At 51.2% G+C, this 61,529-nt stretch overlaps 4 protein-coding genes across 4 annotated transcripts in view; 3 read left to right on the top strand and 1 right to left on the bottom strand.

The window, feature by feature from the left end:
• Positions 1–1,001: 1,001 nt before the first annotated feature.
• Positions 1,002–3,400, top strand: LOC145340126 (ras-interacting protein 1-like). Its single transcript, XM_080184551.1, has 3 exons — positions 1,002–1,168; positions 2,556–2,697; positions 3,126–3,400. The coding sequence occupies exons 1-3, from the start codon at positions 1,037–1,039 to the stop codon at positions 3,311–3,313; spliced, it is 462 nt and encodes a 153-aa protein (XP_080040677.1). The 5' UTR covers positions 1,002–1,036; the 3' UTR covers positions 3,314–3,400.
• A 7,231-nt stretch (positions 3,401–10,631) lies between these two features.
• On the top strand, positions 10,632–21,145 carry LOC145340122 (germ cell-specific gene 1-like protein). The gene is made up of 5 exons (XM_080184548.1): positions 10,632–10,958; positions 13,535–13,579; positions 15,793–15,945; positions 18,071–18,182; positions 20,759–21,145. Exons 1-5 carry the CDS (start codon positions 10,658–10,660, stop codon positions 21,048–21,050), a joined length of 903 nt encoding a protein of 300 aa, XP_080040674.1. The 5' UTR covers positions 10,632–10,657; the 3' UTR covers positions 21,051–21,145.
• Positions 21,146–21,246: 101 nt separating this feature from the next.
• atg12 (ATG12 autophagy related 12 homolog (S. cerevisiae)) lies at positions 21,247–27,749 on the bottom strand. The gene is made up of 4 exons (XM_080184549.1): positions 27,552–27,749; positions 25,905–26,041; positions 22,618–22,680; positions 21,247–22,005 (listed from the first exon to the last, which is right to left on the bottom strand). The coding sequence occupies exons 1-4, from the start codon at positions 27,709–27,711 to the stop codon at positions 21,946–21,948; spliced, it is 420 nt and encodes a 139-aa protein (XP_080040675.1). The 5' UTR covers positions 27,712–27,749; the 3' UTR covers positions 21,247–21,945.
• Positions 27,750–55,963: 28,214 nt separating this feature from the next.
• Positions 55,964–61,529, top strand: part of epn1a (epsin 1a) — a 12,920-nt gene continuing 7,354 nt past the window's right edge. Inside the window, exons 1-2 of the mRNA XM_080184550.1 lie at positions 55,964–56,019; positions 56,932–57,818. Of these exons, the coding sequence (XP_080040676.1) occupies positions 57,341–57,818 (478 nt within the window). The 5' untranslated portion in view covers positions 55,964–56,019; positions 56,932–57,340. The remainder of the gene's footprint in view (positions 56,020–56,931; positions 57,819–61,529) is intronic.

Genomic DNA, 61,529 nt, shown 5'->3' with positions numbered 1-61,529 from the left:
ACCACCACCGCAAGCTCCCCCTCCGAGCCCCACACACACCATCCTGACTTGGAAATATATCGGCCGTTCCTTCACTGTCACTGGGTCAAAATCCTGGAACTCCCTCCCTAACAGCACTGTGGGTGTACCTACACCACACGGGACTGCAGCAGGTTCAAGATGGCGGCTCCCTCCCCCCCACCTTTGTAAGGGGTAGTTAGGGATGGGTAATACTGACAGGGCCTGGCCAGTGCTGCCCACATACTAGGAATGAATAATGAGGGCAGAGGGGAGGAAAATACTGTGAATCTATCAGAGAAATGGGGAGCTCCCAACTCTGAGCTCACAGGACTCTCAATTTGGTATGGGCCCCTTCTTCCACAGTCCAGACACTGAGGGAATGAAGCATGGCTATTTGACTGAGTGGGGCATCACAGGGTGACCAGCAGGAGCTCGAGAATCTCATAGTGAAACATATTGTAATCTCCACTTCCATCATTTATGTTCTTATGTCCTTTCTCTCTCTCTCGCTGTCTCTCCCTTGCTGTCTCTTGCTCCGTTTCTGTCTCTCACTCCCTCTCTGTCTCTCACTCTCTCTGTCTCTCACTCTCTCTCTGTCTCTTTCTCACTCTCTCTGTCTCACTCTCTTTCTCTCTGTCTCTCTCTCTCTCACTCTCTCTCTGTCTCTCACTCTCTCTCTGTCTCTCTCTCACTCTCTCACTCTCTCTCTGTCTCTCACTCTCTCTCTGTCTCTCTCTCACTCTCTGTCTCTCTCTCACTCTCTGTCTCTCTCTCACTCTCTGTCTCTCTCTCACTCTCTGTCTCTGTCTCTCTCTCACTCTCTCTGTCTCTCTCTCTCACTCTCACTCCCTCTGTCTCACTCTCACTCCCTCTGTCTCTCTCTCACTCCCTCTGTCTCTCTCTCACTCCCTCTGTCTCTCTCTCACTCCCTCTGTCTCTCTCTCACTCCCTCTGTCTCTGTCTCTCTCTCACTCTCTCACTCTCTCTCTCTGTAGGTGAGACTGGATGTTTTTATCAATGGGCGCGGGGTGTTCAGATGCGGACGAATTTGGACCTGATTCTGGACTGGCTGCAGGGTGTGGGTCTGGGTGACATTGCGGCAGAATATTTCCGCAAACTGTCTGCCAGCGCTAACCTGCTGTGTATACCCAAGACCAGCCTGCTGAAGGTGAGTGCCCGCCCTATCCCCTCACTCCCCTTCGCTGCCTCCTCACTGCCTCTCGCTGTCCCTCACTCCCCCTCACTGCCTCTCGCTGTCCCTCACTCCCCAGTGCTATCCCTCACTCCCCAGTGCTATCCCCTCGCTGTCCCTCACTCCCACTCACTGCCTCTCACTGTCCCTCACTCCCCAGTGCTATCCCCTCGCTGTCCCTCACTCCCCAGTGCTATCCCCCTCGCCCTCACTGCCTCTCGCTGTCCCTCACTCCCCAGTGCTATCCCCTCGCTGTCCCTCACTCCCCAGTGCTATCCCCTCGCTGTCCCTCACTCCCCCTCACTGCCTCTTGCTGTCCCTCACTCCCCAGTGCTATCCCCTCGCTGTCCCTCACTGCCTCTCGCTGTCCCTCACTCCCCCTCGCAGTCCCTCACTCCCCAGTGCTATCCCCTCGCTGTCCCTCACTCCCCAGTGCTATCCCCTCGCTGTCCCTCACTCCCCTCACTGCCCCTTGCTGTCCCTCACTCCCCCTCACTGCATCTTGCTTCCCCTCACTGCCCCTCGCTCCTCCTCGCCACCCCTTGCTCCCCCCTCACTGCCTCTCACTCCGCCCTCGCTCACTCTCACTCCTCCCTCACTCCCCCCTCACCTCCACTTGCTCCCCCTCACTGCCCCTAGCTTTCTCTCACTCCCCCCTCACTCCCACTCGCTGCCCCTCGCTCCCCGTCACTGCCGCCTCCCTGCTCCTCACTCTCCCTCCTACCCACTCGCACCCCACTCACTGCCCCTCACCCCCTCGCTGACTCTCGCTCCCCCTCAATGGACCTCGTGGCCCTTCACTGCTTATTGCTCCCCCTCGCTCCTCAATCACTGTCCCTCGCTGCCACTCACTCCCCCCACTCCCACTGTCCCTCACTCCCCCTTGCCCCTCCCTCATTGCTCCTCATTCCCTTCTCGCTGCCCCCCTCTCTGCCCCCGCTCACTACCACCCCCTCGCTGCCCCCCTCACTGCCAGCCCTTTGCCACCACCCCCTCGCTCCCTCCCTTGCTCCCTCCCTCCGCTCAGTCTCCCTCACTCAGTTTCTCTCTGTTGTTCCTGGGGGTGGGGGGTTAAGGGGATGTGTGGCAGAGTAAGGATCCCTCTGTCCTGCCTCACCATCGTTTATGTGTCTCTCTTCCTCTCTCCCCCTCCTCCCCCCTCTCTCCCTCCCCCCCTTTCCCCCCTGCTCTTCATACCCCCTCTTCCTCTCTCCCCCTCTCTCCCTTTTCCCACTTTCTCTCTCCCCCCTTCCCTCCCTCCTTTCCCCCTTCCCCCTCTCTCCATTCCTCCCTCTGCCTCCTCTCCCTCTCCCCCTTCCTCCTCTTCCTCTCTCTCCCTCTCCCCCCCCCCTCCCCTTTGCAGATGTCCTGGGACTCCCTCCATGAGGAGCACTCAGCCCTCAGTCCCTCGCAGCTCACCCACCTCCTGAGGAACTACCAGCTGGGTCCCGGACGTCCTCGGCCCGGCTCCTGGACCGCGCCGCAGGGCGACAAACTGCAGAAAGGTAGGGACTGCGAGTGGGGAAGGGGGAAATGATGAGGGGGAGGGAGAGGGAGGGAAGGGGTGGAGGGAGGGAGAGAGAGAGGGGGAGGGTGAAAGTGGGTGGAGGGAGAGGGGGTGGAGGAAGGGAGAGAGCGGAGGGAGGGTTGTTCTGGGTCTGACACAAACTGACATGCCTCTATCTCTTCACCATCCCCCCCCCCCCCACCCTCCCTGCCCCTCCCTATCCCGCCACACTCTATGTCTATTCATTATGAGGTTGGGTAGGGTGCAGCCATCCCTCCATCATCAGTCCCACTCCAGATGAGAAGGACCATTGCTCCATCCTGACTATTTGACTGCATGGGGCATCACGATAAGTTTCTTCAATGCCACTGCCCCCAGCCCCTCACTAACGGCCTACCTTTGCCTTCTCACCCTCCCCTCCCCCAGGTGAGATCTTTGCCAGCTTTACGGACCACCCCCCGCTGATCCTGCCCTCGGAGAACTTCCGCCTTTGCCTGGCACGCCCGGTGCCCTCGGAGGATTTCTACGCCCGCCTGAGGCACCTGCGGTCCTTCCTGTGGGAGCGGGAGAAGCAGAGAGTGCCAGCCAACCAGCGGACGGCAATTCGACTGTGAGGGACATCACCAGGGCGAAGAGGGTCAAGTTAAGGTCGGCGTCGGAGGGCCTGTATTTTTAATAAAACCATCCCATTGGATCCCCTGACTTTCATTCATCTGAGGGAGACACGGAGAGGGTGGGGAGTGAGGGAGACGGGGAGAGGGTGGGGAGTGAGGGAGACGGAGAGAGGGTGGGGGATTGAGGGAGACGGTGAGGGATTGAGGGAGACGGGGAGAGGGCGGGGGATTGAGGGAGACGGGGAGAGGGTGGGGGAGTGAGGGAGACGGGGAGGGGGTGGGGGATGGAGGGAGACGGGGAGAGGGTGGGGGATGGAGGGAGACGGGGAGAGGGCGGGGGATTGAGGGAGACGGGGAGAGGGCAGGGGATTGAGGGAGACGGGGAGGGGGTGGGGGGATTGAGGGAGACGGGGAGAGGGCGGGGGATCGAGGGAGACGGGGAGAGGGTGGGGGATCGAGGGAGACGGGGAGAGGGTGGGGGATTGAGGGAGACGGGGAGAGGGCGGGGGATTGAGGGAGACGGGGAGGGGGTGGGGGATTGAGGGAGACGGGGAGGGGGTGGGGGATTGAGGGAGAGGGCAGCAGTAAACTCTGACCCTTTTGAGGAGAAACAAGCTGCTTGAACCGAGGGTTGCACAGTGTTTGATAACGAGTAAACCTCCTGATACTCTCTCTGGAAGATCCACTGGAAAGTGCACCATGTCCCACTACTTCCTGGTCTCCCTCTGCTCCAGAAATGAGACAGGGATACAGAGCAAGTGCTGTTTTTCTCAGTTAGGGCAGAATGATCAGCACCGGTTAGGAGGAGTGAAGGGCAGTCCAGTGCTGTGTGTTTCTTTGATCCCAGTCCCGGTGAACAGGTCTGCCCTCACCACATGATGCAGAGAGGAAAATGGATCACAGAAACTGAGAGACAGAAACAGACAGAGAGAGACACAGTGAGAGAGACACAGTGGAAGTGAGAGAGACACAGTGGAAGAGAGAGAGACACAGTGGAAGAGAGAGAGGGAGAGACAGAGAGAGAGAGAGACACACAGTGAAAGAGACAGAAAGAGAGAGAGAAAATGAGAGAGACAGAGAGAGAGAGACAGAGAGAGACAGAGAGAGAGAGACAAAGAGTGAGAGAACCAGAGAGAGATATATTTAGACAGCGTGTGACAGAGGGAGGGAGAGAGACAGAGAGAAAGAGAGAGAGGGGGAGGAAAGTGTTGTGACGCACTTTCACACACTTCATTTCTGAATGCAGGAAGCATTTATTTACCAGAAAACCATAATCCGATGGCTGTTCGTTGCTCCCTGCACGTCTCATGTTGGGGAAGACTTCACCCTCATTCCTTTCCACTTTTTTGTTCTTCCACTACCTTTGCCTTGGGGTTTTTTTCTTGCTGTCTATTTCACTCAGGCTCAGACTCAGTGCAGGTTCCTGGTCCAAGGTGTGGATGTTTTCACAAACATGTGAACTTTTTAAAAGAAATTTGAACCATCTCCAAGTGACGGAGGGTGTGATCAGCTCAGGGGTTGTTTCCAGAGAACGCTCTCCCTTCCCCTGGCTTCTTCTCAATTGGAACATCAGTCCCTTGATGCAGTTAACTTTTTCAGTGATATTTGCAGCTATTCTTTCTATCGCCAGCTTTTGAAAGCATTTGATATTCTCAAAGTGTAAGCTTTTTATGTCCTCTGAACAGCAGCAATTTGTTTTATACTCAAGTTCCTCATCTTTAACCTTAAAGCCGCAGCTCTTGCATCACAAGGTTATTTACTCTTTTTATTTTCTCTGTATATTTTTCTTCCTAAAATGTTGATCCTGCCAATTCAGATTTCTTCTGCATCTGTCGCTCAGCCTCCCCAATGCACTGAGCGCCCCCCGGATCACCTCCACCATGTAAGTGGAGGTACACTTTTGCATTTCACTCATCCTTCTTGTGGAACCTGACCAGTGGCCTTACTGTGTTCTCCCTCTTGCCCACGCATTGTGTAGAAGATGTTCTGCTCTATGCTACTCAAAAAATGGCAATATCTTTTAACTACTCAAATGTGTCTATTTACCCGAAGGGACACTTCAGTTAAAAAACGGATGGTCACTGGTGTCAAGATACAAAGTCTGAGGTCACGTACCAATGACTCAAGAACAGCTTCTTCCCTGCTGCTGTCAGACTGTTGAATGGACTTGCCTCACATTAAGTTGATCTTTCTCTACACCCTCGCTATGACTGTAACGTGACATTCTGCACTCTCTCCTTTCCTTCTCTATGAACAGTATGCTTTGTCTGTATAAAGCGCAAGAAACAATACTTTCACTGTATGTTAATACATGTGACAATAATAAATCAAATCAATCGTTTTATCCTCATCACCAGGTGTATTTTCACAGAATTCATTTGTGACCGATTTATTAACCAGAACACAGCAGCTTCATGGTGACACCTAGCTCCCTTCACATCACCTGCCTAAGAGCACTCCACCCCCTGGGGTGATTATCCACCCAACTGGTCATGCAGGTCAAGGACAAACACCACAGAAAGACAGAGAGGCAGAGGGGGAGAGAGGGGGAGAGAGAGAGAGAGAGAGAGAGAGAGAGAGAGAGACATTCAGAGAGAAAAGCAGATACAGACAGAGAGGCAGACAGAGAGAGAAGCAGAGAGAGAGAAAGGCAAACAGACAGAGAGAGAGAGAGATAGAGAGAGGGAGGGAGACATATAGAGAAAGAGAGAGACAGTCAAAGAAAGAGACACAGACAGACAGAGGGAGACACAGGGAGAAGGACAGATGGGGAGAGACACAGAGGGAGAGACACAGAGAGAGAAGAAAGACAGAGACAGAGAGACACAGAATGACAAAGAGACAGAGAGGGAGAGAGACAGAGAGGGAGAGAGACAGAGAGGGAGAGAGACAGAGAGGGAGAGAGACAGAGAGGGAGAGAGACAGAGAGGGAGAGCGAGACGGAGACAGAGGGGAGAGAGAGACAGAGTGAAACAGAGAGAGATAGAAAGAGAGAGACAGAAAGAGAGAAGCAGAGAGGGAGAGACAGAAACAGAGACAGAGAGTTTTGTGTCCTCTGCTCTCCTGCGATGTGAAGCTAATGCAACACATTGTGCCTTTGTCTGTTTGTGTGAGTGAGGAGGTACATTGTCTCAAGGTGTATGGACACATAGTGGAGACCCGGAGAGAGAGCGGGGACCCGGAGAGAGAGCGGGACCTGGAGTGAGAGAGGACGTGGAGTGAGCGGGACCTGGAGTGAGAGAGGACGTGGAGAGAGCGGGGACCTGGAGTGAGAGAGGACGTGGACAGAGCGGGACCTAGTGCATCCTCTCTTGGGTTCAGTCGCCAAATTGTAAACTCCCCTTTAAGAGGCAGTATGGGAACACAAAGGGGTAGGCTTTTGACACTTTCTCTCGCAGAAGATGAACAACTGCGTTGCGATGGACAGGCAAGGCTCCTTGGGCACTGCCCTGAGTTAATTGCCCTGAAGAATCAAACACAGGAAGCAAGGCTGGGACAGTATGTCAACAGATTTAATCATAGCCTCCATTTCACTGTACCAATCTGTCAACAAGGTACAATTAACAACTCTGCAGACACACCCAGTCCCCCCCCGCAACTTCCTTCAACTGCAATTAAACAAACTTTCCCAACACTCTTGCTATGACTGTAACATCACATTCTGCACCCTCTCGTTCTCTATGAATGGTATGCTTCGTTTGTACAGCAAGCAAGAAACAATACTTTTCACTGTATCCCAATACATGTGACAATAATAAATCAAATCAAATCCCAGTGAGTTTATCCGCCAGGGCAGAGAGCTACTGATCGTCAATCCGTAATCCAGGCTGACACTCTCCCCCCCGGTGCCAGTACTGAGGGAGTGCTGCACTGTCGGGGGTAGATGTATATACTCTAGGATTTGAGCTCCATAATCCAGGCCGACATTCCTCCCGGTGCCGGTACTGAGGGAGGTAGGTATGTATATTTTCCTATATCAATGCTGTCTGGGTATAAAACTAACAAGTATTGCCTACATTGAGACAGGATGGACAGCGAGGAAAAATTTGGACATCAGGAATGTATTTTTTCTGGGCAAGACAATGCATCAATATCTTGATCTCCCTTCTCTCCCTCCCCACTGGCGGGCGCCGCACCCCCGCACCCCCCCCCCCCCCCCCCAACACACCACCACCGCCGCCGCCGCCTCAAACTGCCCGCACCTCATTCACCAGGTCCTGCATACTCTCCTTCCGGTGCAGTTTGTGCCTCCGGCTGACACACCAGGTCACCCAGCTGGTGGCCAGGGTGAGAACGGCCAGAGCGAACAGCCCAAACCCCAGCAGGGACAGGCTGGAGCCTGCAGACTCCTGCCACAGTCCCACCCCCATGGCCGAGACTCCCACCAGCAGCGTAAAGACGCCCAGTGCCAGGAGACAGCAGTGGCAGGAGCGGTCCAGGTCGCCCGTAGCAAGGGAGGCTCTGTGCAAGGGGTCCACAGAGGGGAAGCGGAGAGTTCCACTGCTGGCATCGAAGGCGACCCCCTCGGTGGGAGGACCTGGAGGAGATGGGCTGTCCATGCTGGAGTCTCGGGAGCTTGTGTTATGCCCAGGGACACTGTAGAGAGACACACACAGTCAGCAAATCAATCCCAAACTAACCCCACTGCCCCCGCTCTCTCCCCATAGCCCTGTATCAATCTCAAACTAACCCCACTGCCCCACTCTCTCCCCATAGCCCTGTATCAATCCCAAACTAATCCCACTGCCCCGCTCTCTCCCCATAGCCCTGTATCAATCCCCAAACTAATCCCACTGCCCCCGCTCTCTCCCCATAGCCCTGTATCAATCCCAAACTAATCCCACTGCCCCACTCTCTCCCCATAGCCCTGTATCAATCCCAAACTAATCCCATTGCCCCGCTCTCTCCCCATAGCCCTGTATCAATCCCCAAACTAATCCCACTGCCCCGCTCTCTCCCCATAGCCCTGTATCAATCCCCAAACTAACCCCACTGCCCCGCTCTCTCCCCATAGCCCTGTACCAATCCCACACTAATCCCACTGCCCCGCTCTCTCCCCATAGCCCTGTATCAATCCCCAAACTAATCCCACTGCCCCGCTCTCTCCCCATAGCCCAGTATCAATCCCAAACTAGCCCCACTGCCCCACTCTCTCCCCATAGCCCTGTATCAATCCCCAAACTAATCCCACTGCCCCACTCTCTCCCCATAGCCCTGTATCAATCCCAAACTAATCCCACTGCCCCACTCTCTCCCCATAGCCCAGTATCAATCCCAAACTAACCCCACTGCCCCACTCTCTCCCCATAGCCCTGTATCAATCCCAAACTAATCCCACTGCCCCACTCTCTCCCCATAGCCCTGTATCAATCCCAAACTAATCCCACTGCCCCACTCTCTCCCCATAGCCCTGTATCAAACCCCAAACTAATCCCACTGCCCCGCTCTCTCCCCATAGCCCTGTATCAATCCCCAAGCCAAATTTTTCCATCTGTTTACTTACCTGAGAAAAGCGGCAAAGAAACCAGGAACCCTAAACCAAGTCAAATTCTCGTTGCCTCTCTCTCTCTCTTTGCCTCAGGAAGTCTTCTACATCAGGTGAAGAGATATTGGGAAGACTTTGAGGCAGCAAGTGCACACCAGCAAGAATTTCTCCAATGCCGGGGGTGGGGGGTGGTGGTGAAGCACCACTGCAAAACCTTTCTCAAAGCCTGCCTGAGACACTTTGAGCTGTCCTCGCTGTTATCAACTGTTACTGAGTTGATTCTATCCTCCTGCTCGCTCTTCTGTTTAAAGAAGGCAAGCGGCAAGCGATGGCAAGGGAATAAATTAAAAGACTGATAATGATCTCTAGACATCACCACCACTGGTATTGGGAGAATTCCTCTTAAAGGGGAGGTTGCTGCATTGTCCACAGACTGCAATTGTCCAGTGTTAGAGACTCACATTCAGCCTCACTGTCTGTGGGAATGCTACACACAGAACATTCACGCCACACAATGTGCCAGGCAATATCTGTCTCCAACAAGAGAGGATCTAACCATCTCCCCCTTGACATTCAATGGTATTACCATCACTGAAACCCCCACTGTCAACATCCTGGGGGTTACCATTGACCAGACACTGAACCAGACCCAGCCGTATAAATACTGTGGCTCCCAGAGCAGGTCAGAGGCTGGGAATTCTGCCGAGAGTAACTCACCTCCTGACTCCCCCCAAAGCCTGTCCACCATCTACAAGGACACAAGTCAGGAGTGTGATGGAATACTCTCCACTTACCTGGATGAGTGCGGCTCCCAACAACACTCGAGAAGCTCGACACCATCCAGGACAAAACAGCCCCCGCTCGAGCGACACACTAACCCCCACCTTCAACATTCACTCCCTCCACCACCGACACACAGAGGCAGCCGTGTGTACCATCTACAAGATGCACTGCAGTGACTCACCAAGGCTCCTTCAACAGCACCTTCCAAACCCACCACCTCTACCACCTAGAAGGACAAGGGCAGCAGACACATGGGAAAACATGTTTGATCCGCTCTTGTCATTGCCTGGCATTTGTGTGGCGCTAATGTTCGCTGCTTCAGGGGTAACGGGGGTAAGATGAGGTGAGGTAGGCAGGAGGGGGTTCCTGTTGAATAGGCGCACCAGCACAGAGAGATGGGTAAATGTCCTATTCTTCACTGTGGAGGTCACACGCAATACAATTTGACCTAATCTCTTGATCTTCTTAAATCTTCCACATTCTCAGAATTGAGGTTTCTGAACAGATAGATACAGCAAGAGTGAGTGAGAGACACAGAGAGAGGGACAGAGAGACAGAGACAGAGATAAATAGAGACAGAGAGAAAGAGAGACAGAGACACAGAGAGAGAGACAGAGAGATAGAGACAGAGAGAGAAGAGATAAATAGAGACAGTGACAGAGAGAGAGGGACAGGTAGATAGAGACAGAGGGACAGGTAGATAGAGACAGAGATAGATAAAGACAGAGAGAGAGAAAGAGAGACAGAGACAGAGAGAGAGAGAGAGGGACAGAGAGAGAGAGACACAGAGATAGAGAGAGAAAGAGAGAGTGGCAGAGAGGGAGAAACAGAGAGTGAGAGACTGAGAGAGAGGGTGAGAGAGAAACATAGAGACACAGAGAAACATAGAAAGAGAGAGAGAGAGACTGGGCAGGGAGGAGAGGGAGCGATATTGCGATCTGAGTTTGAGGTGGTTGAGAGAGGAGAGAGTGCGGCAGTCGTGGTGCTGTCTCAGGGTATGTAAGGGTGTGTGCCGGAGTGTGTGTTGGGGTGCGTTGGGGTGTGTCGGGGTGCGTGGCAGGGAGTTGGGGGCTGTGATGAAGCTGAGTTACTCATCTCGCCGCTCGCTCTCCGTGGCACTGAATTCGGTGGGGCTGCTGGCATCGATCTGTGCCTTTGGTACCAGCTACTGGTGTGTGGGCACCCACAAGGTAGTCAAACCTGCCTGCCTATCGGCTGTCCGGCTCCAGAACTGCATCTCGGGCAATGGCAGCCTCCCCCAGAACACCAGCCTCCACCAGCCGGTCCAGTATGTTTGGGAGACCGGAGAGGATCGCTTCACATCTCGCTATTTCCACACCGGCTTCTGGTATTCCTGCGAGGAACACGGCAATGGGGGTGAGTGGGGGAGTGGGGTGAGAGGGAGTAGGGGAAGAAGGGTGGGGGAAGAGGAGTGGGAGGGGATTGGGGGTGGGGTGAGGGTGAGTGTGGGGGAAAGATGAATGGGGGGAGGGCGAGTGGGGGAGAAGAGTGAGTCGGGAGGTGAGGGGGAGTGGGGGTGAGGGTGATTGGGGCTAAGTGGGGGGGAGGGGGAGTGGGCAGCGAGGGAGAGTGCCAAAAGGGGGGTTGAGGGGAGGGGGAGTTGGAGAGATAGGTTGTGGCAGAAGCGAGGGCAAGTGAGTGGCTGTGGGGGATTGGGGGGCCATAGGGGAGTGGGGGGGCCCAAAGATGAGTGGGGGGGTCCGAAGGGGAGTGGGGGGGCCGAGGGGGAGTGGGGTTGGGGGAGTTAGGGGAGGGCGAGTGGGGGCGTGAGGAGAGAGTGGGAGGGTGAGGAGGTGGCAAGATGGAGTGGGAGGCCAAGGGGGAGTGGGGCCCGAAGGCGAGTGGGGGGCCGAGGGTGGAGGGGCACGGGGGGCAAGGAGTGGTGGAGGGGGGTGGAGGGATGAGGGTCAGTGTGGGGAGAGGGGTGGGGGCCAAGGCGGAGTTGGGGGGCAAGGGGGAATGGGGGAGCAGTAGTGAAGGGGCAAGGGGGTGTGGGGGGAGGGGGAGAGGGAGGGGGGAGGGAGGAGGCGAGGAAGTGTGGTGTGGTACTGAACACAGGAGCCTCAACCATACAGGTTCATAGCCATGCAGAGAGCGAGAGAGAGATCGAGACCGCCCCAACTCAGAGATTTCATTCTCCATTCTAGGCCCATCCCTAATTCCCCTTGATGGGTCAGCCACCATCTTGAACCTGCTGCAATCCCATGTGGTGTAGGTACAACCACAGTGCTGTTAGGGAGGGAATTCCAGGATTGTTATTGGACATCAGTCAGTCCCATGTGGGGTAGGTACATCCACAGTGCTGTTAGGGAGGGAGTTCCAGGATTGTTATTGGACATCAGTCAGTCTGTGTAGTGTAGGTACGAATGAGTGAGTGAATTAGAATCAAATTTTACATTTGGCCTATTGAGTCTAAACAGTTTCTCCTGATGAGCAAGGTGGTTTATTGATATCCCTCTGCCCTGGATATAACAGCAGGGGAGGTTAAGATGGAGCTCTATAAAACACTGATTAGGTCACAGTTCTGGTTGCCACACTATCGGAAGGATGTGATTGCTCTGGAGGGGGTGCAGAGGAGATTCATCAGGATGGTGCCCGGCCTGGAGTGTTTCAGGGGTGAAGAGAGGCTGGTTAGAGTGGGGCTGTCTTCCTCGGAGCAGAGAAGGCTGAGGGGGGACCTGATCGAGGTGTACAAAATGACAAGAGACAAATACAGAGTGGATAGGAAGGAGCTAAGGGACAGGAGATTTAGAGGGTATTTGAGGAGAAACCATCTCACCCAGAGGGTGGTGGGAATGTGGAACTCGCTGCCTGAAAGGGTGGTAGAGGCAGGAACTCTCACAACGATTAAGAAGTGTTAAGATGAGCACCTGAAACACCATCACATCCAATACGGAGCAAGTGTTGGAAAATGGATTTATTATAGACCGTACTAGTTTCTCATCTAATAATCATCCAATGCCCTCGCAAATGCCTTGATTGAAGCTGCCAGTTCCATGCAGAACATTCCAGAACCCTCTCATTCTCAATCCACTAGCTTCTTTCCATAAGAATCAAAACACACTTGAATCTTTTAAATCACCTTAAACACAGCAATCAGATCAGGCCTTAATCTCCGGGAGACAAAGGGACGTAGAAGATTAGAGGGGGAATGAAGATGCCAGATCAAGTGAAAGGGAGAGAGAGAGAGAGAAACGACAGGGCAAGGGGGGAGACAGAGACAGAGAGATAGTGACAGAGAATTAGGGAAAGGCAAAGAATAAGGAGAGCAAGTGTACCTACACCACATGGGACTGACTGAGAGGGACCAAGGCAGAGAGAGAGTGAGAGACACAGCGAGCGAGCAAGAGGTGGGAGGGCAGGGGGGAGGGGTGAGAAAGAGAGAGAGGGAGAGAAAAGCAGAGAGGGGACGAGACAGAGAGAGAAGGCGAGAGAGAAAGGGTGCTGAAGGGAGAGAGAGGGGGGGCAGATGAGAGAGGGGAAGAGAGGAGGCAAGACAAAGGGGGGGGGGCAGGGTGAGACAGATGGAGGGGCAAGGGCCAAAGGGAGAGAGAGGGAAGGCAAGATGGGGGGGTAGTGGGTGGGTGAGACAGAGGGAGAGAAGGGGATGAGACGGGGGGAGGGGTGGGTGAGACAGAGGGAGAGTGGGGAGCGAAACAGGGGGAGAGTGTGTGAGGGGGGGTGAAACAGAGGGAGAGTGGGGTAAGACAGAGGGAGAGAGAGGGAGGCTGAGAGGGGAACAAGACAGAGGGAGAGGCGAAACAGAGTGAGAGACAGAGACACATGGTGTGAGAGAGAGACAGAGGGAGATGGGAAGTCTGCAGGAGAGACCAGGAAAACAGTAGACAGTGTGAATGAAAACAGTGAGTGTTGTAACTCAGCTGTCTGCAGGTTATCAGAGCTCAGATTGTGTGTTTTTCTGTCTCTTGCAGTGAAATGCCGCAGTTTCATTCAGCTAACACCGGAGTCGGAACTTGGTGAGTCTAGCCTGTCTTATACCATTCTTCACAATATTGACAAACATTTTCATTGCTCTATCCCCTGTCACCCAATCAGGACGTCCCAAAGCCCCTCGCTGCTGATGTAAGGCATTTCAGAAGCGTGCTCGCTGTTGGAAACATAATTAGTGCACAGCAAGATCTCACAAACAACAATGTGACAACGACCCAGATCATCGGATTCCTTTAGTATTATGGCTGGAGGAAAAAATATTGCACCCCCAGGGAGTGTCGGTCTGGATTATGGAGCTCAAATCCTAGACTATATACATCTACCCCCGACAGTGCAGCACTCCCTCAGTACTGGCACCGGGGGGAGTGTCAGCCTGGATTATGGAGCTCAAATCCTAGAGTATATACATCTACCCCCGACAGTGCAGCACTCCCTCAGTACTGGCACTGGGGGGAGTGTCGGCCTGGATTATGGAGCTCAAATCCTAGAGTATATACATCTACCGCCGACAGTGCAGCACTCCCTCAGTACTGGCCTCGGTGGTGGGGTGAGAGGGAGAGAGAACTATTGATGGACACACGTTGGATCCTGGTTCTCTGACTGAGTTCTAGGGCTGGAAAAGGTGGAAGTGAAGTCAGACACGGGGGTTGAGGGTGGATCCTGACATAAGTCAGTCTCCTTACCCACCCCAGTGCTTTTCAGCAAGCAGTGAGAGTGAAGAGACGGACTTTGGGGCAAATGTCTACCTGCTTGATCAAGCTCGAGAAAGCTTATCACAGACTGAGCTGCAGAAGCCTGATAGGCCTCTTGGAGCTCAATCCAGGCACTGCACCCCATCTAACCCACACTCCCCCCAATCCACAACCCTCCCCCAGCTCCATGTCTCTGAACCCCATCAGAGACACAGGGTTAGAGGGGGATGGGGCGGGGGGCGGGGCGGGGCGGGGCACTGGCTGGCTGGTTGGTATGGCATGATTCTAGTTAATTCATTCACAGGATGTGGACGTCACTGGCCAGACCCAGCATTCATTCCCATCCCAAATAGCCCCTTGAGGTGGTCGTGGGTGACCTACCATCTTGGACCTACTGCCAGTTCCATGTGGTGTAGGTACATACACCCACAGCGCTGTTAGGGAGGGAGTTCCAGGACTGTTATTGGACATCAGTCAGTCCCCGTATGGTGTAGGTACACCCACAGTGCTGTTAGGGAGGGAGTTCCAGGATTGTTATTGGACATCAGTCAGTCCGTGTGGTGTAGGTACACCCACAGTGCTGTTAGGGAGGGAGTTCCAGGATTGTTATTGGACATTAGTCAATCCATGTGGTGTAAGTACAGCCACAGTGCTGTTAGGGTGACGTGGTGACACAGTGGTTAGCACTGCTGCCTCACAACGACAGGGACCTGGGTTCGCTTCCAGCCTCAAGTTTGCACATTCTCCCCGTGTCTCTATGCATTTCCTCCGGGTGCTCCTGTTGCCTCCCACACTCCAAAGATGTGCACGTTAGGTGTATTGGTTATGCTAAATTTGCCTCTTAGTGTCCAAAGATGCTTAGGGCTCAGTGGATTGGCCAGGCTAAATGCAGAGTTCCCAGGCAGGGTGGCAGAGAAAGATAGGCCTGGTTAAGATGCACTTTCAGCATCGTACACATGGGCTGAATGGCCTCTTTCTGTACTGTAGGGATTCTAAGATTTCTCTTGTAGATGGTACACATGGCTGCCCCCGCGGGAGTGAATGTTGAAGGTGGGGGTTAGTGTGTCGATCGAGCAGGGGCTGCTTTGTCCTGGATGGTGTCGAGCTTCTCGAGTGCTGTTGGGAGCCGCACTCATCCAGGTAAGTGGGGAGTATTCCATCACACTCCTGACTTGTGTCCTTGTAGATGGTGGACAGGCTTTGGGGGGAGTCAGGAGGTGAGTTACTCTCCACAGGATTTCCAGTCTCTGACCTGCTGTGGGAGCCACAGTATTTATACGGCTGGGTCTGGTTCAGTGTCTGGTCAATGGTAACCCCGAAATGTTGATAGTGGGAGAATTCAGTGATGGTAATACCATTGAATCTCAAAGGGAGATGATTAGATTCTCTCTTTGGGAAGGGCAATGGCACTTTATGTCATAAGAACAGAAGAAACAGGAGCAGGAGTGGGCCATCTAGCCCTTCGCGCCTGCCAACAGCTACAATGTCAACAAAGACCCTGACCTTCCTTCCAGCTCCTTGCTGTGTAACTGATCTTTATTTTGCAGGGGTGCTGTGGTTTGCCATTGTCTCAGAGAGCCTCTTCATCGCTTTCCTGAGCTTTGGCTTCCTCCTCATGTGCCTGGAGCTCCTGTACTCAAGGACTGTGGCAGACACTCTGAAAATCAGCTCCTTTGCTGCAATCTTTACTGTCTTATCTGGTGAGTGCCCTTCCTCAGAGGAAGGGGAGAGATGGATGAGATTGACTCAGGGCTGCGGTCCTCGGTTCATGCAGAGAGACAAGTTCCGGGGGTGGTGGTGGTGGTGGGGTGTGTGCGTGCACACGCGCGTGTGAGGGGAGGGGAGCGGTGGGTTCTCCTTTGAGCGGAACAGGTTAAGCAGACAGCACCTTTTCAATAAAACCTGTTGTATGTTACTTTGAATCCACATGTGCATGCCATGTCTTTTCTGACTGTAAAAACCCTCAACACAAGAAACAGAAGCAGGAGGAGGCCATCCAGCCCTTCGAGCCTGCTCCACCATTCAATCCCATCATTGCTGATCTATGCTGGCCTCAGCTCCTTTTCTGTGTCACTTCCCCACAGCCCGCTATTCCCCAAACTATCAAATATTTACCCATCTCCACTTTAAATACTTCCAATGATCCAGCCTCCAGCACTTTTTGGGGCAGAGAATTCCAGAGCTTCCCCACCCTCTGGGAGAAGAGATTTCTACACACCTCAGTTAGGAATATCTGGTCCTTTATCTTGTAGCTTTGTTCCCTTGTTCCAGACTCTCCCACTGGTGAAAACATCTCACCATCTACCCTGTCAACCCCCCTCAGGGTCTTATATGTTTGAAAAAGGTCACTCCTCACTCTTCTAAACCCCGAGGAATTCAGAGCCAGATTATTCAGTCTCTCCTGATGGGACAACCCTCTCATTCCAGGGATTAGCCTGGTGAATCTCTTTTGGACTGCCTCCAATACCACTCTATCCTTCTTTAGGTAAGGGGACTAAAACTGTACGCAGTATTCCAGGAGAGGCCTCACCAACACCCTGTACAATTACAACAAATCCTCCCTATTTTTAAACTCCAGTCCCTTTGCAATAAAGGATAAAATACCATTTTACCTTCTCAGCTTGTTGGAGCTGCACGCGAGCATTTTGTGGTTCATACACTGGAACACCCAGATCCCTCTGTACTTCACTCACCTGCAGTCTCTCTCCATTTAGATAATAATCTGCCTTTTGATTCCTCCGACCAAAGTGCGTGACCTCACACTTCCCCACGTTAAACTCCAGCTGCCAGGTTTCCACCCAGTCTCCCAATCTATCGATATCCCCCTGCAGAATCACCATATCCTCATCACAACCCGTCCTTCCACCTATCTTGATATTAAGGCGTTCAAAGAAGAGGTATGCGATGAAAGTGGATAAGGAGAAACTGTTCCCAGCGATAGGAAGGTCGGGGACCACAAGGGACACAATTAAAGGCAATCAGCAAGGCGCTACCTGAAAGGGCAACGGAAGCAGATTCAACAGGAACTTTTAAAAGGGAGAATTCGAGAAATATTCGATGGGGAAAGATTTACAGAGAGATGCAGGAGCAATACTGATCAGATTGCTCATTCATAGATCCACCACAGAGACAAGGGGTTGAATAGCCTTAATGATTGTGCAATTCACAGGGGTATACGGCGAGGGACATTAAATACTGGCCTTTGAAAGGCAAGGATGGGTTTATCAAATGTAAATGTGCATGGTGTACAACGCTCACTTGAGGGCTGTTAAGAATCAGCCCCCCTCTCCCATCGCCAGGAGTTGGGGAGGTACACTTGGGCCAGTCCAAGCAGGGACACAGATTTCCCAGAGGGAAAGTCAAGATGTATTATTTGTAGCTGGAGAGGCACATTACCAAGGAATACCAACAACAATTTCACCAGGGGAGGAGAGGGATGCTGACTGGTCATCTGGTTGACTGGGCAGCAATTGCTGAATAATACTGAGTACATGGATAGCTATATACCAGCTGCTGCCTTCACCAAATCAGGTGAACCGAGAATGTGGCTCATTTATACGCACTCAGAGTGGCATACATTCTTGCAAAGCGACAAGTCTTCTACAAAAGGAATCTGCTCAAGCCTTGTGCCTTTTTTTTGCCAGGGAATTTGGGGAACCCATCGCTCCCCTTTATTTTGGCCACGATGCCCACCCCAATATTGAGTTGACTGACCTGACCTACCAGTCGACTAGCTCCCTTCTCGGGTACATATCATTTGAAATTTGACATTTTGCCTTATACCTGTGGGAACTCACACTCATGTTTCACTTCCGGCTTTGCTAGGACTCCTCGGCATGGTGGGACACATGATGTACGCAACGGTGTTCCATGTTACTGTCAGCCTTGGTCCAAAGGATTGGAAGCCACAATCATGGGACTATGGATGGTCGTTCCAGTGAGTATAACTCTCATTAACGGGCTGAGATACAGAGTGAAGCTCCCTCTACACTGTTCCCATCAAACACTCCCAGGACAGGTACAGCACGGGGTTAGATACAGAGTGAAGCTCCCTCTACACTGTTCCCATCAAACACTCCCAGGACAGGTACAGCACAGGGTTAGGTACAGAGTAATGAACACCCTCAACAACCACCAGGCTGGAGTGTTCTCTTCCTGTTGGGGAACACTTCAGCAGTCACGGGCATTTGGCCTCTAATCTTTGGGTAAGTGTTCTCCAAGGTGGCCTTCACGACAAACGACAACACAGAGTCGCTGATCAGAGACTGATAGCCAAGTTCCACACACGAGGATGGCCTAAACCAGGATCTTGGGTTCGTGTTACAGTATCTGTAACCCCGACAACTTGCCTGGATTTGCAAAATCTCACTAACTTTCCTGTCTGGAAACAATACACATCTTTTTAAACTGTGTTTAATGGTCTCTCCACTCACATTTCTGTATGTTTAAGACTTGATTAGCTGTAAAGACTCACATTCCAATCAATATTCAAGTAAATTGAGTTTGTGTCTTTATATGCTATATTTGTGATCAGAACTCCCACCCATCTGACAAAGTAACAGCCAGTTCTGAAGGCTAGTGGCATTTACTATAAATAAACCTGTTGGACTTTAACTTGGTATTGAGAGACTTCTTACTGTGTTTACCCCATCAAACACTCCCAGAACAGATACAGCACAGGGTTAGATGAAGAATAAAGCTACTCTATTGCCATCAAACACTTCCAGGAGAGGTACAGCACATGATTAGATACAGAGTGAAGCTCCCTCTAGACTGCCCCATCAAACACTGACGTGGAGATGCCACGTTGGACTGGGGTAAACACAGTAAGAAGTCTGACAACACCAGGTTTAAGTCCACCCGATTTATTTGATAGTAAACTCACAAGCTTTAGGGGTTTGCCATTCGTCAGGTGAATGAAGAGTTCTGGCCTCAAGTGAGTTTATGATCAAATAAATTGGTTGGACTTAAACCCGGTGTTGTCAGACTTCTTACCATCAAACACTCCCAGGACAGGTACAGCACGGGGTTAGATACAGAGTAAAGCTCCCTCTACACTATCCCCATCAAACACTCCCAGGACAGGTACAGCACAGGGTTAGATACAGAGTAAAGCTCCCTCTACACTGTCCCCCATCAAACACTCCCAGGACAGGTACAGCACGGGGTTAGATACAGAGTAAAGCTCCCTCTACACTGTCCCCCCATCAAACACTCCCAGGACAGGTACAGCACAGGGTTAGATACAGAGTAAAGCTCCCTCTACACTGTCCCCCATCAAACACTCCCAGGACAGGTACAGCACGGGGTTAGATACAGAGTAAAGCTCCCTCTACACTGTCCCCCATCAAACACTCCCAGGACAGGTACAGCACAGGGTTAGATACAGAGTAAAGCTCCCTCTACACTGTCCCCCATCAAACACTCCCAGGACAGGTACAGCACAGGGTTAGATACAGAGTAAAGCTCCCTCTAAACTGTCCCCATCAAACACTCCCAGGACAGGTACAGCACGGGGTTAGATACAGAGTAAAGCTCCCTCTACACTGAAGCTCTGTGATTGTTGTGAGATCCTGTTCACAAAGGAGGATTACAAGGTTTGCCAAATTGGATACATCAGCTTAGCGTCTGAAGTTCAAAACGGATTAAGTGTTAATAATGAGAAGCAAAGAGCATTTTAGGCCACATCAATTCTGTGGTAACTCCCACTGATTCACTTCAACCTGACCCCATTCTCCCACCCCAACACTATTGTATGCATGTGCCACACCTCTGTCGGGAGTTTAAAGAATGAGGGGAGATTGAACAGGAGGATGAGGATTGTAGGGACTGGAGGGGGTTACAGAGATAGGGAGGGGGGGATTTGAACAGGAGGATGAGGATTGTAGGGGCTGGAGAAGGTTACAGAGTTAGGGAGGGAAGAAGCGAGGGAGGGATTTGAACAGGAGGATGAAGGTTGTATGGACTGGAGGAATTACAGAGATAGGGAGGGAGGGGTTTGAACAGGAGGATGAAGATTGTAGGGACTGGAGGAGGTTACAGAGATAGGGAGGGAAGGAGCGAGGGAGGGATTTGAACAGGAGGATGATGATTGTAGGGACTGGAGGAATTACAGAGATAGGGAGGGAGGGGTTTGAACAGGAGGATGAAGGTTGTATGGACTGGAGGAATTACAGAGATAGGGAGGGAGGGGTTTGAACAGGAGGATGAAGATTGTAGGGACTGGAGGAGGTTACAGAGATAGGGAGGGAAGGAGCGAGGGAGGGATTTGAACAGGAGGATGATGATTGTAGGGACTGGAGGAATTACAGAGATAGGGAGGGAGGGGTTTGAACAGGAGGATGAAGATTGTAGGGACTGGAGGAATTACAGAGATAGGGAGGGAGGGATTTGAACAGGAGGATGAGGATTGTAGGGGCTGGAGGAGGTTACAGAGATAGGGAGGGAAGGAGCGAGGGAGGGATTTGAACAGGAGGATGATGATTGTAACTGCGATTGCTCTGTCTCTCCCAGCTTGGCCTGGTTCGCCTTCAGTTGCTGCATGGTATCAGCAGTGACCAGCCTGAACTTGTACAGCAAAATCATTGCCCAACTCAAGTATGCCAGGCGCATCGAGGAGAGTGCCATCCCAGGACCCAGTCTGGTCATTGACCCTGAGGACGCCCCTTTCCTCTGGCAGCGCTCCATCTTCTCCCTCGAGGGGAGCTCAGGTGGGCTGAAGGGTGGCCGGGACGAGGCTGCACCAGCTCCAGGGAAGAGCGCCAGTTTCAACATCTCCCTGGAGGAGGAGGAGGAAGCGTGTTAATCTGGGAGCGCGGGAAGTGACCCGGATCTCCTGCACTGCGAGGGGGCATGGCAGGAGCGAATGGCAATGTCTTTGAGTTCTGCTCCACCTGTGTCACACTGTGCCAAGGGCAACCCCCCCATCCCCTCACCCAAACCAACATCGTAATTGAGACAGAGAGCCTGCTGCCTCAGAGCTGAATGATTCCACAAGCCTCTGGCTTTGCTCTATATACAAGCAATTGTTTTATTACAGATTTAACATAATTCTCCCGACATTAAAGAACTGACACACACAGATAAGAGATTCAATCATTCTGAGTTCATTGTGGTTCACTGTGGAGTGGGGGTGGACAGGGAGAGAGTGAAAAAGAGACACACGTGAGAGTGAGAAAGAGACCAGGGATGGGAAGCAGAGGAAAGGGGTATGGGAAGAGAAAGAGAGAGACAGAGACCCAGGGGGAGATACATACTGATACACAGAGACACACAGCAGGATTTACAGCCAGTACAGTTGACACTGTTTAAAGGGGATACATGTGAATGTTCAATCTGGTGCAGGCATTTCTGAGTCCTCAGACACCCCGAGACTCCGCTGGCATTCACGAACCCAGTCAATGAAGCAGGCATCACAGTAAGGGACATCCGACAAGTGGAGTGAAGGGCACAGACCATCCCCGACAGCCTGGGTGTGCAAGAAACCACACACACACACACACACAATCGACGTACAACAGCAGGGAGGTGGAAACAGTGATTCCATCTCAGAGAGAGAGAAAAAGCCAACTCCAGCCCACTCTCTCCCACAGAGGGGTCCCAGCCTGGTGCTCCTTGATGTGGCAGAACAGGGTGGTGAGGCAGGGGGTTGTGGGGAACGGTGATGTAGCGCAGCTCCCTGGAAAATGTCTGGCCCATTTTCAGCCCCAGGCTTGCGACTTGCAGTAATGTAACACCAGCTTCCCATCACTTCCGAAGCACTGCAGACAAGGAGAGGAGGGATTCACTCACAGTGGGGCAAGAGAAAGAGAGCTTCCTGGCTTCATACAGTCCGACCCACATGCAAGTGCCACCCACTCCTAAAGCATCCCCTCCAGTGTATCACATACAATCACCTCCGACAGTGCAGCACTCCCTCAGTACTGGCACCGGGGGGAGTGTCGGTCTGGATTATGGAACTCAAATCCTAGAGTATATACATCTACCCCCGACAGTGCAGCACTCCCTCAGTACTGGCACCGGGGGGAGTGTCAGCCTGGATTATGGAACTCAAATCCTAGAGTATATACATCTACCCCCGACAGTGCAGCACTCCCTCAGTACTGGCACCGGGGGGAGTGTCAGCCTGGATTATGGAACTCAAATCCTAGAGTATATACATCTACCCCCGACAGTGCAGCACTCCCTCAGTACTGGCACCGGGGGGAGTGTCAGCCTGGATTATGGAGCTCAAATCCTAGAGTATATACATCTACCCCCGACAGTGCAGCACTCCCTCAGACAACATCCCCCCACTCCCCCAACCAATCTCCGTGACACCCTCTGCCCCGACAGATCAGATACCAGGCTCGCTGTGAAAACTGAGTTCATACCTCGTATAACGTACCCACGTCCTGGTCCGGGGAAGGCGCGAAGGACTGATTCACGTAGATAAACTGGAAAAGAGAGGGCAGAGTGTTACAAGCCGAGCTGCTGTTACTGGTGCTCAGACAGATCCTGGAGCGAAACCCCAGCTCCAAGGACTCAAACTTTTATTTTTAAGCTTTGTGACACGGATGAATAGATTTGCTGAGTGGCCAACTGAATTTTAGCAAAAGGATATCATGTTTATTAAAGCTGAGAAGATTAATAGAACGAGCGAACCCATTACCCCAGTCACATCCTCACTCATATAGACAGATTTACACAGATAATGCAAGTTACAAAATCTACCTCAGAGTCCTACAGCCCACGAGGTCTGTACCCACAATATTTACCACTAAAGTCACTAGATGGAGCCAGAGGACACTGGTGGAGCGTTGAATTTGTTGAAGCAGAGAAGAATAAGGGGCCACCTGATCGAGGCGTACAAGATTATGAGGGAGACGAACAGTGTGGATAAAAAGCAGCTGTTCCCGAGTGGAAGGGTCAGTCACAAGGGGACATCAGTTCAAATTGAGGGGCAGGATGTTTGAGGCGGTGGTGGTGGTGGTGGGGAAGAGAGAGAGAGAGAGAGAGAGAGAGAGTCTGGAAAGCGCTGCCTGGGATGGGGGTAGAGGCGGGATGCCTCACATTCTTAAAATAGTACCTGGCACTTCATAGCATTCAGGGCTACGGGACAAGTGTTGGGAATTGGGATTAGGCTGGGGGGTAGGTGTTTGTACTGTATCAGTGCAGACTCTATAGGCCAAAGCACCTCTCCAGCACAATATGATTCTATGAATCCCATTTCCCTGCATCTGTCCCACATCCTTGAATGTTATAACACTTCAAGAGCTTATTCAATTTTTTTTTAAAGGTAGTGATGTTTCCAGCTTCCACTACCTTCCCAGGCAGCACATTCCAGATTCCCATCACCCTCTCAGTGAAAAGGTTTTTCTCAAATCCCCTCGGAATCTCCTGTCCCTCACCCTAAAACTCTGCCCCCTCGTGACCGACCCCTCAACCCAGGGGAACAGCTGCTCCCTGCTCACCCAGTCCATACCCCTCATAATCTTACACACCTCAATCATCTCCCCCCTCAGCCCTCTCTGTCCCAGAGAAAACAATCCCAGCCTCTCTCCCCCCCTCTCTGTCCCAGAGAAAACAATCCCAGCTTCTCTCCCCACTCTCTGTCCCAGAGAAAACAATCCCAGCCTCTCTCCCCCCCTCTCTGTCCCAGAGAAAACAATCCCAGCCTCTCTCCCCCCCTCTCTGTCCCAGAGAAAACAATCCCAGCCTCTCTCCCCCCCTCTCTGTCCCAGAGAAAACAATCCCAGCCTCTCTCTCCCCCCCTCTCTGTCCCAGAGAAAACAATCCCAGCCTCTCTCCCCCCCTCTCTGTCCCAGAGAAAACAATCCCAGCCTCTCTCCCCACTCTCTGTCCCAGAGAAAACAATCCCAGCCTCTCTCCTTACAGCTCAGATGCTCCATCCCAGGCTCCATCCTGGTGAATCTCCTCTGTACCCCCTCTAGTACAATCACCTCCTTCCTATAGTGAGAGAACTGCATGCAGTATTCCAGCTGTGGTCTCACCAACGCTCTGTACAGCTCCATTACCTCCTTGCTCTTATACTCTATACCATGACAGATAAAAGTAAGTGTCCCGTTTGCCTTCTTAACTATCCTATTCACCTGCTGTGTCACCTTCAGGAATACATATCCCAAGATCCCGCTATTCTTCTGAGCTTCCCAGTGTCCTGCCATTCATTAAATACTCCCTCATCTTGCAACTATCCCCAAACTCCTTCATACTCTATTGTTTTAGATAACTACATAGTCTCTATAAACCAACAGGTTAACTGTGGTCAGACACCCTACACTCTAACCACAAGTGGTAGACGCTACCCAAACAACTGCTGTGGGTTAGTCAGCAAATCCACACCCCCCACAAGATTCTCATTACACTTCCCAAAACACCACCACAACCTTCTATTATCTGGGAATTTAATGTTGGCAAGTGTGAGGTGGTCCACTTTGGTAGGAATAAAGGAAGGAAGGACTATTACTTACGTGGCGAAAAACTGCAGCAGGCGACGGTGCAGAGGGACCTCAGGGTCCTTGTGCATGAGTCGCAAAAACCCAGCTTGCAGGTGCAGCAGGTGGTCAGGAAGGCGAATGGGATGCTGGCCTTCATAGCGAGGGGGATTGAATATAAAAGTAGGGAGGTCTTGCTGCAGCTGTATAGGGCATTGGTGAGGCCGCAGCTGGAGTACTGCGTGCAGTTTTGGGCGCCGCACCTGCGCAAAGATATTTTGGCCTTGGAGGGAGTGCAGAGGAGGTTTACTAGGCTGATACCAGAGTTGAGGGGGTTGAGCTATGAGGAGAGGCTGAATAAACTAGGCTTGTACTCGTTAGAGTTTAGAAGAATGAGGGGAGATCTCATTGAGACGTATAAGATGATGAATGGGATGGATAGGATAGAGGTGGAGAGACTCTTCCCGCTCAAAAAAAAGACAGTAGGACTAGGGGGCACAGCCTCAAGATAAAGGGGGGGGCGGTTTAGAATGGAGTTGAGGAGGTATTTCTTCACTCAAAGGGTGGTGAATCTCTGGAATTCTCTGCCCGTTGAAGTGGTGGAAGCTGCCTCACTAAATATTTTTAAGACGCGGGTTGATGGGTTTTTGATTAGAGAGGGGATTAAGGGTTATGGGGAGAGGGCGGGAAAGTGGAACTGAGCCACAACAGATCAGCCATGATCTTATTGAATGGCGGGGCAGGCTCGAAGGGCTAGATGGCCTACTCCTGCTCCTATTTCTTATGTTCTTATGGAACACCTGTGAATAGCATTTGAGGATCAGGGTCTGTACTCAATAGCGTTTAGAAGGATGGGCGGGCGGGCGGGCGGGCGGGCGCAATCTCATTGAAACTTACTGAATACAGAATGGCCTGGAAAGAGTGGATGTGGGGAAGATGTTTCCATTAGTGGAGAAAACTAGGATCCAAGAGCAGACCTCAGAATAAAGGCACGACCATTTAGTACGAAGATGAGGAGGAATTTCTTGAGCCAGAGGGTGGTGAATCTGTGGAATTCATTACCAGAGGAGGCTGGGTCATTGAGTGTAATCATCCAGAACAACACTCCCCCACCCCCCCACCACCAGGCTCAGCGCCAAGGGGGCGCCGCACCGTCAGAGGGTCGGCGCCGAGGGGGGCGCCGCACCGTCAGAGGTTGAGGAGTGCTCTCTCTCTCTGCCACTCACCAGCTGTTCTGCCGTCTCCACCTTGAGGAACTTCTTGATGAATTGACTGAGCCCCTGGATCGTCCGTGATCTTTCTACTGTCCATTTTTTCTGCTTCATGATTGGGGTGTCACCCACAGCCTTCAGGAGCACATCGACTGTCGGGGAAAACACAGCAAGGCAGACAGAGAACGGTTACAGGAGTCCGGATGCTCATATTAACCACTCACCAATTCCCCCCCCATGCCCACACTTCCCTCACTATCAGCAAGAGCACCCCTCCCCTATTGAGGATCGAGATGCGGCCTATTGACCACCTCCCCCCCCAAACACCCAATATATTGGACATTCCTCTATTACCTTTTGTGACTCAATGTCGTCTCTGTTCCTCCTTTGGATCTCCTCTGCACTCTAGAAATACTTCCTCAAACTAATCACCTCTCACCAACCCCTACCCACGCTATACTCCCATCACCCATCTCCCCTCGAGCTACGACTCTCACTCTCATGCTAGGACAATCCTTTCCCTCAAGCTACTCTCCTCCTTTCACTCAACCTACTCTCCCTTGAGCCAGTCCCCTCCTTTCCCTCGTTCTACTCTCCTTTTTCCTCGATTTATTCAGCCATGAGCTTTTCCCTCCTTTCCTTCAATCAACTCTCCCTTGAACTGTTCCCCTCCGTTCCCTCGACGTGGTGTCCCTTTGCCTCGACATACTTGCCAGAGATATTCCCCTCATTTTCCTCCACCTACCTTCCTCGAGCTACTCTCCTCCTTTCATCCAACTTACTCTCCCTGAAGCTGCAAACTCTCTTTTCCTCTACCTACCCACCCTAGACTTACTCTCCTCCTTTCCCTTGAGCTACTCCCCTACTTTCCCTCAACCATCCTTCCGTAACCTCTTGACTATATCCTTGACCGCACCCTCCACCCCTTTGAACGTTCTCCCGTGCCCACCTTGACTGCTCTCCCCACCCAATTGACCGCTCTCCCACCCACTTTGACCACTCTCCCTGCGGCCCCTTGACCCTTCAACCCCACTTTGACCCTCCTCTCCAGTCCCGCCCCAAATGGCCGCTCATTGTTGCCTCTCCTGTCCACCGGCACGCGCTATTCTCGACGCCCTATTGGACAAGAGCACCAAGAGTAATGTTTGATTGGTCGGCCAGCACGTCAGTCAAGTCATCCCGCCCCCACCACGTGACTGGCCCGTTTAACTATCACTTAGAACCGCCACCTCAAGCTCGACTCGACGCCCATTGGCCACCAGGACAAGTTCCCCGATGCCAATTGGTCAGTTGAGACGTCAATCACTGCGGCACACTTCCCTCCATCTGTCACTCTGACTTCAGAAGGCTCCCCATTGGTTGTAGCCGTGAACGTTGGCCAATCAGTACGCCCCCCCAAGTTGGACCCCACCCATTCCTCACGCTCAAGAGCCCACACTAACAAACCCGATTGGTCCGCCCCGTGTCGATCAATAAGGTACGCATGCGTCATTCACATGCCTGCGCCCGCTCTCAGGCTAATGACTGCCGATTGACAACCGCCCATTGGCCGAAAGCCCCGTCAATCAGCATCGCCCCCATCACGTGGGCAGCAGCAGCCGGACTTTCCGTCAGCAGACGGCCGCCATCTTGTGGTGGCAGCCGGAGTGTTTGAATTCTCACTTTTCTTCTTCAGTTCGGCCTGCGCTTCCTCAGCCGCCACCGTCGATGAAGGAGAAGCAGGAGGGGGAGGCGGCGCCGGCCCACTGGGCGATCCGTTCGCTGGTGCGACCTCTCCGTCCCCGTCCGCTGTTGCACCTCCTTCGTTCTCGGCGTCCGCCATTTCATCCGGAGGCTGACAGGGGCCGCGCCGGAAGTGACGTTTGTATGCTGGCAGACTGGGGCGATAGTTCAATGAGTCGGATTGGGAAGTGTGCATGCGTGGAGGATACCTGTCGACCATATTTGTTACTGGCAAAGTAGCCTGAGTTGTAATGGGCAAAGTATCACTCAGCCCATTACTTTCCTGCTGCTAGCCCCCTGCAGCTTCTTCCCACTTGTAAATGACCTCAACTATTTGATTTGATGTTTTTATTGTCACGTGTTGGTATACAGTGAAAAGTATTGTTTCTTCTGTACTATATAGGCAAAGCATAGTGTACATAGAGAAGGAGAGACTGCAGAATGTAGTCATTGCTAGGCTGCAGAGAAAGATCAGCTCAGTATGTGACAGGAAAAGGGTATTTATGTGCCCAATATTTTGATGACTTGTCGGCGGTGGGTGAGTGTACTGTTGTAGAACTTGGTGATATCACAAGTAAAGCTTATTTATTAGTCATAAGTAAGGCTTACGTTTAACACTGCAATGTGAAAATCCTCTAGTCGCAACACTCTGGCGCCTGTTCAGGTAACACTGAGGGAGAATTCAGCACGGCCAATGCTCCTAACTAGCACATCTTTCAGACTGTGGGAGGAAACTGGAGCACCCAGAGAAAACCCACGCAGACACGGGGAGAACGTGTAGACTCCACACAGTGACCCAAGGACGGGAATTGAACCTGGGTCCCTGGTGCTGTGAAGCAGCACTGCTAACCACTGTGCCACCCCAAAGTTAGTCATGATGTGGAGATGCTGGCGTTCGGCTGGGATGGGCACAGTAAGACATCTCACAAGACCAGGTTAAAGTCCAGCAGGTTTATTTGGTAGCACTAAATTTAGTGAAGGTGTAAGGAAATTTGTACTCAGTATGTAAGCATGTTTGTACTCAGAGAATTTGTACTGAACAATTGTACCTAAACTGGGTATGAAATATGGAATCACGGATAGTATTAGAGTGTCTTCCTGAAATAGATTTAGGATGGGTGATAGGATGGGACTAGTAGGTTACTTCACATAATCAAGTATAGCTGATGAAATCAGTGCATGCGACCCGAATGAAAGTAAACAGCAGTCACTTGGGGAGACAATGGGTACTATACAGCTGTCCAGCTTAATATATGATCGTAACAAGCAAGAAAGAATAAAGTGAGCATGTTTTTCTTCACATTCGGCCTAAGTCAGCTAAACCACTATTGTTGTACAAGCAGAGTCGTAAAGATAAGGGCAAAGGATGTAACTACCATGGTTTCGAGAGGAAAAGAGATGTAACAATGGGTGACCAATCTCATGCAAGGTAAATAAGGGGTCAGTACAGAAACAATGGTGGCTAAACGAGGTCGCATTGTAAAAGCGAGATAAGAATCTTGAGATATGGAGCTGAAATGTGCATAAAAAGACTGTAAGCCGAGGGCTCTGTGGAGTGTTCCGGACCTCCCGGCTGTATTTCTCTTGTACTGGGAAATAAAGCCTATTGCTTGGAAGATTACAACTCAGACTCTCTGTTTTAATCGGGTTAAATAAGTTGTCGTCTTGGGGAACCACGACAAAATTGGCGCTGCGAGCAGGGTGTTGTGGGAAATCGCCCAGAAAATAGCATCTGGAAGGAGTAGCGGAGACGGTGGTCCGACTGGGGCTGGACATCCCAAAGCCGGCATTCTGACGGCAAGGTGAGCAGACTTATATTGCATGTAAATCCTTGTTGTCGGAAAAAGGGATCTCGAGGCCCGGCGCACCCGGCTCTCTGCTAGTCCTGGATCTCCCCAACCCAAAGAACATCCTGCATAGGTAAAACTAAATTGGGAAAAACATTTTGAGAGACTGAGTCTGATCTGAAGGGTAGAGTTTTGCATGCAAAGCGCGCTGCGAATACTGTATTGTCTGTGAATGGGTAAAAAGTGCGACGAAAAAAGAACCGAACGCTAATCGATGCAACTAGGTTAAGTCAAGCGGTTTGGAGCGGGATTCCAGGTTACGACTTGCCCAAGGAGAGTAAGTGTAGGAAGGCCTGCCAGTCCGAACCTACCCAGGACCTCGGGGAAAAGACGTCACCCGAGAGGGAGAGAGATCTGTGAGAGATTGCTCTCTTACCTAATACGGTAGTTAAAACTAAGGGGAGGTTATGTGATGAGGGAGCAGAAAGAGTAGAGAGAAGTATGTCAATGGAACTGGGAACCCTGACATAGGCTTTTACTGAGGTGCGGGGTGAACGCTAATAGCAGTTATGTATTTGGAATTGTGCATGACTATATGACTGTTTGAGAGAGAAGGGGATTTGTCATGACATGAGACACCCATCAAATTTATTAGAGGCCAGTGAGCTCCCACCAGTAAAGGGTTAAAAAAAGAGACAAGCAGGCTGACTCTGTATGGTACAGAGAGAGAGAGAGAGAGAGAGGGGGTGTAACTGTGGAATTGAGACCCTCAGGTGATGTAATAGGTATAGCCAATCAAAGTGAATTGCTTTAAGTTTACTAAATTATGCAGGGATCGGACAGAGATTTGAATTCTGCCAAGTGGGAAAGGTGGCATTACATTGCATCTTAAAGTTGTAAGGAGAGTTAACCATTTAGGCACACAGTAGATTTGATTTTGTACTTGCCTGTGTTGGTTACAAAGGCAGAGCTGTAGAAATAATTAAACATGTAAATTGCACATTAGAATGCTTTCAGTATTTCTTCGTGCATCTGTGTTCCAAGTGATGTTTTGTTTTATTGTACCAGAATTGTAAGAAGGTGCAAGGGTCTTGATTTAGTGAGGATATTTAATGGTGATAAAAATAAATCTTATTTTGGATTTTCTGAATCAGACTTTAGTTAATTAAACTGCTGTACTTTGACTCACAATTAGTCTCAGAGGTATCTTTACCTACAAGAATTGGTGCTGAAACCTGGGATCTGTTTATGGGTCCGGTTGAATGGCCACAACCGGAGCTCCGGAATAGATTACCGAATTTAAGGGAGTGAATCAAAGTACAGTAGGTGCTCATCTGTGATGAAAGAGTGTGAGAGTGTGTGAGAGGTCTGAGCTGAGCACGTGCAAATAAGGAGGTGTCTGTCTTTACACCCAGCCTTAGACCAGTTGTTAAGAGGGGTAGCCCCTATGCGAAGCTCAGAAGTTTGAAGTGAGTGTAAAGGCTAGAAAAGGATGCCTGGGATGTGATGTTCAGATGAGAGTAAGAAAGAATCTGTCTGAGAGATCGCCAGAGTAAAGAAAGATAGTGCCAGGACAGGGGGCTACGGGGAAGTGGATATCGGAACCCCGGTTAGAGTTACAAATACTGGCAGGGGAGTCGCAAGGGATAAGTGAACGGGGGACCGAGCCTGGAAAAACAGTACACCAAGTGATAATAACTATAATACCAAACTCTGACGAATTAAGCAATAAAGATCACGGCAGCGAGACGAGAGTACAAATAATGGCAAGCAAAGCTAAAACACCAGTGGAAATACTAGGGGATAAGTTCCCAGCCCTCAGAGGGGATATAGAACACATCTCTAAAAAGTGGGCTAAAAGAACAAGTAAGACAAATACACAGTGGCCGGAGGAAGGCACCTGGTGCATAGAGAGGTGTGAGGATCAGAAGGGAATGATAAAGAACTATAAAATCAAGGATAGATCGAGCAAAAGAAGGGAGAAGCGAGAAAAGGAGTTAGAGATATTAGCGTTATTCGAAGAAGAGGGGAGAGAGAGAAGAAGGGCATGGGGGAGGGGTAGGATGCTAATGCCAGTCCAGACTCAGGAGAAGAAGGAACTGGAGGACCCAAACGTAGCCCCACCCCCATACCTGGAAGGGTCAAATCCCGTAGGACTGTACCCAGTTATATCAGGCACAATGAATTTTGAGGGAGAGTTTGACGTGAAGCAAATGACAAAGGAACAGTGGGCACAGGAGGAGGAAGAAAGGAGACAAGGTATTGAGGAAGAGACTAAGAGGATGGAAGAAAGCCTGGATGGGTTAATTCAAAGGAGGAGGCAGTTAGAGGCAGAAGTAAACGCGGTAGATCTTTTTGAATGGGCAAAAAAGATAACAGAAGGAGAAGGAGACAAGAGGCACGGAAGAGAAGGGACTGGGGCCAGAAAAGAATGCGAGCAGAAAATGGGAGAGGATCTCCACGAATGTGAAAGTGAGATATCACAAGAAAAGATAGAAGGAAAGAGAGTTGGAGTGAGGAAAGAGGAAAAAGAGAAAGAAAGCAGCACAGAGGAAAAATGCTGGGAAGTACAAAGAGGGGGTGACAGACGAAAATATGGGAGCATGGACATGGAAGCACCCAGAGAGAGAAAGAATAGAGAAAGAATGGAAGAAGGGACAGAAGAATGTAGTGAAGAGGAGGAGAGACAGTCAGTGTTAGGGGGACGAAGAAAATCAATGCGGAAAAGACACCAACCTGTAAAATATCCAGCAGTGGATCAAAGAGAGAAAGGGGTGTTCCCGGTGATTCTGAAGGGTGGCAGACTGCAATATATTCCTTGGTCAGGTCAGGATTTGCCTAACTTGATTAACGAATTACCCAATATTTTGGACGGAGCCGGAAGGTGGATTGGACAGCTGGAGGCTGGAATGATGGGAAAGAGGATGGCGCTGGGTGACATCAAAGCTCTCCTGACAAAAGTGTTAGGAATGGACCAAATGGCTGAAGTAATGAGACGTGCTGGCATCCCAACCGCAGCCTATGACCCGGATGTGGATGGAACACTAATGGATCCATACCGCCACGACATTTGGCAAGCACTAAGGGATATGTACCCCAATCGGATGGATATAAAAACTCTGAGAGGGGAACCGTTGGGTGAGGAAGAGAATGCGGCCGTGTACATAGAAAACCAATTAAGAAGGTGGAGAAGGGACACGAAGAGGGACATTCTAACAGATCCACTAACCAACTCCCTATTCCGAGCCGCAATCCTAGCAGGCCTGCCGACTTCAGCTAAGGCAAGACTGGAAGAAGTGGTGGGCCTGGATTCGAAAAACTACTGAGAGTTTGTGGATTATGTTGCCCATGCAGTGGAGAGACACCGCAGGGAGGAAAAAATGCAGACAAACAGTTGAAGGAGATACAACGCAAACTCCTGCAAGCCCAGCTGGAAGAAATTAAAAGTAAGGAAAAGCTGAAAGTGAAAGAAGACCCCACACTCAAGAAAATAGCACCGATGGTGGTGAACCAAAAGACAGAGGAAATACCTGCACCGATGCTAGGGAGAAACGGAGATGGAGGCCAGCCCATCATAACCTATAACATTTCTGCCTTCCCGCTGTCCATGAACCCAGGAGGCTATGGCTTAAATTATCAAAACCCTTATGCTCCACAAAATCAGACTGACTGGAATAGAAATGGGAAAGGACAAGGAGGTGGTAGGCCACCCTATCAGAATCAGAGAGGACAGGGACAGGGAAATCAGCAGCTTCTAAGGCAGGGACCGCCGCCTGGCCCTCCAGGCGTATGCTGGGGGTGCGGGGAAGCAGGACATATAAAAAGAAACTGCCCACAGAACTCTTACAGGCAGGGAGAAAACCAGCAGCAGATAGGCCAGCAAATGCCGTTGAATAACACCCCTGTGCTGCAGGGACCTGTGAATTTTCAGAGCTCCCTATAGGGGGGCCCTGAGAACCCTGAAATGGCAGGACAATACGTACAAATAACAGATACAGCAGATCAGGAACCCATAATTGGGGTTAGAGTAGGAGGGGTTGAGGTCCCCATGATGATAGACACCGGCGCCACGTGTACGTGCATACAAACAAAATATGCGAATCACCTACCATTGTCAAACCAGTTTGTGAAAACTGTGGGGTTCTCGGGGAAAGTAACGTTAACTCAGATGACAACGCCGGTACCTGTCACCGTTGGAAGCAAAACTACTCATGTACCTATATTAGTGTGTGATAGAATGCCATTAAATTTATTAGGAAGAGATGCAATCCTAGGTTTAGGACTAAAATTAGAATGTACAGAACAAGGAATTGATTTGATGGGAGTGTATTTACTCGGAGTACCAGGAAAGGAAGGGGTTAATGTGTACTGGTTGGGAGACATAGAGGAGCAAGTTAAAAAACAGGTATGGGAAGTTTGGGGGGAGCTGATAGACACTTGGGTTCCACAGGCCGAATGGCCAAGGACAGAGCTACACAGCACAATGATATTTGATGAAGAACAGAAACCCGAGATACAGGAGAAGTGGGAAAAGGAGGCAGGACGAGAACAAGAGATAAGGTCAGAAAGTATTTTAGTTGGCCCAGAGGGAGCGGCCCTCGCGGTTGTTAGAGATGAATGGGTTAACAAATGGTTCTCTGTACCTGGAGCAGAACCACATGTTACACTGAAAGTGAATCCGGGATATAGATCAAAGGACCTAGGACCAATGGTGCTGAGAGCACAAGAATTAGAATTTGTTCGGACAGAAAACGTAGATATTTGGACGTCCAGTAATGGACAAATGTTGAAGATAATCTTGGATGTTAAAATGATCGGGAAGCCAAAACAGGTAAAAATAGAGGCAGAGATTGAGAAGCAGGAGCAGGAGTGGAGAGAGAGCTTAGAAAAGGATTTGAATTCCCTCCCACAGGAGTTGTGGTCCAGACAGGACACTGATGTGGGGAGGGTCAAAAATGCTAATCCAGTGGAGGTTAGACTAAAGACCGGACGACAAGGACCTTACAGAACACAGTATCCGATTAAGGCAGAAGCAATTGAGGGAATTAGAGGAACAATTAGGGGACTGATAGAAGCAGGGGTATTAAAGGAAACTCGGAGCAAGTGTAACACACCACTGCTACCGGTAAAAAAGGCGGATGGGGAAAAATGGAGATTGGTGCATGACTTGAGGGCAGTAAATGAGGTAGTGGAGGACATGCCAGTAGAGGTTCCCAACCCCTACACCCTGTTGACTAATATACCGCCTGAAAGCAGATGGTTCACTGTAGTAGACCTATGCTCAGCATTTTTTAGCGTGCCGCTAGCCCAAGAAAGCCAGTATCTCTTTGCATTTACGTTTGAAGGGAAACAATACACGTATAACAGGATGCCCCAAGGATTCAAGCATTCCCCACATGCATTCAACCAGGTGTTGAGGGCAGATTTAGAGGGGATACAGTTGGAGGGAACATTGATACAGTATGTGGATGATTTATTATTATGCGCAGAGACAAGAGAGCAATGCAGGAAGGACAGTTTAAAACTATTGGAAAGATTAGCAGAAGGGGGTCACAAAGTATCCAGGAAAAAGCTGCAGTTGTGCCAGGAAAAAGTAGAATATTTGGGGAGAGAGATATCAGCAGGGCAAAAGGGAATAGCTTCACAGCAAATAGAAGCAGTACTAAAAGTTCCGAAACCACAGACGGTGGGGCAGATGATGACATTTTTGGGAATGACAGGATTCAGTTCAGAATGGGTGGAAAGCTATGCAGAAAAGACACAGGCACTACGGAAAATAATGAAAGAGGCGGGATGTGAAGAATTAAAAGCCAAACTAAAATGGGACAAAGATGCTTCAGAAGCATTTGAGAATATAAAGAAAGAAATGGCACAGGCACCAGCATTGGCTTTACCAACCTATGACAAACCTTTTGACTTATTTGTGAGTAACAGAGAAGCAGGATTTGCTACAGCAGTGTTAATGCAGGAGAATTGCAAGGGCAGACGAAGGCAGGCTGTAGCATATTACAGCACCAAGCTAGACGACGTAGCAATGGGGTATCCTCCTTGCTATCAAGGTCTGGCAGCAGCTTGGTGGGCATACGAAAAGGCAGCCACAGTCACAATGGGGTATGGAATTGGCTGGACAATATGTTAGGAAGATGGGGGGCCTGGTTTGCTAAAGCTGGAGTTGTGGCAGCCATGACAATAACCATCTTGGGATTAATATTTTGCTGTTTTTTACCTGTCCTGAGATCTCTCCTTGCTAGATTGGCAGTGCGACAAATGGTGACACAAGTGACAAGCAACCCACGTTTGGGAGGGACAACTAAGGAATGGGGAAACATTGAACTGCCCCCGCTGGATGAATTCACAATGACCCTGGTCGAAATTGAAACCTGTCAGTTTGCGAAATAGCTGCACTAGTGGAGGATCGTTCTACAACCTCACCGATGCCTACGGAGACCAAGAGACTTAGTCTGTACACAGGAATCAGTCTTTTTCCCTTCCCTAGACAAGGATGGGAAGGTTTTTGGCTGATGACTGTTAGGAGCAGGCAATCTGGGGGAGCAACCTAAAAATCAGGACTTTTGCTAGACAAGCCATGATAAGACTAGAATGGGGACATTGATCCCTGACCAAAGTACTTGGCTCCCCCACGTTGCCTACAAGTGTGATTAAATATGTGCATGTGAACAGGGCCAAACAAGGGGGACTATCTGAGCTGGCCTTGGTAATTGGGATGAGACTAGGGGATAGTCTCAAAGGGGGGATATGTAAGGAAATTTGTACTCAGTATGTAAGCATGTTTGTACTCAGAGAATTTGTACTGAACAATTGTACCTAAACTGGGTATGAAATATGGAATCACGGATAGTATTAGAGTGTCTTCCTGAAATAGATTTAGGATGGGTGATAGGATGGGACTAGTAGGTTACTTCACATAATCAAGTATAGCTGATGAAATCAGTGCATGCGACCCGAATGAAAGTAAACAGCAGTCACTTGGGGAGACAATGGGTACTATACAGCTGTCCAGCTTAATATATGATCGTAACAAGCAAGAAAGAATAAAGTGAGCATGTTTTTCTTCACATTCGGCCTAAGTCAGCTAAACCACTATTGTTGTACAAGCAGAGTCGTAAAGATAAGGGCAAAGGATGTAACTACCATGGTTTCGAGAGGAAAAGAGATGTAACAATGGGTGACCAATCTCATGCAAGGTAAATAAGGGGTCAGTACAGAAACAATGGTGGCTAAACGAGGTCGCATTGTAAAAGCGAGATAAGAATCTTGAGATATGGAGCTGAAATGTGCATAAAAAGACTGTAAGCCGAGGGCTCTGTGGAGTGTTCCGGACCTCCCGGCTGTATTTCTCTTGTACTGGGAAATAAAGCCTATTGCTTGGAAGATTACAACTCAGACTCTCTGTTTTAATCGGGTTAAATAAGTTGTCGTCTTGGGGAACCACGACAAAGGAAGATTGGTTTAAACCATTCAGCCCATCAACCCTGCTCTCCCATTCAGTTAGCCTAAGAAGGCAAGGGAATACAAAATGAACGGTAGGAAGTACAGAGGAGTAGGGAGAGCTTGAGGTGCATATCCAGAGATCCCTGAAGGCAGCAGGACAGGTAGATATGGTGGGTAGGAAAGCACAAGGGGATATTTGCCTTTATTAGCCGAGGCACAGAATATAAGAGCAGGGAGGTTATGATTGAGCTGTATAAAGTGCAGGTTAGGCCATAGCAAGAGGATTGTGTGCAGTTCCGGTCGCCACATGGAAGGAAGGATGTGATTACTCTGGAGAGGGTCAGAGGAGATTCACCAGGACATTGCCTGGGCTGGAGTGTTTCAGGGATGAAGAGAGACTGGTTAGACTGGGGCTGTTTTTCCTAGAGCAGAGAAGGCTGAGGGGGGACCTCTCTAATCCCCCCCCAATGTACACAATTATGGGGGACATAGATAGAGGAGATAGAAACATTTCCCCTTAGTGAAGGGATCAATAACCAGGGGGCAGAGATTTAAGGGAAGGGGCAGGGGATTTGAGGAAAAATCTTTTCACTCTGAGTGGTGGGAATGTGGAACTCGCTGCCTGAAAGAACGGTAGGGAAGGGAACTCTTACAACGATTAAGAAGAACATTACTGTTACTAGAGAGGTGGTGCTCGACAGACTGGAGGGGCTGATTGTGGACAAGTCCCCAGGACCGGATGGAATGCATCCGAGGGTTCTGAAAGAAATGGCGGAGGTTATAGTGGATGCCTTGGTGGTTATTTTCCAGACGTCGCTGGATTCCGGGGAAGTGCCGGAAGATTGGAAAACGGCTAATGTTACGCCGTTGTTTAAGAAGGGTGCCAGGCAAAAGGCGGGGAATTATAGGCCGGTTAGTTTAACGTCTGTGGTAGGTAAAATGTTAGAATCCGTCATTAAGGAGGAAATTGCGAGGCATCTTGAAGGGAATTATTTGATAGAGCAGACGCAACACGGTTTCATTAAAGGGAAGTCGTGTCTGACAAATTTACTGGAGTTCTATGAGGATGTGTCTAGGGCAGTGGATAGAGGAGAGCCGGTGGATGTGGTCTTTCTGGATTTTCAGAAGGCGTTTGACAAGGTACCTCACAAGAGGTTATTGCAGAAGGTCAGGGGACATGGAGTTGGGGGTAGGGTGTTAGCGTGGATAGAGGATTGGTTGTCAAATAGGAGGCAGAGAGTGGGGGTCAATGGGTGCTATTCGGATTGGCGGTTGGTGACTAGTGGGGTGCCCCAGGGGTCGGTGCTGGGGCCTCAGCTATTTACCATTTATATAGATGATCTGGAGGAGGGAACCGAGTGCAGGGTGTCGAAATTTGCTGATGACACCAAGATTGGGGGAAAGGCAAATTGTGCGGAGGGTGTGGAGAGTCTGCAGAAGGATCTAGATAGGCTGGGCGAATGGGCCAGGAAATGGCAAATGGAATTTAATGTTGGCAAGTGTGAGGTGGTCCACTTTGGTAGGAAGAATGGTAGGAAGGACTATTACTTACGTGGCGAAAAACTGCAGCAGGCGACGGTGCAGAGGGACCTCGGGGTCCTTGTGCATGAGTCGCAAAAACCCAGCTTGCAGGTGCAGCAGGTGGTCAGGAAGGCTAATGGGATGCTGGCCTTCATAGCGAGGGGGATTGAATATAAAAGTAGGGAGGTCTTGCTGCAGCTGTATAGGGCATTGGTGAGGCCGCAGCTGGAGTACTGTGTGCAGTTTTGGGCGCCGCACCTGCGCAAGGATATTTTGGCCCTGGAGGGAGTGCAGAGGAGGTTTACTAGGCTGATACCGGAGTTGAGGGGGTTGAGCTATGAGGAGAGGCTGAATAAACTAGGCTTGTACTTGTTAGAGTTTAGAAGAATGAGGGGAGATCTCATTGAGACGTATAAGATGATGAATGGGATGGATAGGATAGAGGTGGAGAGACTCTTCCCGCTCAAAAAAGACAGTAGGACTAGGGGGCACAGCCTCAAGATAAAGGGGAGGCGGTTTAGAACGGAGTTGAGGAGGAACTTCTTCACTCAAAGGGTGGTGAATCTCTGGAATTCTCTGCCCGTTGAAGTGGTGGAGGCTGCCTCGCTAAATATTTTTAAGAAGCGGGTTGATGGGTTCTTGATAAGAGAGGGGATTAAGGGTTATGGGGAGAGGGCGGGAAAGTGGAACTGAGCCACAACAGATCAGCCATGATCTTATTGAATGGCGGGGCAGGCTCGAAGGGCTAGATGGCCTACTCCTGCTCCTATTTCTTATGTTCTTATGTTCTTAGAAGTGTTTAGATGAGCACTTGAAACACCATCACTTACATAGCTAGGGAGCAAGTGCTGAGCAATGCGATTAGAATAGATAGGTGCTTGATGGCCGGTGCAGATATGATGGGCCAAATGGCTTCTTTCTGTTCTGGAAAACTGACTGACTAGTCCACAGCTCGTCATCCTCATCACCACTTCCCCTTGATGTCATCAACATCCATTCTGGAATTCCATCTTGTTATGATCAAACAAATAAAGAAGGGTATCACATTGAAAGAAAATTCATACAAAGTGGCAAAGATTAGTGAGAACATAGAGGATTGGGGAATCTTTAAAGGTCAACAGAAAGCCACAAAAAAACTATAAAGAAAGTAAGATGGATTATATGAGAGTAAACTAGCTCAGAATATAAAACCAGGTAGCAAAAGTTTCTACAAATATATAAAATGAAAAAGAGTGGCTAAAGTAATCCCTTAGAGGATGAGAAGGGGATGTAATAACTGGAAATGAGGAAATGGCTGAGGCATTGAACAGGTATTTTGTGTCGGGGTCTTCACAGTGGAAGACGCAACATGCCAAGAAGGCTATGGTAGGTGAGAACATAAGAACTAGGAGCAGGAGTAGGCCATCTAGCCCCTCGAGCCTGCTCTGTCATTGAATAAGATCATGGCTGATCTATTCGTGGACTCAGCTCCACTTACCCACCCGCTCACCATAACCCTTAATTCCTTTACTGTTCAAAAATTTACCTATCCTTGCCTTAAAAACATTCTGTGAGGACCTGGAAATGACTATTATCACTACAGAGGTAGTGTTAGGCAAGCTAATGGGGCTAAAGATAGTCTCTTGGTCCTGATGGAATGCATCCCAGGGTACTAAAAGAGATAGCAGGAGAAATAGCAAATGCACTAATGGTAATTTACCAAAATTTGATGGACACTGGGGTGGTTCCCACAGATTGGAAAACAGCAAATATGATGCTACTGTTTAAAACTACTATTTATTGACTGCAGCTCAGCCTTCAACACCATTATTCCTACAAAACTCATCTCCAAACTCAGGGGCCTGGGCCTCAGCCCCTCCCTCTGTGACTGGATCCTGAACTTCCTAACCCACAGACCACAATCAGTAAGGACAGGTAACAACACCTCCTCCACAATCATCCTCAACACCGGTGCCCCACAAGGCTGTGTTCTCAGCCCCCTCACTAAACTCCTTATACACCTGTGACTGTGTGGCCAAATTCCCCTCCAACTCGGTTTTCAAGTTTGCTGATGACACCACCGTAGTGGGTCAGATCTCAAACAATGACCAGACAGAGTACCGGAATGAGATAGAGAATCTGGTGAACTGGTGCGGCAACAATAATCTCTCCCTCAATGTCAACAAAATGAAGGAAATTCTCATTGACTTCAGGAAGTGTAAAGGAGAACATGCCCCGTCTACATCAACGGGGACGAAGTAGAAAGGGTCGAGAGCTTCAAGTTTTTAGGTGTCCAGATCACCAACAACCTGTCCTGGTCCCCCCCACGCCGACACTAAAGTTAAGAAAGCCCCACCAACACCTCTACTTTCTCAGAACACTAAGGAAATTTGGCATGTCTGCTACGAGTCTCACCAACTTTTACAGATGCACCATAGCAAGCATTCTTTCTGGATGTATCACAGTTTGGTCTGGGCTCCTGCTCTGCCCAAGACCACAAGAAACTACAAAAGATCGTGAATGTAGCCCAATCCATCTCACAAACCAGCCTCCCATCCATTGACTCTGTCTACACTTCTCGCTGCCTCAGCAAAGCAGCCAGCATAATCAAGGACCCCACACAACCCAGACATTCTCTCTTCCACCTTCTTCCTTTGGGAAAAAGATACAAAACTCTGAGGTCATGTACCAACCGACACAAAAACAGCTTTTTCCCTGTTACCATCAGATTTTTGAATGGGCCTACCCTGTATTAAGTTGATCTTTCTCTACACCCTAGCTATAACTGTAACACTACATTCTGTACTCTCTCGTTTCCTTCTCTATGAATGGTATGCTTTGTCTGTATAGCGCACAAAAAACAGTACTTTTCACGGTATGCTAATATATGTGACAATAATAAATCAAATCAAACCAAATAAAAAAGGAGGTAGACAAAAGGCAGACAATTATAGGCCGGTTAACTTCTGTAGTAGGGAAAATGCTTGAATCTTTCATGAAGGAATAAGTAGCGAGATATCTGGATATAAACTGTCCCATTGGGAAGACACATCACGGGTTCATGAAGACAGGTCATGTTTGACTAATTTGGGTGGAATTCTTTGAGGACATTACATGCTCAGTGACCAATGAGCACTGAGCTGTGGATGTGGTGTATCTGGATTTCCCCAAGGCATTTGACAAAGTGCTGCACCAAAGGCTGCTGCATAAGATAAAGGTGCATGGTGTTACAGGTCATGTATTAGCATGGATAGAGGATTGGTTAATGAACAGAAAGCAGAGAATTGGGGTAAATGGCTGTTTTTCTGCTTGGCGATCAGTGACTAGTGGTGTGCCTCAGGGTTCAGTGTTGGGATTGGAATTGTTTCCAATCTACACAGATGATTTGGAGTTGGGGACCAAGTGAAGTGTGTCCAAATTCACAGATGACACAAAGATGAGTGACAGAACAAAGTGTGCAGAAGAAGCTGAAAGTCTGCAAAGGGATGTAGATAGTCTAAGTGAGTGGACGAGGGTCTGGCAGATGGAGTACAATGTTGGTAAATGTGAGATCATTCATTTTGGTCGGAATAACAGCAAAATGGACTATTATTTAAATGATAAAAAAATTGCAGCATGCTGCTGTGCAGAGGGACCTGGGTGTCCTTGTGCAAGAATCTCAAGGAGTTGGTTTGCAGATGCAGCAGGTAATTGAGAAGGCAAACGGAATTTTGTCCTTCATTGCCAGAAGGATGGAGTTTAAAAACAGTGAGATTGTGTTGCAGCTGTATAAGGTGCTGGTGAGGCCACACCTGGAGTACTGTCTACAGTTTTCATCTCCTTACTTGAGAAAGGAACACAGAGTCATAGAGGCCCAACTTGTCCATGCCACTCTTTTTTAAAACCCCAAAGCTAGTCCCAATTGCCCTCATTTGGCCCATATCCCTTTATACCCATCATACCCATGTAACTATCTAAATGCTTTTTAAAAGACAAAATTGTACCCGCCTCTACTACTACCTCTGACAGCTTGTTCCAGACACTCACCACCCTCTGTGTGAAAAAATTGCCCCTCTGGACACTTTTGTATTTCTCCCCTCTCACCTTAAAGCTATACCCTCTAGTTTAGACTCCCCTACCTTTGGGAAAAGATATTGACTATCTAGCTGATCTGTGTCCCTCATTATTTTATAGACCTCTATAAGGTCACCCCTCAGCCTCCTACGCTCCAGGGAAAAAAGTCCCAGTCTATCCAGCCTCTCCTTATAACTCAATCCATCAAGTCCCGGTAGCATCCTAGTAAATCTTTTCTGCACTCTTTCTAGTTTAATAATATCCTTTCTATAATAGGGTGACCAGAATTGTACACAGTATTCCAAGTGTGGCCTTACCAATGTCTTGTACAACTTCAACAAGACATCCCAACTCCTGTATTCAATGTTCTGACCAATGAAACCAAGCATGCCGAATGCCTTCTTCACCACTGTCCACCTGTGACTCCACTTTCAAGGAGCTATGAACATGTACCCCTAGATCTCTTTGTTCTGTAACTCTCCCCAACACCCTACCATTAACTGAGTAAGTCCTGCCCTGGTTCAATCTACCAAACTACATATCCTCGCATTTATCTAAATTAAACTCCATCTGCCATTCGTCAGCCCACTGGCCCAGTTGATCAAGATCCTGTTGCAATCTGAGAGAACCTTCTTCACTGTCCACTATGCCACCAATTTTGGTGTCATCTGCAAACTTACTAACCATGCCTTCTATATTCTCATCCAAATCATTAATATAAATGACAAATAACAAAAGGCCCAGCACTGATCCCTGAGGCACACTGCTGGTCACAGGTCTCCAGTTTGAAAAACAACTCTCTACAACCACCCTCCAGCTTCTGTCAAGAAGCCAATTTTGTATCCATTTAGATCCCTCACCCTGGATCCTGTGAGATTTAACCTTATGCAACAACCTACCATGTGGTACCTTGTCAAAGGTCTTGCTAAAATCCATGTAGACAACATTAACTGCACTGCCCTCATCTACCTTCTTGGTTACCCCTTCAAAAATCTCAATCAAATTTGCGAGACATGATTTTCCACTCACAAAACCATGCTGATTGTTCCTAATCAGTCCTTGTGTCTCTAAATACCTGTAGATCCTGTCTCTCAAAATACCTTCCAACAATTTACCCACCACAGATGTGAGGCTCACTGGCCTGTAGTTCCCAGGCTTTTCCCTGCAGCCTTTTTAAACAAAGGCACAACATTTGCCTCCCTCTAATCTTCAGGCACCTCACCCGTGACTATCAATGATTCAAATATCTCTGCTAGGGGACCCGCAATTTCCTCCCTCACCTCCCACAATGCCCTGGGATACACTTGGCGTTTGCCAATTTCCCTCCCATTGGCCACCCTCCACCCCGACTGAATCCCCCTGATTTCCGACAATCCCGGCCTTTCCGAAATGGGCGTGGTCCACAATCGTGAAATTGTTTCCCTGTCGACATATGTAAGACTCCATAATCCAGACCGACACTCCCCCCCGGGTGCCAGTACTGAGGGAGTGCTGCACTGTCAGGGGTAGATGTATATACTCTAGGATTTGAGCTCCATAATCCAGACCGACACTCCCCCCGGTGCCAGTACTGAGGGAGTGCTGCACTGTCGGTGGTAGATGTATATACTCTAGGATTTGAGCTCCATAATCCAGGCCGACACTCCCCCCCCGGTGCCAGTACTGAGGGAGTGCTGCACTGTCGGGGGTAGATGTATATACTCTAGGATTTGAGCTCCATAATCCAGACCGACACTCCCCCGCGGTGCCAGTACTGAGGGAGTGCTGCACTGTCATGGGTAGATGTATATACTCTAGGATTTGAGCTCCATAATCCAGGCTGACACTCCCCCCGGTGCCAGTACTGAGGGAGTGCTGCACTGTCGGGGGTAGATGTATATACTCTAGGATTTGAGCTCCATAATCCAGGCTGACACTCCCCCCAGTGCTAGTACTGAGAGAGCGCTGCAGTGTGCTCCCAAGTGAGGTCTAACTGAGGAATACGGAGACTGGAACTGTGCACGGTGCTCCCAGTGTGGGTCTAACCGAGGATACGGAGACTGGAACTGTGCTCGGTGCTCCCAGTGTGGGTCTAACTGAGGGATACGGAGACCGGAACTGTGCACGGTGCTCCCAGTGTGGGTCTAACTGAGGATACGGAGACCGGAACTGTGCACGGTGCTCCCAGTGTGGGTCTAACTGAGGATACGGAGACCAGAACTGTGCACGGTGCTCCCAGTGTGGGTCTAACCGAGGGATACGGAGACTGGAACTGTGCACGGTGCTCCCAGTGTGGGTCTAACCGAGGATACGGAGACTGGAACTGTGCTCAGTGCTCCCAGTGTGGGTCTAACTGAGGGATACGGAGACCAGAATTGTGCAGAGTTCTCCCAGTGTGGTCTAACCGAGGGATACGGAGACCAGAATTGTGCATAGTGCTCCCAGTGTGGGTCTAACTGAGGGATAGGGGACTGGAACTGTGCACGGTGCTCCCAGTGCGGTCCAACGGAGGGATATGGAGACTGGAACTGTGCACAGTGCTCCCAGTGTGGTCTAACAGAGGGATACAGAGACTGGAACTGTGCACGGTGCTCCCAGTGTGGGTCTAACCGAGGGATAGGGGACTGGAACTGTGCACGGTGCTCCCAGTGTGGTCTAACTGAGATGCGAGTATCTGTGTTTCTTTTAATTGCATCCCACTAGACCTTAGTCCCAGGGCTTGCTTTGCTGATTAAATGTTTTTCTTAACCTGTGACCCTGCCACCCGTGCTGCTGCTGCTGCTGCTTTCAGGCATTTGTTCCCCCTAGAGGAGGCCCATTCTCCACCAATGCACACATTGTGTGACTCACTCTGTGAACTATATCACAAAGCGAGTCTCAGTGGAACACCTGTCCCTCAGATGTGAGCTGCGTGACATAAAACTGCCACACCTGTGCTCACCCCAGGGGATCGAGTGTGCCAGTGAGATCTCTGAAAGATGTTACTTCTTTTTAAACCCTCCCTCTCCAAATCGGAGCCCATTCGCTGAGATCACCCATCATTCTCTCAGCAGAATATCGCCCCCCTCCCTGCTGCTCAGTCAATGCTGGGAAGGGGTTGTGTAGTCGACCTTGCGAGTGAGACATCACGGACGCCTGTGTTTGTCCACTGGGGGGTTCGAAGGGGGTTATGCAGAGGGTCGGACACAGAGCTACTCCATGAACTTCCATCAGCGGAGATGTGTGGCTGGAAAGAGACTGACCAGGGGACCCATGTGACTGATCTCCCCCTCCCTGCCCCTGCCCCCTCTCTCCCTGTGTCCCCCTCCCTCTCTCCCCATGTCCCCTTCTCCCTGTGTCCTCTTCCGCCTCTCCCTCACTCCCTATGTCCTCCTCCCTCTCTCCCCATGTCCCCTTCCGTGTCTCCCTGTGTCTCCCTCACTCTCCCCCCCTCCCTGTGTTCCCCTTCTCTCTCCCCCCATGTTCTCGCTCTCTCTTCCCCCCGCTCCCCCCTCCCTCCCTCCTCTCCCCCCTCTCCTCCCACTCCCCCTCCCCCTCCCTCCCTCCTCTTCCCCTCTTTCCCCCCGCTCCCCCTCCCTCCCTCCCTCTCCCCCCTCCTCTCCCCCGCTCTCCCCCCGCTCCCCCCTCCCTCCCTCTCCTCCCTCTCTCTCCCCCTTCCCCCCTCCCTCTGCGTTCCCCCCCTCCCCCCTCCCTCTGCGTTCCCCCCTCCCTCTGCGTTCTCCCCTCCCTCCCCCTGCGTTCCCTCCTCCTCCCTCCCTCTGTGTTTCCCCCCCCCGCGTTTCCCCCCCTCCCTCCCTCTGCGTTTCCCTCCCCTCCCTCTGCGTTCCCCCCTCCCTCCCTCTGCGTTCCTTCCTCCTCCCTCCCTCTGCGTTTTCCCCCCTCCCTCCCTCTGCGTTTCCCCCCTCCCTCCCTCTGCGTTTCCCCCCTCCCTCCCTCCGCGTTTCCCCCCCCTCCCTCCCTCCGCGTTTCCCCCCCCTCCCTCCCTCCGCGTTTCCCCCCCTCCCTCCCTCCGCGTTTCCCCCCCCTCCCTCCCTCTGCGTTTTCCCCCCCCTCCCTCCCTCTGCGTTTTCCCCCCCCTCCCTCCCTCTGCGTTTCCCCCCCCCTCCCTCCCTCTGCGTTTCCCCCCCTCCCTCCCTCCCTCCCTCCCTCTGCGTTTCCCCCCCTCCCTCCCTCCCTCTGCGTTTCCCCCCCTCCCTCTGCGTTGCCCCCCCCGCGTTTCCCCCCCCTCTGCGTTTCCCCCCCCTCTGCGTTTCCCCCCCCTCTGCGTTTCCCCCCCCTCCCTCTGCGTTTCCCCCCTCCTCCCTCCGCGTTTCCCCCCTCCTCCCTCCCTCCCTCTGCGTTCCCCCCTCCCTCCGCGTTTCCCCCCTCCCTCCCTCCGCGTTTCCCCCCTCCCTCCCTCCGCGTTTCCCCCCTCCCTCCCTCCACGTTTCCCCCCTCCCTCCCTCCCGCCGCGTTTCCCCCCTCCCTCCCTCCCTCCCTCCCGCCGCGTTTCCCCCCTCCCTCCCTCCCGCCGCGTTTCCCCCCCCACGTTCCCCCCTCCCTCCCTCCGCGGTCCCCCCTCCCTCCCTCCCTCCCTCCCTCCCTCCCTCTGCTCTCTCCCCCGCTCCCACCTCTGTCCGTGTTCCCCCTCTCTACCCCCTCCCTCTGTGTTCCCCGTGTTCCCCCTGTTTCTCCCCACACACCTCTCTATTCTCTCTCACTCTCTCTCTTCTGCCCTCACTCATTCCCCTTCTACTCTAGGCCTCTTTTGGGAGCTCCGAGTCAGTAGTGAGTGCACTCAGCTAACATGTCAAAGTTTTAGTTTGAATGAGAATCTTGTGGAACAAAACTGAGTGCGAAGAATTAAGTTGACTGCTGTGCAAAAGCTGATCTAAATCCCTCTCTCGCTCAATCTTTCCACACACAGATAGTGCATCAACAGAACTTCACCTCTTTCTATAGCTAATTATTCCTTGTCACAGGTTAAGAGTCTGTCACCAAGGGACTTGTATCTTACAGCACATTTCAAGTCAATCAAGTAAACCAAACTCGACAAAGCAAAAGGGCAGCCCCCAAAAAGGAAAGCACTCGAAAAGAAGCAAAGCAGAGAGGAAACTTAAAATTAACTAACAAACTGCATCGAGCAAAGCCATTCACACACAAACTAAGAGGCAATTTAGCATGGCCAGTCCACCTAACTGACACATCTTAAGACGCTAAGAGGCAATTTAGCCTGGCTAATCCACTTGACCTGCATACCTTTGGGCCCTAAGGAGCAATTTAGCAATCCACCTAACCTCTCTATATATAATGATTTCAATCTTTCATGGGCTGGCTCTGTCACAGATGAGGCCTGTATTTATTGCCCAAGCCTAACTGTCCCTTGAACTGAGGGTTTTGCAAGAACATTTCAGGGAGGCAGTTAAGGTTCCATCGCTGGATGGGTCTGGAGTCACATGTAGGCCAGATCAGGTTTCCCTAAAGAACATTATTGAACAAAATGGATTTTTCTAACAGTCAATGACAGTTTCCTGGTCACCATTATGGAGACTAGCTTTATAATTCCAGATTTTATTTGAATTTAAATTCCACACGTTGCCATGGTGGGATTTGATTTTCAATTCTATGTGATAATAGGTACACCCACAGTGCTGTGAAGGAGGGATTTCCAGGATTGTTATTAGACAACAGACAATCTGTGTGGTGTAGGTACACCCACAGTGCTGTTAGGGAGGGAATTAGGTGGGAAGATGTGGGGATTTGGGTGGGGGTGTATAGGCTGGAGATACTGGGAATTTGGAGATTGAGTTGAAAGGTACCCCTCCAGATGTCCAGGCGTTTCTCTGACCCTCCATCCTGGGATGGATTTCAAAATCCTGCAGGAAATGCCTTTTCCCCCATTCCCACTATCCCCTCATTCCCACCCCGCCGCTTCGCTCTTACCCTTGGCTTAGCACTGTCCCAGTGCAGTCTGAACTCAGCTTCCAGGCTGGTAGAGGCTGGAGTCGGTGTCAGTGCTGTGTCAAAGGACAGCAATGGCAGTCTCCGCTTCCCGGCGTGCAGTGCGCGCGGGAAACCGCTCTATCCTCGGCAGTGGCGGGCAGGCTGTGAGCATGCGTAGTTGTAGGGGAGAGGGACGGGTCGCCCAGAGCCAGAGGCTGCAGGAAGGCGAGTGTGAGCTGCAGCATCTCAAAACCACCCCAGCCAGGGGCCAGAGCACAGAGTCCAGGACATCAGGAGCAGACACCTCAACACCAACTCCAACTCCAGGTCAGCCTGCACAGTAAGTGAGACTTTCAGTGACACATCAGCATTAGCCAAAACACCCAACCCATATTGGCAGCAACGCAGCATTTAATTAAACCAAAACAACCTCTATACAAACAAAACAACCCAATTCCCCTGTAAGTATCAGCAACTGGAGAGCAGAGCATTGCCAAGGCAAATTGTCAACCCATCTCTCTGGGTCAATATACAATTAACACTCCGATATCTCTCTGGGTCAATATACAATTAACACTCCGATATCTCTCTGGGTCAATATACAATTAACACTCCGATATCTCTCTGGGTCAATATACAATTAACAATCCGATATCTCTCTGGGTCAATATACAATTAACAATCCGATATCTCTCTGGGTCAATATACAATTAACAATCCGATATCTCTCTGGGTCAATATACAATTAACAATCCGATATCCCTCTGGGTCAATATACAATTAACAATCCGATATCTCTCTGGGTCAATATGCAATTAATAATCCGATATCTCTCTCGGTCAATATACAATTAACAATCCGATATCTCTCTGGGTCAATATGCAATTAACAATCCGATATCTCTCTGGGTCAATATACAATTAACAATCCGATATCTCTCTGGGTCAATATGCAATTAACAATCCGATATCCCTCTGGGTCAATATACAATTAACAATCCGATATCTCTCTGGGTCAATATGCAATTAACAATCCGATATCTCTCTCGGTCAATATACAATTAACAATCCGATATTTCTCTATGACAATATACAATTAACACTCCAATATCTCTCTGGGTCAATATACAATTAACACTCCAATATCTCTCTGGGTCAATATACGATTAACAATCCGATATCTCTCTGGGTCAATATACATTGGTAATAACCTCCCTGCCTCCCCCTCCACCCACATATTTCTCATGACCAATCCACCTAACCAGCACATCTTTCAGACTCTGGGGTGAGATTGGAGTACCCGGGGTAAACCATGCAGACACGGAGAACATGCGGACTTCACACAGACAATGACCCAAGACCAGTTTTGAACCCGAGTCCCTGGAGCTGTGTGGCAGCATTGCTAATTACTGTGTCTCCATGCTGCCTTTGGGAGGGAGAGGGATAGGGAGCGAGAGAAGAATTTGAACAGTAGGATAAGCATTGCGAAGGAATGACCAATTATATTTCCATATTAGATGGTGTGTGTGTCTTTCCAGCCCTCCTCCAGGAAAGAATTCCACAGATTCCCTCCGCTCTGAGAGAAGAAGTTCCTCCCCATCTCTGTCTCCAATGAGTGACCCCCCCCAATCTCTGTCTCCAATGAGTGACCCCCCCAATCTCTGTCTCCAATGAGTGACCCCCCCAATCTCTGTCTCCAATGAGTGACCCCCCCCAATCTCTGTCTCCAATGAGTGACCCCCCCAATCTCTGTCTCCAATGGGCGACCCCCCCAATCTCTGTCTCCAATGAGTGACCCCCCCCAATCTCTGTCTCCAATGGGTGACCCCCCCCCTCCCCCCCACTCTGAGATTCTGCCCCCTGGTCCCAGACTCTCCCACAGGGGGAAACAGCCTCTCAGCATCGACCCTGTCACCCACCCCCTCGAGAATCCGATACGCCTCAATAAGGTCTCCTCTCATTCTGTGAAACTCCAGTGAGTACAGATCCAACCTACTCAACCTCTCCTCATAAGGAAATCCCTCCCTACCCGGGATCGACCGAGTGAACCTTCTCTGGACTGCCTCCAATGCTGGGATATCTTTCCTTAGATAAGGAGACCAGCGCTGTGCACAGTATTCCTGGTGTGGTCTAACTAGGATAGTTTGAGGAAAACTTCCCTGTTTTTGTATCAGGGAGGTGATGGCCGAGTGGTATTATCACTAGATTATTAAACCCAGCTAATGATCTGGGGACCCGGGTTCGAATCCCGTCACGGCAGGTGGTGGAATTTGGATTCACTAAAAACTATCTGGAATTAAGAATCTCCTGATGACCGATTGTGGGAAAATCCCATCGGGATCACTAATGTTCCTTTAGGGAAGGAAATCTGCCGTCCTTACCCCGGTCTGGCCTACACGTGACTCCAGAGCCACAGCAATGTGGGTGACTCTCAACTGCCCTCCGAGGGGCAACTAGGGATGGGCAATAAATACTGGCCCAGCCAGGGAGACCCGCGTCCCACAAATGAATAAAATAATTCCACTTCCTTTGGAATAAAGGGCACCATTCCATTGGCCTGAGACCCACTGAAATTGCACGCTGGCTTTTTGTGATTGGATCCCCAAATCCCTCCGTGCGGAACTTTCTGGAAGTTTTACTGAGTTTGGTGTTTCTGCAGCTGGAGTAACGACAGCCCTCAGCTCCTTCATCCCTCCGACCAACCTGAACAACGCCACACCATCTGCCGAGGTTTTGCCCACTGCCTTATCCTGTCTACACCCCTCTGTAGCTGCTTTATCTCGACCTCACCAGTTATTTCTGTGTCGTTGCAAACTTGGTGATGGTGCGTTCGTTTCTCTCATGTTAACGCGTCTTGGAAGTAATTCCTTGTGCCCCGGCACTGATCCCCGCGGCACTCTGCTGGTTGTATGTTGCCATCTTGACAATGCCCCTCTTGTCCCAGCGAGAGTGGGCGCTGGCTGGGATTCAGCAATGCCATTGAGTGTCTGGGGGGAGATGGTTAGATTCCCTCCTGGCACACTGTGTGGCTTGTTTGTGTTGGCACAGGGTCCAGACAGACAAATTTAAAATTATTTATTTTGTTACCCCAGGAAAAGGAGAGGAGGGGCCCCCCACTCTGCATCCCCCCACCGCCCCCCCGCAGCAAAGGATGGAAGCCACACCACCTCGACCGGATTCACCGGGAGACGGCGGAAACCTCTGGAAGCTACGGAGCGGCCGTCAGATCCGCAAGAGAGAAGAGGACCGCGGGCACTCGGCCAGGGTGACAGCAGCCCCCCCACTGCAGGTGGGACCCCCCTCCGTTCCACCCAGCGGCCGCAGCCTGCGCGGTTCCACCCTGCGCCAGCGACTCAGGAGCCTGCCCGGGGTCCCCCCATCGGGGCTGGGGCGTTCGGAGGTTCCGGCCTCCCCCAGGAGCAGGCGAAGGGGGAGTGGGCCGGCGAGAGGGTGCCCCCGGCGGACAAATGCGGCCCCCGAAACTCCCCCTCGGGCGCCGGGGGGCGAGCGTGGGCGGAGGAAAGTGGAGTGCCCCCAGTGCCACAAGCTGCTGGCCCACACCTTCTCCCTGAAGAAGCACGAGTTGGCCCACCGCCGTGCCAGCCGCCACCAGTGCCCGCTGTGCCAGCGCAGCTTCAGCCGGCTGGCCAGCCTGGCGGGGCACCAGTGCTCCGGCCATGAGTGTCCCGTCTGTGGGGTCAGCTTCCGCACCCAGGCCTCCCTGCGGGGGCACCTGCGGGTGCACCCTGAGGGCAAGGGTCACCCGTGCCCCCGCTGCCCCCGGCGATTCGACAGCGCCGAGGCCCTGGCGCGCCACAGGCGCACCCACCTGGCTCCGCGGCCCTACCGCTGCGGCGAGTGCAGCAAGAGTTTCCTGGCCTCCTCCGAGCTGCTCCTACACCAGCGGCTGCACACCGAGCCCCAGCCTTACCGCTGCGGTGAGTGCGGGCAGGCCTACCGGCAGCCCTCCTCGCTCGCGGCACACCGCCGGAGGCACGCCGGGGGGGCTCCCTGCTTCCCCTGCCCGCACTGCCCCCGGGCCTTTGACCGCTGCTCCACCCTGCAGGCCCACGTGAGGATCCACACCGGGGAGCGCCCCTACCCCTGCCCCCGCTGCCCGCGTCGCTTCGCCACCTCCTGCTCGCTCACCTGCCACCTCCGAGTCCACACCGGGGAGCGGCCCTACGCCTGCGGGGAGTGCGGGCGAGCCTTTGCCCGCTCCTCCGCCCTCCGGCTCCACCAGAGGCGGCACACCGGCGAGCGCCCCCACCCCTGCCTGCGCTGCGGTGCTCGCTTTGCCCAGGGCTCCACCCTCCGGGTCCACCTGCGCATCCACACAGGGGAGCGCCCTTTCCGCTGCCCTCTCTGCCCCAAGACCTTCAGCCACCGCTCCTCCTACAAGTACCACCAGCGGCTGCACAGTGGGGAGCGCCCGCACCCCTGCCCCCAGTGCCCCCGCCGCTTCCTCACCGCCGGATCCCTAGCTCGGCACCGGCTGGGTCACCAGGGAGAGCGCCCCTTCCCCTGCCCCCATTGCCCCAAGGCCTTCCCTGTCTCCTCCGCCCTGCTTGTCCACCTGCGGGTCCACACAGGCGAGAAGCCCTTCTGGTGCCCTGAGTGTGGGCGCACCTTCACCCAGGCCTCCAGCCTCACCATTCACCGCCGCACCCATACCAGCGGAGCGACGCCCAGGCAGGATCCGCTCTCCCCCAGGCGGGATCCGCTCTCCCCCAGGCGGGATCCGCACTCCCCCAGGCGGGATCCGCACTCCCCCAGGCGGGATCCGGACTCCCCCAGCCGGGATCCGGACTCCTCCAGTGAAGATCTGGATTCCCCAAGTGAGGATCTGGAATCCTCTAGCGAGGGGTGAACGTCGAGAGGGTAGCCATTGTCCCTACAATCCTCATCCTCCTATTCAAATCTCTCCTTCTCTGTCTTTCTGTCTCTCTGTCTCTCTCTCTCTATCACTCTCTGTCTCTCCCTCTCTCCGTCTTCCCCTCTCCATCTCCCTCTCTCTCCATCTCCCTCTCTCTCCATCTCCCTCTCTCTCCGTCTCTCTCTCTCTCCGTCTCTTTCTCTCCGTCTCTTTCTCTCCGTCTCTTTCTCTCCGTCTCTCTCTCTCTGTCTCTCTCTCTCTCTCTCTCTCTGTCTCTCCCTCTCCCTCTGTCTCTGTCTCTCTCCCTCTGTCTCTCTCCCTCTGTCTCTGTCTCTCTCCCTCTGTCTCTCTCTCCCTCTCTGTCTCTCTCTCTCCCTCTCTGTTTCTCTCTCTCCCTCTCTGTCTCTCTTTCTCTCTGTCTATCTCTCTCTCTCTCCCTCTCTGTTTCTCTCTCTCCCTCTCTGTCTCTCTTTCTCTCTGTCCTCTGCTCAAACCTCCCTCTCACTTGCCCCTCTGTATGCTGTATTGTGGAACTGCCCTCTTCAGTGGCGCTTGAGATTGCTTTGGGATTCTTTATTGTCAGGACGATGTTCGCTGTTGTGTGGATCGCGTAGCTTCAACCTGCAGGACCTCACCACCAAAGTGCCTTTCCCCAGGACGGGGGCCTCTGTGAATTTTTAACTGTGACTCGGTCAGCTGGCACCTCGAGTGCTGGCAATCAGCAATGTTTAGATTCATCTCCCTCTCTCTGCACTGGCATCAGATCCACACCATGGCACAGTGGGTTAGCACTGCTGCTTCACAGCTCCAGGGACCTGGGTTCGATTCCCAGCTTGGGTCACTGTCTGTGTGGAGTCTGCACATTTTCCCCGTGTCTGTGTGGGTTTCCTCCAGGTGCTCCTTCGTCAGCTGTGTGGAACCTTCCACGCATTTGACGAAGGAACACTGTTTCCGAAAGCTTGTGGTGTTTACTATCAAATAAACTGGTTGGACTTAAACCTTGTGTTGTGAGACTTCTTACTGTGTTTACCCCAGTCCAACGCCGGCATCTCCACATCATGGGATTATGTGGACAGAGTTTATTAATCACCTTAGATCGATAGAATGAAAGAGAGATGTAGAGATGGATAGACAGATGAAGAGATAGAAGAAGAAAGAGAGATGGAGGGGCAGATAGATAGACAGAAAGAGAGAGAGAGGTAGAGGGAGAGAGATATGGGGATAAACAGAAGAGAGAGACAGGTAGAGAGATATAGTGATAGATAGACAAAAAGAGAGATAGAGATAGAGGGAGAGATGGATAAACATGCAAAGACAAATAGAAAGATGGAAAGAGAGAGTGAGATAGATGCAGAGATTGATAGACAAGAGAGAGAGGTGTAGTGATAGATAGAGAGATGTAGAGATAGATCAGATGGCTAGAGAGAACAAAAGAGAGAAAGATGTAAAGATAGAGAGAGATAGAAGGCGAGAGAGGGAGCGACGTATAGATAATTTAGATGGATAGACAGAAAGAAAGAGATATAGAGATAGGAGAGAGCGAGAGATGCAGAGATAGAAGGGGAAAGAGAGATATAGAGATAGGTAGGGGCTGGAGGAGGTTACAGAGATAGGGAGGGAGGGGGCGAGGGAGGGATTTGAACAGGACGGTGAGAATTGTATGGTCTGGAGGAGGTTAGAGAGATAGGGAGGGAGGGAGTGAGGGAGGGATTTGAACAGGAGGATGAAGATTTTGAGAATGGAGGTGTTGCGGGACTAGGAGCCGGTGTGTGTGTGTGTGTTGGGGGGGTCAGTGACATGGGGTGGTGGGGATTGATCGAGAAAGAGTTTGGATATGGGGAGGGGATAGCAGAAATTTGGATGAGCCAAGGGATTTGGAAGTCAGGAAATGGGAGGAAGGTTTGGAGGAACATTGAAATCTGGAGGGAACGGAGGGAGGAATTGGGCCATCAGGTCCGGGCATTGGGATTGCTGTAGGAGATCAAGAGCAGGGATCTGCTAAAGACTGGATCTAGAAATGACAGCCATTACGGTGGTGACAGTGCTGGCTGAGGAACGAATCAGAGTCAATCTGACTTCTGATCATGGGATCCCACTATCCGTTAAGTGACAATTGCAGGATCACTCACACACAGGGTGAGGTCTTTTGGCCCCTCTGGTCTCTGCTGGCCCCTTGTCGTTCCTGCTTCAGTCACCACCTTCTCATTAATATGCAGAGATCACTCCTTGAGTCCATTGGGAGGAGTCAGTTGAATATGCAAATCGACCGCTTCCCATTGGGCGGGAAGAGAATGGCGTATTAATATGCTTCGACCGGCCCCGCCCATTCGGTGGGAGGACAATTGTCTAATTAATATGCAGAGAGCGGCACCTCCGATTGGTCGAGAGGACAATGCATTATTAACATGCAGAGAGCGGCGCCTCCCATTCGACGGAAGGACCATGGCGTCATTAATATGCAGAGAGCGGCACGTCCCATTGGGCCGGAAGACAATGGCTTCATTACTATGCAGATCACACGTCTCCCATTGGGGCGGAGGACAATGCCTCATTAATATGCAGAGAGCGGCGCCTCCCATTGTGTCGGAAGACAATAGCTTCATTAATATGCAGATCGTCCGCCACCCATTGGGCCGGAGCACAATTGCCTTATTAATATGCAGAGAGTGGCGCCTCCCATTGGGCGGGAGGACAACAGCCTTATTAATATGCAAAGAAGGGGGCGTCAGCCGGAATAGGAAATCTATAGAGGGAGAGGGAGGGGAAGCGGAAGTGGCGCCATTTTGTTGCAGATCTTGGAATCTGTGAGAGAACTGAGAAAGAAAAGAGAGAGAGAGAAGGTGAGAGAGAGAGAGGGAATGGGAATGGGAATGGAGGGAGAGGGAATGAAGGGAGGCAGAGGTGTGAGTGCTGGGGAGGGAAAAGAGTTAATGAAGCTCCTGGTGTCCTCCATTGACATGGAGAAGGAGAAACTGCAGCAGCCCCAGCCCAAAGTTCATTTCATCATCAAACCCTCAGATAGAGAGAGAGGAAACTCCCCTTGGGATCCACTCAGGATCCCTCTTCCCTCGGGGATCTCTTCCAGGATGCCTCTTCCCTCTGAGATCACCTCCATGATCCTTCTTCCCTCTGAGATCACCTCCAGGATCCCTCTTCCCTCTGAGATCACCTCCAGGATCCCTCTTCCCTCTGAGATCACCTCCAGGATCCCTCTTCCCTCTGAGATCGCCTCCAGGATCCCTCTTCCCTCTGAGATCGCCTCCAGGATCCCTCTTCCCTCTGAGATCGCCTCCAGGATCCTTGTTCCCTCTGAGATCACCTCCAGGATCCCCCTTCTCTCTGAGATCACCTCCAGGATCCCCCTTCTCTCTGAGATCACCTCCAGGATCCCCCTTCTCTCTGAGATCACCTCCAGGATCCCCCTTCTCTCTGAGATCACCTCCAGGCTCCCCCTTCTCTCTGGGATCCTTCTGCCCTCCAGGTTCTCTTTCCACCCCAACCCCTTTAACCCTCCAGACGCAGCTCCCAACCTGATCTTTTTGACAATCATTGTGAAAAACCAGCGGGAAAGGGAGGGTGGAGGCGAGACTGCAGGGACATAGAAAATGCCGTGATTATTTGGGAGCGGTCTGTAATGTAGAGAGGGGGCAGGGATGGGGGGACAGGGACAGAGAGAGGGGGAGGGACTATCTTTTCTCCACCACCCCCCATCCCAGTTTTTTTTCTCTAACTACCTCCGTCTCTCTCCACAGAAATCATCAGCACTTGAGGATGGTGCAGCCTTCCAGCTAGACTCCATCTCCAGCTCCCCCCCCCCCCACCCCCTACAAGCCCCACGCCCCCTCGCTCATTGGCTGGAATGCCAGACCAGCCTGGAGGCTGAAGACCCAGAGCCTCCCTATCCTGCATCGCACACTCGTCCCCTCTCTCTCCCTCGCTCGCTCACTCTCACTCTCTCTCCCCCCATCACCTCTAACAACTGTGAAGCGGTGAAGGGGGGGGAGGGAGCATTCTGGAGGGAAGACGGGAAGGGGAAAGAAAAAGAGAGAGGGAGAGAGAGACGCCTGGTGTCCGAGCTTCCCATCCTGCTCACCACTTCTCCTTCTCCTCCTCCTCTGTTTTTTTTCTCCCTCGTTCCATCTCTGCTGACCTGGGAAGACCATGTCGACCTCTTCACTGCGCCGACAAGTGAAGAACATTGTGCACAACTACTCGGAGGCGGAGATCAAGGTGCGTGAGGCCACTTCCAACGATCCCTGGGGGCCCTCGAGCTCGCTGATGTGCGAGATTGCCGACCTCACCTACAATGTGGTGGCCTTCTCGGAGATCATGGGCATGCTGTGGCGTCGCCTCAATGACCACGGCAAGAACTGGCGCCACGTCTACAAGGCGCTGACGTTGGCCGAGTACCTGGTGAAAACGGGCTCGGAGCGGGTGGCACAGCAGTGTCGCGAGAACATCTACGCTGTGCAGACCCTGCGTGACTTCCAGTATGTGGACCGCGACGGGAAGGACCAGGGGCTGAATGTCCGCGAGAAGGCCAAGCAGTTAGTGGCCCTACTGAAGGACGATGAGAAACTGCAGGAGGAACGGGCCAATGCCCTGAAGACAAAACAGAAGCTCGCGCAGGTCGCAACAGGTGAGGGAATCTCCCAATTCATATTGAAAACCATCCCTCTAATCCCCTAACTCTCCATCGAAGACCATCCCTCTAATCTCCCAACTCTCCATCGAAGACCATCCCTCTAATCTCCCGACTCTCCCATTGAAGACCATCCCTCTAATCCCCTAACTCTCCATCGAAGACCATCCCTCTAATCCCCTAACTCACCCATTGAAGACCATCCCTCTAATCCCCTAACTCTCCATCGAAGACCATCCCTCTAACCCCCAACTCCCACCGAAGACCATCCCTCTAATCCCCAACACCCATCGAAGACCATCCCTCTAATCCCCTAACTCTCCATCGAAGACCATCCCTCTAATCCCCTAACTCTCCATCGAAGACCATCCCTCTAATCCCCAACTCCCATCGAAGACCATCCCTCTAACCCCCAACTCCCATCGAAGACCATCCCTCTAATCCCCTAACTTTCCCATCGGAGACCATCCCTCTAACCCCTAACTCTCCATCGAAGACCATCCCTCTAATCCCCTAACTCTTCATCGAAGACCATCCCTCTAATCTCCCAACTCTCCCATTGAAGACCATCCCTCTAATCCCCTAACTCTCCCATCGAAGACTATCCCTCTAATCCCCTAACTCTTCATCGAAGACCATCCCTCTAATCTCCCAACTCTCCCATTGAAGACCATCCCTCTAATCCCCTAACTCTCCATCGAAGACCATCCCTCTAATCTCCCAACTCTCCCATTGAAGACCATCCCTCTAATCCCCTAACTCTCCCATCGAAGACTATCCCTCTAATCTCCTAACTCTTCATCGAAGACCATCCCTCTAATCTCCCAACTCTCCCATTGAAGACCATCCCTCTAATCCCCTAACTCTCCCATCGAAGACCATCCCTCTAATCCCCTAACTCTCCATCGAAGACCATCCCTCTAATCCCCTAACTCTCCCATCGAAGACCATCTCTCTAACCCCCAACTCCCATCAAAGACCATCTCTCTCATCCCTAACTCCCATTGAAGACCATCTCTCTCATCCCTAACTCCCATCGAAGACCATCCCTCTACTCCCCTAACTCTTCATCAAAGACCATCCCTCTAATCCCCTAACTCTTCCATCGAAGACCCTCCCTCTAATCCCCTAACACTCCATCGATGACCCTCCCTCTAATCCCCTAACACTCCATCGATGACCCTCCCTCTAATTCCCTAACACTCCCATCGAAGACCATCCCTCTACTCCCCAACTCCCATCGAAGACCATCCCTCTAATCCCCTAACTCTTCATCAAAGACCATCCCTCTAATCCCCTAACTCTTCCATCGAAGACCCTCCCTCTAATCCCCTAACACTCCATCGATGACCCTCCCTCTAATTCCCTAACACTCTCATCGAAGACCATCCCTCTAATTTCCCAACTCTCCCATCGAAGACCATCCCTCTAATCCCCTATTTCTCTATTGTAGACCATCCTTCTAATCCCCAAACTCTCCATCAAAGACCATCCCTCTAATCCCTTAACTCTCCATTGAAGACCCTCCCTCTAGTTCCCTAACTCTCCATTGAAGACCATCCCTCTAATCCCTTAACTCTCCATTGAAGACCATCCCTCTTATCCCCTAACTCTCCCATCGAAGACCATCCCTCTTATCCGCTAACTCTGCTATCGAAGACCATCCTCTAATTCCATAACTGTTGTAGACCATCCCTCTAATCCTGATTGACAAACTTCTTGGCACCTTTGTTGATGATCTAACAAGTAGGGTAGATAGAGGGGGACGTGTAGATGTAGTGTTCCTGGAATACCAACAGGTATTTGATAAAGTGGCACAAAACCCTAATCAGCAGATTGGGGTTCATGGAGTTGGGGGTAATATATTGGCATGGGCAGGGCAATGGGTAAGGAGTAGGTAGCAGAAAATGGGTGTAAATTGAGTGAGGATATGAGCAACAAAGAGTTAGTGTATGGGTACAGCCAGTGGTCAGTAAGGCGAATGGTGTGTTGGTCTTTATTACAAAGAGGATTGGATGGCAGGGATAGAGAAATCTGGCTACGTTTCTCCAGGGTGTTAATGAGGCCACGTCTGGAAGACTGCACCCAGTTTTGGTCTCCATGTTTCACAAAGGATAGACTGACATCGGAGCCTCACAGTGAAGGGACACTCGATTGGGATGGGGGAATTATAGAGCTGAAATCCTAGAGTATATACATCTACCCCCGACAGTGCAGCACTCCCTCAGTACTGGCACCGGGGGGAGTGTCAGCCTGGATTATGGAGCTCAAATCCTAGAGTATATACATCTACCCTCGACAGTGCAGCACTCCCTCAGTACTGGCACCGGGGGGAGTGTCGGCCTGGATTATGGAGTTAAACCCTAGAGTATATACATCTACCCCCGACAGTGCAGCACTCCCTGTCTGTTTCTCCTCACGTGCTGTGATGAAGGTGACTCAGATTGTGTGAGCTTGATAAGGAGAAACTGGGAGACTTTGAGCCGTTGACCTTCGAGCTCGCAGTGTTTATCGGCAAGCTTATCGCCTCCTGTGTACCGCCTCCACTCGCTTCCGGAGGCAGAGGCAGCTCAGTAAGATCGCTCCCTGAGCAAGGGGAGGCCACTCTGTCCATTGAGTCTGCTTGCCCATTCAAAACATCTTGGCTGATGTGATTGTAAACGCCCCCCCATCCCACATGCCACCATAACACTCGTGTGTCTTCCCCCGCTCTCTCCCCAGCCCCCCGTCTTTACCCCCCTCACCTTGGCTGGCTTCCCTCTTGCTGCTGCCCCCCCCCCACTCTCTCATTCCCCCCTCCCCCCTCCCCCCCTGATTCTCTCCTTTTTTAAGAACCTACTTGAAGCTCCCCCCCCCCCCCCCCCCCGAGCTTCCTGTCACTTGCCCCTAATATCCCCTCCCGTGTCTGAGTCAGATTGCATTTTTGCACGCATCATTTTCCTTTTACTCCTTTACAGGGGCTGGGTGTTGCCGGTCAGGCCCAGCGTTTATTACCCATCTCTCACTGCCCCCTTGACAAGGTGGTGGGTGAGCCAACATCTAGAACCCACTGCAGTCCCCCTGTGGTGTAGGTACACCCACAGTGCTGTTAGGGAGGGAGTTCCAGGATTGTTATTGGACATCAGTCAGTCCCGTGTGGTGTAGGTACACCCACAGTGCTGTTAGAGAGGGAGTTCCAGGATTGATATTGGACGTCAGTCAGTCCCGTGTGGTGTAGGTACACCCACAGTGCTGTTAGGGAGGGAGTTCCAGAATTATTATTGGACATCAGTCAGTCCATGTGGTGTAGGTACACCCACAGTGCTGTTAGGGAGGGAGTTCCAGAATTATTATTGGACATCAGTCAGTCCCTGTGTGGTGTAGGTACACCCACAGTGCTGTTAGGGAGGAAGTTCCGGGATTGTTATTGGACATCAGTCAGTCCCGTGTGGTGTAGGTACACCCACAGTGCTGTTAGGGAGGAAGTTCCGGGATTGTTATTGGACATCAGTCAGTCCCGTGTGGTGTAGGTACACCCACAGTGCTGTTAGGAAGGTAGTTCCAGTATTGTTATTGGACATCAGTCAGTCCCGTGTGGTGTAGGTACACCCACAGTGCTGTTAGGGAGGGAGTTCCAGGATTTTGACCCAGTGACAGTGAAGGAACGGCCGATATATTTCCAAGTCAGGATGGTGTGTGTGGGGCTCGGAGGGGGAGCTTGCAGGTGGT

Source organism: Carcharhinus amblyrhynchos, unplaced genomic scaffold (genome assembly GCF_965287045.1).
Source record: "Carcharhinus amblyrhynchos unplaced genomic scaffold, sCarAmb.v2.hapA scaffold_790, whole genome shotgun sequence".
Lineage (NCBI taxonomy): Eukaryota > Metazoa > Chordata > Chondrichthyes > Carcharhiniformes > Carcharhinidae > Carcharhinus > Carcharhinus amblyrhynchos.
This window is presented reverse-complemented; position numbering and strand designations above follow the sequence as displayed.

Bases quoted from the DNA above. Each gene is read 5' to 3' on its own strand.
- LOC145340126 (XM_080184551.1), top strand. From the start codon at position 1,037: ATGCGGACGAATTTGGACCTGATTCTGGACTGGCTGCAGGGTGTGGGT. The intron at 1,169-2,555 runs GTGAGTGCCCGC...TCCCCTTTGCAG, and splicing joins CCAAGACCAGCCTGCTGAAG to ATGTCCTGGGACTCCCTCCA. The intron at 2,698-3,125 runs GTAGGGACTGCG...CCCCTCCCCCAG, and splicing joins GGGCGACAAACTGCAGAAAG to GTGAGATCTTTGCCAGCTTT.
- LOC145340122 (XM_080184548.1), top strand. From the start codon at position 10,658: ATGAAGCTGAGTTACTCATCTCGCCGCTCGCTCTCCGTGGCACTGAAT. The intron at 15,946-18,070 runs GTGAGTGCCCTT...CGGCTTTGCTAG, and splicing joins AATCTTTACTGTCTTATCTG to GACTCCTCGGCATGGTGGGA. The intron at 18,183-20,758 runs GTGAGTATAACT...TGTCTCTCCCAG, and splicing joins GACTATGGATGGTCGTTCCA to CTTGGCCTGGTTCGCCTTCA.
- atg12 (XM_080184549.1), bottom strand. From the start codon at position 27,711: ATGGCGGACGCCGAGAACGAAGGAGGTGCAACAGCGGACGGGGACGGA. The intron at 22,681-25,904 runs GTGAGTGGCAGA...TCTCTTTTCCAG, and splicing joins TGGAGACGGCAGAACAGCTG to TTTATCTACGTGAATCAGTC. The intron at 22,006-22,617 runs GTATGAACTCAG...CCTTGTCTGCAG, and splicing joins ACGTGGGTACGTTATACGAG to TGCTTCGGAAGTGATGGGAA.